This window comes from Ambystoma mexicanum, chromosome 6p, assembly GCF_040938575.1.
Source record: "Ambystoma mexicanum isolate Mex_15411 chromosome 6p, UKY_AmexF1_1, whole genome shotgun sequence".
In the NCBI taxonomy this organism is placed as follows: Eukaryota; Metazoa; Chordata; class Amphibia; order Caudata; family Ambystomatidae; genus Ambystoma; species Ambystoma mexicanum.
In genome coordinates, this window is record NC_090935.1 from 1,350,499,798 (window position 1) to 1,350,571,886 (window position 72,089).

The following is a 72,089-nucleotide window of genomic DNA, read 5'->3' on the forward strand; positions in this document are numbered from 1 at the left end:
ACCAGATGAATGCAAAGTTAATCACAACATGCACCCACAAGATATCACTGCTGTTTTGGTAGAGAGCACAGGAGTCAGAAGCGCAATGGAGAACAGAGGGGTGAGGATACGCTGAGTGTCCATGTATCATTGAGGGCTGAACAGGAAAATAGAGTGGGGCAACAGAGTCCAGCTCAACAGCGTGCTTTGCCAGAGTTGGGGGTGGTTGGCCAGTGAAGACCCCAACCCTTATTGTAGTAGTCACCTTCTTATACTGTCAGAATGCACACACCCCCTCATCCCCTGCAACCGAGGCAAACAGCTTTCCCAGGCTGGAAAGCAGTGGCATGGAGAGGCAGAAAGTTGAAAGGACCTGGTCATATCTTCTGATCAGGGGTCATGAGCGGCATAAAATAAAGGGCTCAGTGGAAACAGGGTATCAGGGATTGTTCTCCAAGGGTGGGAGGTGTACTGAACAAACAGGTCCCTTGCCCTTCTGGGGAGGGGGAGAAGGCAATCCTGGTAGCTGTTCGGGAGCAATAAACAGTGACCCAAGTGTCTTGAAGTTGGCCAGGTGGGGTGCAGGAGAGCTGTACAGTTACACATGGCCACTTTGAGAGGCCATCTTGGAAAATGCCTGTGCTAACAGCAGTGACCACATGGGCAGTTATTGGCAGTTCCAATAGCAGATTATAGGAGAGGCAGACCAGGGTTGTTCATAGTTATTGTATGTACTTGGCTTCTGGTGGTGCTCAGGGGAGGCTTTGGGTGGGCTGGTAAGGCCATGGGGTGCACGGGGCATTGTGGGTGCAGGCTGGCATGGGAACAGAGCAGCGGGGAACACATTACACATAAGTGTCTAAAGTGTAATATCACTACACAGTTGCATGTATATAGTAATACCACAAACTGGTTGCACAGTAGAACGGCTTAGTGCCATACAGTTACAGTGAGCAATTCAATGGTATAGTGTCACACAAGTGTCTGTACTGTAATTTCACATTACAGTGTTACATGTTTATAGTAACATAGCAAACCGGTGACACAGAACCACAGCTTAGTGCCATAAGGTTACTGTGAACGATCCAATAGTACAGTGTGCAGGTTAAAAGAGGCACGTGTGATTCAGTAGTGCAGCAATGTCCGGCACACAGTTTGCAGTTGGTGCTCCTGTGGTGTGGTGCCGAAAGGCACAGCGCTGTGGTGACGTTTGTGCAGTGCAGTTGTGATTTCTGCTTGTGACAGTTTGTTGTGGCGCGTGCACAGTGTGGCAGTCCCAGTTTGTGCAGCACAGGAGGGGTCAGGGCCAGTAATACCAACAGGTCTAGATGTGGGAATTTCACAACCAGACCGATGCTTCTAGACTGTTGCACCTAGAGTGAGGCTCACTGAGTACTTCCTCGCATATGGTGATTCTGTAACAATTGTGCCTTCACATAAAGTGCTGTTGAACGAATTGGCCCTTCATATGGATGGCTTCTTGATTCTTTTCACTCATGCTCACCATTCCACTTTGCACTTCATACTGCACACAGAAGCTAGCCACTAAGAGCCTGCAGGTGATCACCTGCTGGTACCTCCTTCCCTGCACACACTAACACCATCAGGACATATGCCTCTCTCACAAGCATGTCACACACAGCTCTTCAGAAACTCTTGACACATCTTCACTCTCAGGACAAACCACATCACCAACGCACCAAATCGGATACCTTCACCTGGTCCTCCCTTCAGGATACAGCTAACTCAAGTATCCTCACCACAATTTACTTAGAAATATAACAAGGCACATGAATGGGTTCTTTAGATATGCATGTGTAACCACTTTTAAATTAGGGGTCAATTTGTTGAATAAAAGCATGGGTCTAGGTGCATGTTATTCCTGTGAAAAATGCATATCTATGTTACCATGCGTACATGTTAAGAAGAATTAAACAGACACCTGTTTAGCAGGACAACACACGTTATTGCATTTTTTAAAAACAAAAATGTAATTGTAAAGTAATGTATTCAAAATAGGTTTTGCATAAACGTCCTGCCTCTAACTCCTCCTCCCTTCCCTCCTTCTCATTAACTGTTATGACTTTACCCCAGGTCCCCATTGTCATGCGCCGCTTTCTCACCTGGCGTCTTTGGCCCCGCTGCCGCTTACGGACTTCCTGATTTCCGTCACGTTGATGCTACGTTCACTAAACGGTCTAGTCTTTCTCTGCTAGGATGACCGTAGCGGTATTTAACCACTCCTCTCCCTGGGTCCAGCGCGTTGCAACCGTCCACGGTCAGCTGCTTTTTCTCGCGGCCGCGGTCTTGCTACACGCTGTTTTTCCTCTTGCTCCTCGAGCCTTTCCTCTTTCACCTCTCATACTCTTCCCGGTCCTTCTCAGGTCCCCGCCTTCTGTTCTCTCCCTCCTTCCTACTTTCCCTCCTTCGTGCCCGGCTTTCTGCCTTTGGCTTTGTTTACTTTCGCTTCCGGTGTATGCTGGAGTGTACATTTCCTACTGGGTCCTGTTGCTGCCTTCTCCCGTTGATCATCTGCTTACACGCCCAGCTACCATCAGGATACCTGCCGGTTCCAGGGTTTTTTTGCCTATTCTGGCTTTTTTCCCCCTTTTTTGTCCCTCCCGGGAGGGGGACACGGTCAGGGCGCATTTACACGCTCTCACTGTGGCTTCCTCTTGTGGGAGACACGCTCAGCCTCGGAAAAAAGAAAAGGACTACACGGCACATCGAGCGCTCAGCCCAGTTGAGGAGGATTTCGACTCCACAGGTGAGGAGGTTGAAGAGATAAAAAAGGGTTCTACAACTGTATTCGAAGTTGGTGCTGACACCCATACAAAATGAACAGGTATCTCTTGCCCTTGATTCTACACAAATAATCTTGCCCTTCCCCTTCTGCCTCCCTGCTGGTATGCTCTGTATTTCCCTCCTACACTCCCTCACTGCCAGTATGTTTTTCTTCAATTCTTTCCCCTTAAAGTCCCCAGCTGTCACCCTCGAACCACTGTAATCAGTGTACCTCCTTCTCCCTACAGCAATCTCCCCCACGTGTACCAAAAGGCAATAGTTTTTCTCCTTCTTCACCCCTTTGGTAATTGCTCTCTCATTCTACATTCTGTATTTTAGTTTCTTCCATGGCTCTCCCACTTCTTCAACCATGTGGATGCCTCCCACCTTCCACCTCTCCTTCACTCCTTTATTCCTTTTGGCAATTCTCTTTTTCTCTGGATCCTAGCAGTAACTCTCCTCCAGCAGTCTCCTGTCTCACATTCCTGTGTTGCCCCTGAGGGGACCTCACTCCCGCCACAACAATCTAATCATTGCCTTATTCATCATTAGAGGTAGTTCGGTGGTATCACTTTCCTTCTTCAGTGCTCTTGCCCCTCATTGTGGCCCCCCACAGTCTATTTGACCACCACTGTCCACCAACTTAACTTGTGCTCGAATTCCACTGGATTTTTCCAGTCCCCTGTGTCTCTCCCTGAAGTTTTGGACTCCTGTCTCTCCCAGCCTCGCAGGTCTCTCGCCTAGCCTCCAGTATCTTGGCTGAGTCTCTGCTCCTTCCAGCATCTGACTCCAAATGAAGTCCTGGCTCTGGGAATAGCAGCCTCATTCATAAAATCCCTACCATGGTTGAAGTGGCCTGACTCCTTCCCTTGGGCTGTTGCTTTCCTGAATGGGGATGGCTCTGTCGCTATGGAGGGATTGGTTAATGCTCATTAGGCCCCGATATTCCCTTAGCACTGTCCCGAAGGATTGCTTCTTGCCTATCTGATTTAGGAGTATATGCTGGGTATGCGAGCTGTCGCTTTTTGCAAACGGGCTGGGTTCTTCCTGCCTTGGCCTAACCCCTTTGGCTTGGTTTTGTCCGTTCCAGGTTGGGCTTTCTATATGAGGTGTACTAGTCATGTGAGGCGGGTGGGGGAGGGGTGGTGTTTCGTCTAGCGAGGAATGAGGCTCTAAATATTTGGTCTGTCATCTTGGGTTGACAGATGGTGCATACGTTTGAGGGCTTGGACCCAGCAATGGAGCCACTTTCTCTCTCATGCGTGCATTGACCAGTGTGAGATTCCACCCCGACTCCTTGTCTACACTGTCTGAGGAAGGATTCTACACACATTCTCCTGTCATTGATGATAGGGTCTGTGCTGATCTTCCTATTGAGGAAGCCATCCCTCTTGTAGGCAGTATACCTTCATAAAGGGCTAGTGTTACGAGGGTGTCCCATGGTACTGGCCTCTGCCTTATGTCGGGAACTAAGTGAGGGTGACTAGCGAACCCTGTCCATATTGCCCCCAGGCCCATTATCATCTAGTTTGGAGGGGCACATCGCCCTTATCCTCACCACGCTAGCTGCCCCCAGAACTAGACTGGGGACGTTGTCATTGTACCCCTATGTCAGCAATGCCTAAATGTTCTAGTGGGAGAGGGGGCATGTGTAAGAGAGGTACCTTGCTATCTCTGGTGAATGAGGGAAAGAGGAGTTGCTAATTATATCTAGTGGTGGGCCATCAGAAACAACTCACAGTGCAGTGGTGTAAGTTATGGGATGTTCCTGGTGAGCCTCCCCCCACCCACATCCACTCAAGATGAGTCTCAGAGTAATGATGATGAAGAAAACCAAGATAAAGGTCACCCATTTGAGTCCAGGGTAAAAAACATAATTTTAGAAAACAGTGCTACCAAGGGAGGGATGGAAAACTCTGCAGTTGCAGATGCAGGAGGGAAGGACAAAGCTACTTCTCCACCTTGGTACATGCACTTTCAAGGACAGCCGGATAGATCATGAAGCACAGATGTCAGTGTGGCAGCCATAGTGCAACATCTTCTCCCACTACCTTCGCAGCTAGATGAGCGAAGGAGCACCTTTTTGTCCAGAAAGAAAGTCCAAAGATCAGAAGTTCTTTCATATTAGATGAAAAGGAATGACAGTATCTGTTAGGCGATCCTCTGCACACCGATCCACTGCACACCAGAATACTGCTCACATTTCCCCAACACTTCCCTCCAGGGTTCGAGGCTCATGGGATGCGGCTTACCCAAAGGACCGAAAGCTCCGTACCAGGTATGATTTACGGGCTCGATTGCAACCCTTCCTGCACTGGCAGTTGCAATGGAGAACATACAGCAGAAGGGGCGGCGTTACATCTCCACGCCGATCGGTCACTTGCTCACGTGATCCAGAGTGGCGTTCCTCACGTGACCTTGGTGGACGTCACATGACCCCGAAACGCACAGCATATAAGGCTTGAGAGACGGAACACTCATTGCTTCTCAGCTGTCTTCAGACCCTGTTTGGCGTTACGTTTTGGTTTGCTTTTCTGGTTTACCTTGATCTTGGAACTCTCTCTTGGACTCCTTCGGATTACCCCTTTGTACCTTTGCTTGGAACTGTTTACCTGTTGTTGAATTTGGACACGAACCTGACTTACCTTCGGATCATCCCTTGGTTCCTTGTGGGACTTCTACGCCATTTCCCTTTTTGGGATTCAAGTCACGCCTTCAGTCTTAAAGGTGGTTTATCCTGCATCCACACTTGTCTGCGGTCCTCATGTTCTAGGGACCGCCTCATCTGAGTCTCGAACCTCCCTCCTAGGTTTCCTGGGTTTTCCAAACACCGGATAGGTAAGGCTATTCAGATTCTTTGGTTATTGTGATTATATACTGTAATTGCCTTGTACTTAACCTCGTTCTTTTTGACAGCAGCATTGGTGTTCCAGAGGTTCCATGGATCCGGGAAGTAACATCTCCCACCTGTGGCCCCAAAGGTCGCACAGCGGGTTTCTTTTAGTTCCCCTGTGCGTCACTTGAGGACGGAGGTTTCAACGGTCTACACGACACTCAAGTCAGAACAGAATCTCACCAAATGTGCTCCATACAAGAACATTTGGCTGGGAAAGACTGGGGCCAAGTTGGATTTCACACCTTTTCGGTGACATATTATGCAACACCATGGACCGGACTATCATCATGAACCTAGAAAATCTCTTATCCAAACCTCTCAGCATCTGGTCACCATGCTACAACCAGTATTTATTGTCATGCAAGAACATGTTGCTGCTGTGCCTTAGCTCTAGTGACTGGTGGCAGTGAGGACCGACTGTAATAGTAGAAGATGGCCTTAGTGTATGTGGTACTACTGTTCTTTTTGGAAGTCCAGATCCTTGCCTTTTTGTCAATTCAAATGATTCACAGTGATCCACCTTGCAATGGGACAGGCAGTGTCCTCAGAGCACCTGTTCAGTTCTTCCTGTGAAATGAGAGATGCAAATATGAGCATTTACGGCTACTCTTGTCCCCACTAAATGTGCAAAACAGACGCAAACACACAAGTTCACCTAGCATTGAAGCACATGTGATGTGGTATGTCTTTCAAGCTGGATTACACAACATAAATCAGTCCTATATTCTCAGAAAATATCTAATTTCATATTACAGACAGTTTCAAATGCAGTGATTTGTTTGCGGTACATTGTCATGTTCACCGACATCAAGTGCTTTCTTGTGCATTTCCAAAATTTAAAACATCTAAACAGTGGCTTCAGAAAATACACTCTCAACCCCAGGTCATCAAAGTGACAGCACTAAGTAAGATGTACAGGTACTTCTAGACTATGTGAAGGCATCATGAAGCAAGATACAGACAACAGACTTAAAGTTCAAACAAAAGTTATTCATTAACTGAAATCTCAGGATGGTTGAAGGCCTAACTTGCCCTATGCTAAGGTGGGATTTCCCTACCTGAATGAAACTAAGGAAAGTCTGTCTGAGTCACAGAGTTCAACTTAATAGTCCGTCTGTGTCCAAAACCTAATCTTGCCCTCACAACTAGAACAAACAAATGTGTAGGGATGTCAAAGTCAAAATAAACAGTGTTCAACTTAACGTGCTGAGCTTCTTCCAGCTCACAGCTTTCTCTCAGCTGCCCTTCCCCGAGCATAAGAAAGCTCCATGAACGAAATTCTTGAGGTTTACCTTTTTCTCCAGTTCAAAAAAACAATATAACTCAGAGTCACTCCTGGGGCTCGCTTCCCCAAGTTTAAAACACAACAATCCAAACAACAGAGGGGTCTTGAGATCCCAATCCCAAGACACTTGCCACGTCTTAGGGTTCCCTTCCCCAAGACTTCAAGATCTCATACAGGCTCCTTGGAACTTGCTCCGTTGCATTAAGTTACTTTCACGTGCTTCCTTTTATTCTTCTTGGGTTGTAGGGTGTGCTCTTTGGGCTCCCCTGCTTTCTCCTTGGCTGCCCTGTGGCTCTGCCATCATGTGTCACACACCGCTCTCCAAATGGCAGCCTTGTCAAACTTCATTCACTTCTTGTGGTTCACTGTTTAAACTTTCTTTATGGTGCAACAGTCATTCAATGAAGTTTAATTGTAGTTCAAAGTTTGAGACAGTACTAGCTGGGGTTCCCAGCATTGCCTGTGTCCTGATCGAGTGGTGTCTTGTGTGCCCTGGAGGATGTTGCTCTTGTCCTCTTGTCGGCAAGTCTTGCTTCAGTTTGCTCTGGCATTTCATTTGCCCTGGAGAAAGTTGCTCCTGTCTTCTGGTTGGCAAGTTGTGCTGCTGTTTGTTGTTTTGTTTCAGAAGCTCTTGATATTGATTTTTGCTTTGCATCAGGTGGAGCTTTTCCAAGTGATGTTCGTTTTTTGTGCGGCATGTTTCAGTCGCTGAATGGTGTCAGCACATTTGAGAAAATGTCCAAGAAAGAATGATCGATTTTGCTCTCTTCTTGTGAATGAACTTGAGTAAACTGTAACCTTGCCATTTCCCATATTTGAAGAGGCGTGATAAAAAACATTTGGATTTTTTTAAATGTCCTTTAAAAATGTTTTAATAAACACTTTCGAACTGTATACAGTAGTAATACATTTCAAAGGAATAACCAACACATCCAACATTTTGCTTCAGACACTTTTCCAAATTGTGCCTCCTTCTAGTAACTACTGTAGTGAATCAGGGTCAGCATCAGTAAATGAGGGTGTCTACAGAGTGAATTTTTGCATCCAAACATAGACTACAATCTTGCCTCAGACAAAAGAGAAATCCATCCAACATTTTGCTTCAGACACTTTTCCAAATTGTGCCTCCTTCTAGTAACTACTGTAGTGAATCAGGGTCAGCATCAGTAAATGAGGGTGTCTACAGAGTGAATTTTTGCATCCAAACATAGACTACAATCTTGCCTCAGACAAAAGAGAAATCCATGCAAAATTTTGTAGACGTGGTTTCAAAGTTGTGGATTTGTATAGCCGGACAAACATACACACATACATACATTCAGCTTTATATATAAAGATTACGTAGCTTAATTGTATTCGGCTTCAAGGTTTGAGTTTGTTTGTTGTTCTACATACAGTTAGCATTCAGCGTTTACTAGTTTGTTTTAAAGTCAAACTCCCCTTTGAGTTCGGTATTCAATGTGCATTTAATTCCTTTACACTTCCTTTTAATTCGGTATTAAATGTGCACTCATTCGGTATTCAATATATGTTGTGTTCAGTACTTTCATTCTGTTGTTGAAGGCTTTTGAATTAGTTACTTTCAGGTACACAACCACTTCAGCAATCTTAATTAGTTCATAAAGAAAGGATTGGCAACATTCGGAGGCTTTTGATAAGGTGCTTGTTTCTTTAACAAGGCACTCAACCACTCCGCTACATTATATCAGTCTCGGGCTTCATTAACAATAGCGGTGGACTTCCCGAAGCTCGTGGTTACAATAAAACCAGGTTTCTCACTCTGGAAAACTCACTGGCTCACTTGGAACTCTTCTTCTGCACTGTGAAGGTCACAAACTTGACAACTACCATCCAGGGGGATTCACTTTGCCCCTCAGACACTCTCACTCTCTTGTAGCACCACAGGAGAATAAGTAGTTCCTTAATTGGAATGAAGGATGACCCCGCATTTGGTCCCCTTTCCGTTCCTTGCCTCTGCACCACGGAGCTCCTGCCCCAACTTCACACTCGCCCAGACTCTCAGCTGCTCCGGTCCTCGGTGTGCTTCTACAGCTGCAACACAGCTCCCATCTGCTCACATCAGTGTCTCTCTTTTCTCTCCTGCCCACCCCCCTTTTATACACATGGGCTGTGTAAAGGCTTTACATGTGTGTGTCCTTTCAAATAATTGCCTGGCTATAGTTAGACTTGTTCGTGGGACATGCCTGATATTTACAATGGTACACTTCTGAGGCCCTGCATTACTCCTAGTTGCCTCTTCCTCATCCCAGTACTTCCAAAGGTCATGTGTGGAAAAATGAGGGGGACTGACTTAGAATAACCCATAAAGGTCAATGAAGGTTTAGGTTTGTCAGCTATGTCTCACCCAAGGGTTCCCTATTCCCAATTCTCAAGGACCCACCACCCAGGTGATCCTCCCTTGCTTCTCCACCCCCATGGTCAAGATCCAAGAACGATGGCCTTTTCGTTGCTGCCTGCGCAGAGGCTCCAAGGGGCGTAGAGGTGAGAATACCCTTGGGTTTCTCAATTCCCAAAAAGTGGGTGCTGTAAAATTCCACCTCGCTTCCTCCCCAAAGTTTAATATGTTTGGCTTCCTTTTCAGCCCATTTAATGTTCACATTGAGTCAAAGATGGCTTGGTGAATTTTATATAAATCTCTGTCATTTCAAATACACGTTGCGGGAGATTGATTTATTCAAGGGTCCCATTCATAGCAAGTAGCATTTTGTATGCTGTGGAAATAATTATGTAAGAAAAAGAAGAATATGACTAATACGATTTCTTCCTGTACATCTTATAACAGTATCACAGGTCGTAAGTTCACAACCATTTTTTTTTCACAGACCAACATATAGTCAATTATATTGATTCTGGAGAGCTCCTTTAACTTGTATAAAATCATTAATTCCCTGTTCAATCTTTGTCACCCACTTTTCAAGTCTGCAGGCAGTGTAGCAACTTACAAGGTTAACATCGGCTGTCGGTCTCCACAAAGCAATAAGCTATGAAATAGACTTCCACAAGTAATTGTGACACTCTCCCACAATTGGCGAGCAATATTTGCAATATTTGGGGTCTCTCCCTCCAGTTCCTAGTCAGAGGGCAGCCACTCCACCTACACGTTTCATACTCGTTCACTCAATACTCAGTCAGTTCTCTAGAAGATAATAGGGTGATTTTGAAGCATGGACTTCTCCACACCATCCTCTTCCGCTCTGGTGTAGAGTTCCCCAACGGATGCTCATCTGGTAATGCAAGCTGCATATGCTAGCATGACACATGAATCTGTCTCTCTGTGCATTCCCAAATAGTGGCCATTTCACACGCCTACCACCCCCAACAAAAAGCTGAGATGGTAAGCATGAAACCAAGACCTTGATGATGGCCTGGTTCTTAGGCAGTCTGAGAGCATAGTGACAGTAGGTTGCTTGTGTTGGTGTGTCTGGCCACAGTGGCAGAGCCTTGCGATGGTCCAAGTGGGGTGCCCAACCCCTCTGGCCCCTGCCTAATTGCTTGGTGTTCCCCACCTATTGTCCACCCTTTGCCTGTTTGGTCAGGCTGGTATATGTGTCAGGAGCAAGTAGGAGCTCTGACTTTAGTCTCCCAAAATTCTATAAACGTGCCTTGAACATTTTGTTCAACACTGCATAAATCAAATCCTAAGCATCAAATGTGGAGCATGAAAGGAAGTGCTTTGCAGGAAGACCTATTAATTTCGAGCAGGGTTCACCGAGCATGTGGTGCCTCAAGCCAGGAGCCCAGCAAGAATGGTGCCGGAAAGTTGCTTCAGGGCCTTGGTCTCCAGACCGTAGGGAAGCTAAGTGTGAAATAAAAGTGTTTGTTTGCATGCATGGTGTAGCAGTTTGGATTGGGCTAGACCAGTCTTGGGGTAATATTCCATTTTGGTTACAAATGGGAGTGCGGACCTTTTCGCCAGGTAGAGCGAGGCGACTGAATGAATTTGGTTGGTTGTGAATAACCAATGACACCTTTGTTCGGGTATTTTCATTCAGAGAAGAGTGGAGGTAAATAGGGTAATTGGTTTCTTGACTACTTGCTTTTTACAGATTGGTAGGACATGATCTTTATACAGAGGGCCTGATCACGACATCGGCGGTAACGCTAACACTATTAGCGTGGGGGCTATTAGCGCGACCGCCATAGCCCCCGGCGCTAATAGCGCGGGATCACGAGTTGGGCAGACTTGGAAGTCCCCATTCCCCATTGAGCCCATTCGGGAATGCCCCATTCCCCATTGGGCTCAATGGGGAAAATTCACGCTCTTGCTGCCGGCGGATTGCCCGCCAGCGGTAATAGCGTGAATTTTCAGCGGATTTCCCCCCAGCCAAGAGGTGGGGCGAAATCCGCCGAATCAGGGCTTTAAATCCGGTGGCAATAGCGCTACCGCCGTATTTAAGGGTTACCGCCGAGGTCGTGATCAGGCCCAGAGTCTGGTACTCTGTCTGTTTGTCTTTGCAGTTGCTCTCTAAGAATACTGAGGTGACTTTTTGCGCCTATGTTGAGAATTAGATGTATCCAGTAAATGGAACATTTGGCGAGCATCTATTAAGAAAACACCACTTATGAAATTCCCATAGAAGGTCATTTTCGGTGGAAATGGGGGAGGGTTGGCCAATTGGTGGGCCATTCCTTTAATCTTGGTACACTAGTAGTTATCACTGATGTACAGGATTGTTTATTGAGTAGTGTGTGCTCTCACCACAGATTTCAAGGATCCCTTTTGTCACTTTTATTGTAGGTACATTGGCATCCATATTGTGATGTTTTTAAAGACCCCGCCTTAACGTGGTGTTGAAGCAGTCTACAATTTAAAAGTGTTCCCCTGAAGAATGTTCACCCATTGCGGAGTTTGAAGAACAGAAACATGTTGGGAATTGTTTTATGACACATTTAGAATGTTGAATGTTGTAGTGTAATGTCGTTTGTATCTTTTGAATTCTGGTAGGTTGTTTTAGATTAATTTGTATGTATTTATTTCCTTTGTACACTTTGTTTTTGAGTCTGGGTCAATATGTGCTTTAGTATTGAATCTATTTTTGAATAAACGTACTCTAATGAGTTTTTGATGTATAAATGCACACAGTCTATTTTTTCAGGACTAAGTGTGCCGGGTTAACAGTGATCCTTGGGTCTTGTTGATGAGATCATTTGTGCTAAAATTGAATCTATCTCCTTCGTTATAAATATAAAAATATGTAGCAGTTGTGAATGCAGTGCATGTGTTGTGACTTGTGTGTATATGAGTGAGTATATCTGTCTGTGTGTGCAACCCTTTGTGTGACTGTGTGCATGCAAAGTGGGTATGTGTGGTTGTGTTTGGCCACTTGCTTCCTAGGTGGGTGGAGGGGCAGAGATACAATACCGAGATTCTGGCACTGTTTTCATGGGCAACTGAAGTAAATTGTAGGGCACCCAAGTAGAGGGTAAAAGTAAGTGGACATGTCCGCCCACTTTTTTCACAAGTTGGACGCTGAACCATAAATTCCAACTCCAAAGGACATGCTTCACCCTGTCCTGGGGCGGGATTTGAACTGAAATTCTACTGTTCCGAGGCCACGCTCTTAACCACTAGGCAACAGGAAAGAAAGCGCTTGCAAAATATGAGTTAAATGGCTCGCATTAGGATTTTACTCTTCAGAGACCATTGGATTACGGATTCTGGTGTTTATAAATTGCGTGCCTTTTACACGTCAACAGCAACGTTATACGAAAATACCCTCACTCTGTTTATTATTCTGATGTTGAGAATGTGGTATTTCATTTGCTTTCTAAGGACGACCCAGCACGAGACACAAACAAGAAAGTCAAACGACATTGGCAAACACATGGGTTTGCCCAGTGTTCTCAGACACATAAAGGATGGTTTCTCCGTTTCATACGTGCAAAATGAAAAGTGTTTAGGCTTCACAACCAATTGGAAATACATGAGGAAATCGTTTTTTAAAATGTATGTTATTGTGCACATGGCATGGTAAGGGCAGACAGCCACATGCGATTCAGAATTTAAAAAGGGTAAATGACAGGGGAAACGTTTTTGAGTGGTTTTCAAACTTTTTATGAGGGAAAGACTAAACATAGAAAGATGCCAAAGGGCCTAATTAATACGGTGACACAATAGTACTAATAGGGATCAAAAAGCACGAAAACCTAACACAATGGCGAACAAAGACCACCAAACACATCCAAAGCCCACCCAAGGTCTTCTTGAACACAAGTGGCGGATCTTCCTGTTGTTACAGCCTCACAAAACCCACAAAGAGAAAGTGAAAGGAAGCTGGTCCTTTGAAGGGCTCCTGAACCTCCCAGAGCACAGAAAATCTCACTCGGCGATTCAGGGGTTCTGATTTCCCTGCCAAACTGGACCCTGCTCACCCCGACCCACGGGGCCAAGGTGGGGAGTTTGGGCACTCGTTGAGGCTGCTGGCAAGTAGGGTGAGATCTACATGGGTACCCGAATCCTACGCTCTGGATTTGGTTCAGCACACGAGTCAGACTGGGCTCAGGTATGCAAACCCTTAGTTGTGAGAGTGCTGTTTTTAGTAGACAAGATAACCCAAATTAAACCACACAGAGACGTTTCTGGCAAATTTGGAAATCACCTCAGTCTAACTCTCTGTACTCCTGTGACGTCTCATCGTAAGCACTAGTTCTACTAGATATCAATGGTCTCCCTAAACTTCACAAAATGAACTTTAAGAAAACGTTGTATGCTAAAAAGTGATTCCAAACACGTGTTCTTATTTTGCCTTTTCCATCACACACATCCTGTCTATAGTCCTCTTCTATTTATTATTTAAAGGGTTTAACTCGCCTTTCAGATGCATGTGAATGAATGAGCGATGGCGCCGCTCCTGGCCAAATCTCCGGCTGCTCGGGGAAATTGCGATGGCATTGTGTGATGGGAATGTGCCTACATGGAAACGTGTAGGGAAGCTCACGGGCGTACCGTTGAACGGGTCATGAAGGTGACGAACGGAGAGCGCAGCATGTGGAGGAGGCACCCCGATAACCGGGGCAGGGGCCATCCTCCTTGACGCTCTCTTGCCCCTCCCCCCCAAGGGCAGGGGAGAGGGCGGCAAAGGAGCCAGAGGAGAGGGCGCCAAGAGCCCGGGAAAGCCCGCGAAGGGCAACAAAGGAAGGAGGCGGGGCTTGGGACATAAAAGCGGCGGGCGCCCGGCGCAGGGGCACTTGCAGCTCTTCCAGCAGCCGGGCGCCCGCCAAAAGTGGAGGACTTCGTTTTCCCACCCTCCCACCCTACAGATTATGACAGAGCCTGTGAGTAACATAACAGTCATACACAATTATTAAGATGTTCTAGAAAGGCGGGCATGAATTCTTCCATTGCGGTTGTGCGGGCAGTAGTAGTTGTGGTCAACTGGTTTAGTATTGCGGGCACGGGAGGGGCGTCACGAAAGTGTCAATGCGTAGAAGCTACTAAGGTGTGTTACTTCACTGTGCGCCTAGCAGTTTTGACCAGTTACGGTACGGTAGTCTTTAAATTGCACAATTTACGACACATGTTACTGTCAAACGCCTCCTTGGGAACTATTTAAACTATCGGTACGGAAAGGAAAGATCTGACGTGCAACGGCGGGACAAGCAGATACGACTCTTCCCAAGGGATGGGGGAGGCCTCTGGGCAGGGACGGCAAAAGGGCACTATAAACAATATCGAATGACGCCTTACATTATGTGTGGGAGCGCCACGAGGCAGGTAGCACCCAGTTGCGCTACAAGGATTATGGCATGCCTCTTTCCAACGTTAGGGGGTGCATCACGAGGCAGCGGGGATAAAATGTTGTTATTAAGCATTATGGCTGGACTCTGGTGTCGGGTGTCGGAGCACTACGAGGCAAGATGGTAGGACTGAGTTGCATGATGGTGCGACAGGGGCACAAAGGTGGGCTAAGAAGTATAGCAGGGACGTAATAGCAAAAGTGCGGGGGAATTTTATGATGGGGCAGTGGTAACGCATCGGTACGCTAGTGTTTTTAAGGCGCGATTTTACGCGTAGGAGCGGCCTCCCCCCCCCCATGTAGCGCAGGGGATCAACAAAGATATTGTGGTTGTAATATAACTGTTCAGTTCGCTACTTACAGCAGTATAAGCAGGTGTGATGTGCATTTGGGACGAAACATGGCGAGCTTTTCACTTACGAGGGTTCGCTTAGGGTCAATGGGTAATGCACAGTATGGTATAGGCGCAGTGTTCGCTGGTATGGTTGGAGGCCGTGATTGCATAAGGAGCGGATAACCCCTAAGGTTGGGGTGGCAAGGTTGTGCCTTTACAAGTGAGGTACAGGTACGGGTGCAGCTTGAAAGAACTGCTGCAATACTTGCGGGCTGAAATGAAATGGGGTCAGTGGCGGTGTTTAGGAGGTTGCGTCTAATGTTTTGAGCCCATTTTGGTGCATTAAGGGAATGGTAGTTGGGCACAGGATTGGTATCAGATTGGCTTTTATTCGGTAAATTAATCTATGCCAGACGCAGTCATGCTCCTGGCCGGGGTTTAGTGCGCTGTATAATTGCAAGACTAAGTCCCAGAATGCGTTTAGGCATTTGCCATGTTCATTTCTAAGTAAGGCGGCTTTCATGCACCTGCTACGCATTGGTCAAGGTGCTCTCTATTGTTGTGGAAATGGAAAAATGGCGGCTTTACAGTGAAGACATTTTCTTTCATTACACAGGCATGGGATTGGTTTTTCCAAAAAACAAAAGTAATCAGAGTTGGTTTCCAGTAACGTCCACACGAATAATAGGGAAGACTTTCTACGAATAGGGTTTTTCTGACCATTGATGTTAGTAGGTGCAAACATGGTGTAAGTGCATGGCCATGGGATATGGTTTCCTGTGGTATTACTGTACATTGATGGTAACAGGTGTACGCGCATGGCCAGGGAATAGTGGGGTAGCTACTAGCCATCGATGGTAGCAGGTGCAAGAAGGGTGCATGGCCAGGGGATTGTGCCTGGCGTATCCCTTAGGCTTATACACAGCCCACAACTGTTGGGTTTGAGAGATGGGTGCGGGTATATCTCCTGGGTTGAGCGCCTTGGCTTTACGGCAGGGGGGCATATGGCCAGGCAACCCGGGTACTGTTGCGTGGGGGGGGGCACTGCTGCGCGTAGCGAGTCACTGGTCCCTCCCGTGGGAGGTGAATAGTTAAGTACATTTGCCATAGCACAGCAACATGCGGAACTCGCGTGGCTGGACTTTTATGCAACATCCAAGAAAAAGGTTAGGGTGCATCTGGACCGAGGAAAGGTTTCTTAAAGTTGGTTTCTACGTCTTTAGGACAGGATGGCGTGCCACGGGACTTAACATTCTTTTAAGAGGCACAATTACTGAAAGATTAGCGGAAACATGGCGGGTGGATAATAAAATTATGGCTAATAGTATAGGTTGTATGGATACAAATAAGCCCCACTTCTGGATAACGAGACTACAAATACCAGAATGCAATTCGGCAGAAGGCTGTAGCATGGCCTGAAGTTGTTTAGATATGGGAGTACTTAGTAGTTATGAGGAAGGTCGTCGAGGGATAATAGGCGGGTTGGTTTGCAGGAGCCATTCAAAAGGGTTTTTCCGGGAGGCATTCCCTGGGGGAGATGATACATACGGACAGGTAGCGATTGCACCAACCAAAATTTCCCGGAGATGACAGGGTGGTCAATTATGCACTCAGCCGACAAAGGCATTTATGCATGAGGGAAGGTACCTATCCACGAGGCAATGCGTTTGGGACACAGCCTACAAGTGTTCACAGTATGCCTCATGTCTGCATTGGGTGGATAACAAATTGTTTTCTGTTGACATACAGGCAGGGGTGTCTGGTGTGGCAACGAGGGCTCCGCTTCCTCGAACAAATGGTGTTCTCTCAGCCCAAAAACATCTGCAGGGGCAAGGTGGTACCAGGCACGGAGGGTTGAGAGAGTCGTGTCTACGAAGGAGATGGTTGGGCAAGGATTACGGAGTCGGACCAGCGCCTCTTGGGAGCCTAAAACGGCAGGGGCGTCTGGTGGGGGCAGCGAGGGCTCCGCTTCCTCGAGCAAATTGCGCTCTCTCAGTCCAAAACACCTGCAGGGGCAGGTGGGTATCAGGCATGGAGGGTTGAGGGAGCAGTGTCTACAAAGGAGGTGGTTGGACTATGCAAGAAACGGAGTCGGGCCAGAGCCTCTTGGGAGCCTAAAACGGCAGGGGCGTCTGGTGGTGGCAACGAGGGCTCCGCTTCTTCGAACAAAGGGCTCTCTCTCAGCCCAGAATCACCTGCAAGGGCAGGGGGATAGAAGGCACGGAGGGTTGAGATAGTTGGGGTGTAACGCTCACCTGATTCTCGCAGAGGCGCCGGTCTTGACTGGGCGACTACCGTATCTTCAAAGGTGATGTGTAGCACCCGGTTGGCTCTTTGGGCTGGACCTCTGTGCACTGTATGCCTGACGTGTAGAGTAAGATGTCTGCAGATAGAAAATATGGGGTTAATGAACTGGGGTTATTGGGGTGTCCCTATCTCTTTCCTCTTCTCCTCTCCTGTAGACCCCCAAAGGTTAACGCTCTCACCTTAGGTAAGTGAATGCCGAGCTCTCCATCTGCCTCGGGGCAGGGTGCTGTAGCCAGTTTCCTCACTGGATAGGTAGCGCAGGCCTCTTGACTTCAGAGGACTGCTGTCCGTCGTTTACTGCATGAACGGTAAGTTTCGAGTCATTCAAATGTCTTTTTAAAGTCTTTAGTAATGATGTCTCTTGTTTTGCAGGGTTCCGGCGATGGCGGATGACGGGCTGAAGTGAGTTGAAGATGGAGCCGGTGTGATGAATAGAAGCGCCTGGAAGCACGTGAGTAAGCGCTTGTTGCCTGCTTCACGATGCGCTCTAACTGTCTTTTTAATTTGCAGGTACGAGTTCGGAGCGGCTGCAGGGTGCCGGAATACCCACTGGATTAGATGTGGAAAGGAGTAATGGCACGTGAGTATTAAAGTTCCCCAATGTCTTTAAACGCACCTTGTTTTGTCTTTCAGATGCGGGATGCAGCGCCGAAGGCCTCCGGAGCGTGCGAAGATTTGGTAAGCTTTTGTCTTTCAGATGCCGGAATGCAGTATGAAGACCTCCGGAGCGCACGAAGAGTAGGTAAGCCTTTGCCTTTCAGATGCCGGAATGCAGTGTGAAGACCTCCGGAGCGCACGAAGAGTAGGTAAGCCTTTGCCTTTCAGATGCCGGAATGCTAACCTGTTCTTTCTTGTCTTTATAGGTTTTTCTGAAGACTGGATTCAGGATGGTAAGCCTTTTTCCTTAGGCCCAGGACTGGATGCAGAAGACACGATGAGCGTCCTGCTGCAGAGGGTGCAGAATAACGCAAAGCAAGATTCATCCACCGGGTGTGGTTTAAATAGCCTCCTGTAGTGCTTAGGTGTCTCCTTCCACAGCCACGCCTAAGTAAGAAAAGAGTTCCTGGTAAGAAAAGAGTTCCTGCCTTCCAGAAGAGTTCCAGTGTTCTAAATCTAGGGAGTGGCTCCAGCCCCACCCAACAGGAAAAGTAGTTCTAAACAGAAGAGGATCAGAGGCTCAACTGGCAGGCAAGTAAGCAGCATGGTCTGCTGCAGGTAAGTCCACCCAAGCATTATGAACCCGGCGCTTCCAGCGCTGGGACTGGGCATATTTATGAGCCTGGTGCCACTGGCGCCAGGACTGGGTCCAAAAGGTCCCAATTGGGACTGGTTGGCACTCGGAACCTGGGTTATGGATCTGCTTCCAAGGGAGTTGGGAAAACCCTGACCTTTTGGAAGCAGAGATCATGACATGGGGCTAGCAAAGGATGGTTTGAGGAAAGGGGAGGCAGTTGGCCTCAAAGCGGGGTCAAACCGGGAGCCGGTTGTGCAAGAGCAGGTCAAGGTATGACGGAAAGAGGGAGGGGACTGAAGTATCCCTAGAGCAGGCACAACGGGCAAAGTGAAATCCCTGGTCAAAAGAGGATAGACGGAGTGGCTCTGGGCAGCAAGGTGTACTCAGAACTGCTAGAACTACAAAATAGGAAAAGGGGGAGCCACGGTGGGCGGTAACCCACCTTTGGCGTGGCGGGTTGTGGCAACCTATGATAAGACAAAGACTCCGAATGAGCCATTGCTAAACCGGAAGGGGCTTCGCCCATGCTGGACAGCGCCTCCTGGGAGCCTAAACGGCGGGGGTGTCTGGCGGTAGCAATTGGGGCTCAACTTCCCCCCAACAAACGGCGCTCCCCCAGTCCGCAAAGACCTGCAGGGGCAGGCGATTTCTCAGACTCGAAGGCCTTGGGGGAGTTGTGCCTGCAAACAATATGGAGGTAAAGGGGGAAGCAGGACGAGGAGCAGTCGCCACACCTTTTGGAACTAATTGTTTAATACCTGTTTGCAGTGGTTATGTATATGTAAAAATAAATCTGCGGCCTTGTTATGCCAAAGCAAAGAAAATGTCTCATGCAGCACCTTACTGGAGGGGAAACGAAAGGGGCTGACAAAATGAGTAATGTGGGATACAACGGCATAGCTATTGGACAAATGCCCAGGTTATGAAGGTGACGAACGGAGAGCGCAGCATGTGGAGGAGGCACCCCGATAACCGGGGCAGGGGCCATCCTCCTTGACGCTCTCTTGCCCCTCCCCCCCAAGGGCAGGGGAGAGGGCGGCAAAGGAGCCAGAGGAGAGGGCGCCAAGAGCCCGGGAAAGCCCGCAAAGGGCAACAAAGGAAGGAGGCGGGGCTTGGGACATAAAAGCGGCGGGCGCCCGGCGCAGGGGCACTTGCAGCTCTTCCAGCAGCCGGGCGCCCGCCAAAAGTGGAGGACTTCGTTTTCCCACCCTCCCACCCTACAGATTATGACAGAGCCTGGTCGTCGTTGTCGCAGGATGAACAGGCGGGTTGTGGCAACCTATGATAAGACAAAGACTCCGAATGAGCCATTGCTAAACCGGAAGGGGCTTCGCCCATGCTGGACAGCGCCTCCTGGGAGCCTAAACGGCGGGGGTGTCTGGCGGTAGCAATTGGGGCTCAACTTCCCCCCAACAAACGGCGCTCCCCCAGTCCGCAAAGACCTGCAGGGGCAGGCGATTTCTCAGACTCGAAGGCCTTGGGGGAGTTGTGCCTGCAAACAATATGGAGGTAAAGGGGGAAGCAGGACGAGGAGCAGTCGCCACACCTTTTGGAACTAATTGTTTAATACCTGTTTGCAGTGGTTATGTATATGTAAAAATAAATCTGCGGCCTTGTTATGCCAAAGCAAAGAAAATGTCTCATGCAGCACCTTACTGGAGGGGAAACGAAAGGGGCTGACAAAATGAGTAATGTGGGATACAACGGCATAGCTATTGGACAAATGCCCAGGTTATTTGGAGGGTGCCACCTCACAATCTCAGCGCCTATTTCCTGGTCTTGGACTCCAGGAAGACCTTTATATCCCTCCAAAAACGGTTCGTCTCCATTGACTTTATAGGTACTCCACCCACACACCTTGCACCAGTCAATATTTCAATATTCTGCGGTTTCTGAGTTAAGAGAGACAACTGAGGCCATGTATGTTGCTTTGGAGGTAGTGACAATTTGGAGGAATACAAAAACATTACAAATATACAGTTTTGGCTAAAACACACCTTTTGATTCAAAACACGAAACATAGATAAGTACACAGATACAAAAAAATAAATGTAAAAAAAATAGACGAAAAAAGTTGACCCACATATGCACAATCCAACCACACATCCAACAAAGCGTTGCCAACACACTTGCCAATACACTATAGCACGAACGCAGACACCTGCACACACATCGGCCTATTGACTTTGCTGATTCTGTTGTGCTGTTATTCATATATTCTTGTACCATGTAATGGAGCAAAACATTCAACGACTAAAAACAGAGGCTGCGAGGCAGTGCGCGTGCGCGTGTTACGCGGCAGAGTGACACAGCTCATTATGTGTAGCGTGCGGATCGCACGTCTCTGGCAAAGCTCTTCGAGGCTCATGTTCTATGCTTTTTCATGTTTATTAACCATGGTTGGCTAAGGCTTGCAGTGGTTCAAGTACACTTGAACCGGAGTCACAATCAATGTTGCCGCGCTCACCCTCGCCAACACTCTGGATGGTGGCCTTGTAAATTATTCATTGTTTAGCAAAGCAAGCCTTCCCTCGTCTTCAGGCAAACAAGGGCCTTCAGTCCTGATGGCATTTTTCATGCATGCATACATGTCATGAGGATGGCATAAATAATGTAAAGGCTTTTATTTATTTGGTAGAAAAAATGATAAGCAAATGAAAAATGGATTGAATGATTCTCAATCCAACAAAACCCGAATAGGGAATTTTCACACTGAACGCAGTCATCGTGTCAGGCATACACGATGAGATAAAACATAGATTTTATAAGTTTTATAAAAATAAAAAAGAGACTTGTGTTAACTAAATAAACAAGTCAATATGAACTCTTCCGAACCTTAACTACTGCATTCAGGGAGCACGGACAGCTACTAAACAATGGGTAATAATTTGGAACTAAACATAAGTACATTTGAATATAATGTAGTAAGTTATCCTGTATACTATACAGACATGAACCAATAATGTGAAACCTTCTGTAGGAGGCAGCCAATAAAATGCAGCGTCCATTAATTCTTTGCTGTGATTTATGCTTCTGTCATTTAGAGTGGCCACTTTTCAGAGATATATATTTTCCTGACTTATATTGAGCAATGATGCTTGTTTCAGCAAATGACTCACACCTTTTTAATGATCTCCATAGAAAATAAGCACTGACAAAGACAATAGTTCTGCTGTTTGCATATGCATAGTACAAGCATCTGCAAGTCTTTCACTAGTTTCTAGCCCTTGCATGATATGGCAAAGTACTGTCATAATATTTGCTCTATTGCACACATCATATGACAGGCTGCGCTAATACATCAATAACCAGTGGACCCATATGCAGGCAGAAGAGAAAAAACCCAACCTGGGTGTAAACCCCTTATGCTCCCCTCCCCAGGTAGTATACGAAAACATTGGGTGAGTGTTGACAATAAAAGGGCGTAGAATTTTATTACACAAATTATAGTCATAGCAAACATAATCATAATTACAGTAACCATAATATGCTGTACTTTTGGGCACTGGGTCCTGATTTTGCCCCCTCTGGCCCATGCCACCACACCTGGATAGGTTGCCCGTCATCTAGGTTTTCCCAAAAGTTGCTCCTCTATCTCTACCGATGGCCAAATTGTCTGCCAATCCTAGTTGGGGCTTGGCCCCAGACTCTTCCCGGTACTGTCCCTTATGAGGGTTTTTGTCATTTACCTGGTCTTTCTCTTACGGGGTGCATTTTAATGCTGTAAACATCCCCCTGCTATTTGACAAGCGCTTTGCTAGCTTATAATTAAATGTGGACTTTCATAATGTGTTGGCCACTTATTCCCCCCTGCAAAGCTGCCTAGCTTGTTTGTTTTTATTAAAACCAATAACTCCAGCTTGTTTACGATAAATTAACCCTTGTCTTCTCCTTGGGTTTGGTGGCTCCCGATATGACTGTTTCTGGTTTTACTGTTTCTGAACCCCCTTCTATTTCATATACTGGCTGCAGTACTTACATATGTCCCCCCAAAAGTGGCCTTCTGGCCCTTCTGCTGTGCTTGTGGCTTACTTTGCCCATCTTTCAGCCCCTTTTCTGCGTGTGCAGTTTTGGGGTCTGTTGCCCTAGTTGTCTTTACACTGTATTCACTGTGGGCTGGCTTTGTCTATTTATTAATTTGCTACACGTATTATGCTAGTGTTTGCACCTGCTGGTCCTGGAGTGCTACCTTAGTTTCTAGCATTACTGCTGCCAGCCCTTTGCTCTACTGTGTTAGTTGGCCTACTGCTTTCTCAGTGAGTCTCTTTTGTTTTTCAACCTGTTTTTAGGTATTGTGTTATTCGCCGCTTCTTGACGCCGGCCGTCCGGCGTTGGCCTATTATATTGTGCTGCATGGTGCTTCACCACTATTTTTTATTTTTAAACCCATTTTCTGGTTCAGTGCTACTTGCAGCACTTTGGCCACAGCCTTCCGGCATTGGCCTATTGTTTGCGTTAATTATTTCTTACAAGTATGTCCTCTGGATGTTTGTTGCTGCCTTGTGATGTTTCTAGTTGTAGCTGCTGTTATCTTGCTTGCACCATCTCTGTGTGAATTCTTTTACTCATTTATTCACTTTATCGTAGTAGCTGCCTTTCTCCTTAACTGTTTACTTATCGTTTTGTTAATATGTGTTTAAACTACACATGTGTTGGTAGTGAAGTGAGTTTTCCCCTTCTTTTCTGCTCTGAATCAGCTTGGCAGAATGACGTTTATGCTCATTCGAGATGTCTCGCCCCTGCTGCTACTTTGACTGCCCGTTGGGGCGTGCATTGGACTTTTATTCTGTTCCCAGTCTTGTTCGTTTGTCCTGCTTTCTTGCGCTGATGTGTCTGTTTATTAACTCTGTTGTCTGGATAAGCTCGTAACAGGGACTCCGTTAAATCAGCTGGAAGGAATCAGTTCTCCTTTGTTGTCCTTGAGTGGATCAACACTGTGTTGCCTTTGCCGCGCTCTGTCACGCTCTGAAAACTGGAAAGACTGGTCATCATCCCATGCAACTCATGCAGCATGCTGCAGGAACTCCCACCTTCTGGAACACTTCTTGATTTTGTGTGGCATCCATGTTTCGTGGTTATGCTAATCTTTTCTTTATTGATCTCATTTTAGTATATGTGCTACTGACGCAAGCACCTTGGGTTAATATTCTGGTTCTTGGCCCTACTGAAATCTCCTTTACCTTGTGTTCATGGGTGACCCTCCCGTGTGTGGGTGTTTTTATTCCAGAATTGGGCTGTGGGTAGGTGTTCGGTCTTACCTGGTTCAGCTCTGTGCCTCGCTGGCCTGCCACTTGTTTTCAACATTTGTTCTTCGTATTGTTAGTGACTTCAATTCAGCACTCCAACTAAGTCAATGCCTGTCTGGGATGCCTAAGGGAAGCCCTTATTTATGTATTTTTATGACAAGTTCATAAATCTGGATGATAAACCCTTGTATAACGCCCCTCTCTTTGAATCCCCCTGACCTCACTGAGCCAAGAAGTAGGTTTGTTTTGCAAATTAAAAGATTTATTGAAACATTAAACAAGATATATATCACACTTTTATGAATAAATTAATATTTGATAGCACACCTATGAATATAATGTTGATCAACAATAGATAATATTACACTAGCACACTTCTTTAATTACTGCGGAGTTGGTATAGAAAGGATAAGGCAGCTGAGAATACTTTTATGGTTTCAAGGAAATGCAATGATGGAAAAGAATGCAGCACAGAAATAAACTGATATGGTTTCAACAAGAGATAATATGATCACTTTTTCTTTTGACAATTCACTCCCCCCCCTTTGCAATATAAGGAGATGGAAGGAGAGCACACAGTTTTCAGGAATACAATCAAATGCAATACAAATTCCAGTTCCCCCCTAGCAAGCTTAGAGCAACCGGTATGCTTTAAAACAGGCAGAAATACTTTTAAATGTGATTTGCAATGAAGTGAAAAATATGCTAAAAATGATTTTAATTCCCTATAGGAGATTCAGGGTAGGTGACAGCTGCTTTGAATTAGTTCAGGTCAACACTAGTAATTATTCAGGAATGATTATCAGATTGAAAACGAATTTCAGCAGTTGCAAGCAAAAGGACAGCTATTTTGACAGGTGGAGAAATTGAGTCAAATTGCAATTCGCAGCACTTTTTCCTAGTGCGTCGATCGTGATTATGGAAAAACTATAAGGAATAGAAAAGCTTGTTGGAAAGCTTAGGTTCCTAGCTTTAAAATGAAAGTTGAATCTCGCTTCTAGGACGTGCGGTTCAAAAGATACGGACGATTTAGTGGAGGTAGATTCTCAGATATAAAGTAAGATTCAAATGACAAATGACAACTTCACAGGTTTGAAATCACAGAATGGACACATGATTTCTATGATGCAGTTCTAGATAGGTGGAAATGGTTTGAATTAGATTATTTTAAACTAAGAGATTGGTTCTGCACAGTTCTCAGGATACTCACTCCTAATTTTGGAAGGAATGGGCCTCGTCACAGATCTGGTCAGATTCGGGCTGCAGTTATCTCGCCATGAGACGGTCTTTGCCACTGGTTCTGCTCACAGTGTGGCCTCTGATCTGGGTCTGGCACTGCACAGCAGTCTGGTCTGGTCTTCTGGAACTGGATCAAGTGGGTTCTGGATACAGTACTGCTCTCTGGGTCTTGAATTAATGCATTTAAAAAAAAGGATTTTACTTGATAGCATATGATCCTTGCTAACATTGTATTGATGTGGATTCTGCAGTAGAGTAATGTAGAACACTCCACCAGAAGTTGGATTTTTTTGTTTGGTGTTTTTGTGCCCATGATTGTAGCAATTTTTGACATCAATTAAAACGGATTTTGAACAGCACCATATTCCTTTGCACTGGTTTTGCTCTGTGTGCAGCCAAAGGATAGGGTCTGGCAATGGTCTCCTGTATTAACATTGACAGAGGCAAAAATGGATGGCAACCTATTTTTCATGTTTTCCCTGTGCATTTTCTGGTGATTTCTGGCCATCATGATGTTTTCAATGCAAGTAATGCACAGGTCTGTTGTAGGGCTTGGATGCGTGGATAAAAACATCCCACAGTATTTCCCCTATATTTTTGTGGGGGTTTTCAAATCCTCAACCCGGTATGGCCCATTGATGCTTGTTGCCACAACAGTACCTTCTTCTGCCCTCTTCTGAGCATTTGCCCTCGCCCAAGTTTTCTTGTGCGCCACCATTTTTGTTCAGTGGGTGCTCTGCCTGGAGTGTCAGAACCAATGGTTTTGCCTTTATTCAGCACATGAGAGGACCTCTTCTCAAGCCTCTGATCCTGCTTTTACCACACCTAAGTATGAGATGGACATATCTCAACCTTGTAAGGATGGTGAGCTGTGATTGGCACTGCCAGGATCCGAAACTAGATCTTCAGTCTCTGAGGGGATGTCAAAAGCGGACGCTCTGCTCGCTGTGCTATCTGACTGGTCAGTTGTCTATCATTTCTAGTTGTTTGTTACAGATCTCAGGTAGTTTTGGGATTAGCCCGGGTTTTTGTCTGCCTGTGTGTGTGCTTTTTTGGGCCCCCGGCTGGCTACAGAGCCGTCGGCATTTCGCACTTCGTGTGCCTTCTATTTCCCCCTGTGTGCTCTCTTACTTACCTTGACTTTGGTGTTTTGGCGCTGTCTCTCCTACTTTTCATGGCTCGTTACCGCTAGCTGCAAGGTATCCCACTTGTTTCTGTGCTACTTTGCTGGATTGTGTTGCCCAATGCTGCGCTCCAGGCCTTTTTCTGTTGAACTCCTTATGGAGTGTTGCTGACACTGGGTCCCCCGTGTATGGGTTCTCCTTATGTTGTGGGAACAATTTCCAGTGCAGTGCTCCAAGCCCCGTTTTCAGGGCTCTTTTCTTTATCTGCAAACACAGAAATATTTTGCCATGTTCCGTTCGGATGGCTGTGTGGAGATTAGGACCCCTTTTTTCGGGGTCTCACTATGTCAGCCCTCTGTTGTCTGACTTGTATAAATGTGAGTTTCCACTTAAAACATTTTTGGAAAACATTTTCATGTGTTCAATTTCATGTTGAGGCTCATGTAGCTCTGCCATATGTTGCGTGTTGTTTGAAAACTTTGCACTCATTGCATTGCTGTTGACCACGTTCTTTTACCATATAACCTTGTGCCTTTGTGGTAGTGTGACTGGAATATGAAACTGGGTCAGCAGGCTCTGGCTGGATGTCAGGGCGAGCGCATCTTCACAGACCTCACAGAGCTGTCTGTCTGACGGTAGCGTGCAGCATGCCAAAACAGGAACTTCCTACTTCAACCTGGGTTCTCTTTTTTGTTCAGCTGTTATTTCGTATTGCTGTTTTACTTGCATACACCTATGTTTGAGGTGTTAGTAAGGATAAAGTTGTGCACCCCGGCCCCGGCCGTTCGGCGTTGGCGCTGGTGCTTGTTTTGTTAGTCTTCCAGAATCTTCTAGCAGAACTTTGTGATCTCTGTCATGTGTTTCTGGCCGTTGGGTGGTCTTTAGGGACATTCCGACCACTTTATAGTAGGATACAAAAACGCCATGTGCTTGATCTGATCTCTTTCTTCATTCACTCAAGCGACATTTCATAAAATCAGTGCGCAAAAACTCATCTGAGGTTTTTTCAATGCCTCGGCATGCTGATCAAACCTAAACCTTGCAAGCCCCTTGTCATTGGTATAGGCAGGCGAGGTATGATGATAGATTATTTATACCGTGCTTAATACCCAGAGGTTTCTAAGCGCGGACCCGGGGATAGAAACTGGGTACTGCTTTGTAGGTGACGAAATTGTCTCACGCTGTCCTTTGAACATAGTTTGGGATGTTTAGAATGAGTATTTGAGAGCTGCTTGCTATGCAATGAGGCTGTTTGCCCCTAATTTTAAACTGTACTCAAGCCCGATGTTTCTCTTTCCCAGCGTCCATCTGTCATTGTTTTCTTGCCAGGCTGCGCAGGTGGCTTTTGTCAGTTATCTTTATGTCGGCAATGAAAGGAAAACGTGTACTTCTTTTCCGCATTGCGTGTTGTAGAGTTGATGAGATAGGTGGAATCACACCGTAGTGCTCAGGGTCCTGGTTTGTGGTTGCCCGTTTGAAAAATGTACTTACTCAATGTTCAGGGCACTGATTTGTAGTTTTATATGAAAACCTGACTTGTGCTGTGTTTCTCTTATTTTGTTGTTTGTGGAGCTTTAAATGCCACTTGAAAAACATATGTTTGTATGTGTATTTATTTCTTATAATGCGCTTCATGGCTGAGTTCAGTTTCTAAGCGCAGATTCGGGATTCGGACCTCTGCTGCTCTGTCTGCTTCATTTTTCTATCTGATGTTCCTGCTTGCTTTCGACCGAGCGCGAGCTGCTAATCTGTGCAATTAGTGCTGCCCTGCGTCGCCCTGCTTCCAAACCAGGTGGTTTTTCCATGCACTATAATACCTAATCCCCCACACTAGCGTGAGATGGGGGTTTAGATTCTATTAAAGACACGGAGGCAAATATTATGCATTAGCTTTCTTTACTCTGACACAGCAGCAAAGAAAATAACATTTTTATAAAGCTTTTCTGAAAATAACATTTTATAAAACTTTTCTAAAAATGTATAACAACATTTCAACCAATCACATTTAAAATGTCCCATTCCAAGATGGCGGACAGGTCATGCCCCCCTGGGAGCCAATGGGCCTACAGCCAAGTCCATAAATGTCCCTGTGTCCAATAACAAATCCTCTTTCTGACGCTGTCCTTAAGATATGTTACTGTAGCCATCCTTCACACAATTCCACGAACGATGAATCCATGTAACAGAAGAACTTGAAACTCCTCAACAGAACCAGAACTGATCTCCTTAAAGCAGGACCTCTCACCCGAAATCTGAAACAACCAGAACACAATTAGGGTGGGTGGGAGGGATAATATTCGCCTCCGTGTCTTTAATAGAATCTAAACCCCCATCTCACGCTAGTGTGGGGGATTAGGTATTCTATGGCAAGACAGGAGGCTCCTATTATGCAAGTTCAAAGCCCTTGCAGAACATTAACCGCTACATGAGCAATGCGTTTATGATAAAACGTTTTGAAAGTTGACTCTCTTGCCCAATCAGCTGCTTTAAGGATCTGTTCTAGGCTGCCCCCCAAAAAGGCGGCTTTAGAGGCCATAGCACCCCTGACAGAATGGGGACCAAAAGAGGAAGTGTCAACTCCCGCCTCCCGCATGACCCATTTAACCCATCTGGCCAAAGTGGAAGGGGATACCGGTTTATAGGGCTTCCTATAGGAAATCAGCAGCTGAGAGGTATTAGGAGGTCGCAGACTCTCAGTTTTTAACTCAAAACATTTTAAACATGCTACAACACACAATTTATTGTTTTCAGGGAAGGCTGGATAAGATATGGAGGAAGTCATGCACTTTGTTCTTCGTGAAACAAAAAAGGTAACTCCCTGAGGGGTAAACATTTTATTATCCACATCTAAAGCTCTGATATCGGACACTCTCTTAATAGACACTAGGCATAACAACATTGCTAGCTTGGAAAAAAGTTGTTGCAAAGACAGATCTTCATTAGGAGGCCAGGCTCCAAAGAGGTCCAATACTAAGTTAACATCCCAAAGAACTGAATACTTAGGCTTTGGAGGGATTTTAATACGAATAGACTTGAGAGCTCTACGCACCAGGAAGTGTCTACCCACTGGTTCCCCTTTTACCAACAGGTGACCTGCTGAGATAGCCGACCTGAAACCATTAATGGTTCTGTAAGCTTTTCCCTCTTTAAACAAACCCACTAGGAAATTAACCACCTCTACAGGAGGGGCAGAAATGGGATTGAGGTGCCCAACCACACACCAGCTAGACCAGCGGTTCCACGCTGAAGAGTATCCCAATTTAGTAGAGGGGGCCCAGGAGTCTCTGATGACTGACATAGAGTCCTGCGAAAGGCCTCGGAAGCACCAGGAAGCGCTGAAATCTTCCACGCCATAAGAGAGAGGTGCCCCTGAAGGACCAACTCGTGAGGAAAACCTCCCGGGTTCGTTAGTAACTGAGGATGAAAGGGAAGAAGACGAGGAATGTCTACTGATAGCTCTAGGAGAGCCGGAAACCAAATCTGGGAAGGCCAAAAGGGGGTTAGAATCACTAACGTGACCTCTTGCCTGCGTACTTGAACCAATACTCTGGCTATCATCGCAAAGGGAGGGAAGGCTTAAAGCCTCTGACCTGACCAATCCTGAAGAAAGGCATCGGTAGCTAGAGCGCCAGGATCTGGTCTCCAACTGAAGAACCTGTGCACCTGACAGTTTAGCCTCGAGGCAAACATATCTACTGAAAACGGACCCCAAAGGCATTGTATCTTGGCAAAGAGGTCCCTGTGTAACATCCAATCGCTCCTGTCTTGGAGGTGTCTGGAGTTCCAATCTGCTACTTCGTTGCTGACGCCCGGAAGGTACTCCGCTTTTAATACAATATTGCGGTCCAGACAGAAATGCCAAAACTGCCTCGCCAGATCCGCTAGGACCTTGGACCTGGTTCCCCCCAGACGATTGACATATCTCACTGCTGAGACATTGTCCATGCGTAGGAGCACACAACAATTCCCCTGATCTTTGAGGAAACTGCGGACTGCAAAGGACCCCGCCAACAATTCCAGACAATTGATATGGAGATCCCTCTCTACCTCTGACCATTTTCCTCCCGTGGAGACCTGGCCTAACCTGGCTCCCCAACCTGCTCTGCTGGCATCTGATTCCAGAACTACATCCGGGGAGGGACCAAAAATTGCTTTCCCATTCCATGCCTCCATGTGTTTGAGCCACCAAAGGAGTTCCAACCTGGCCTCCGGGGAGAGCTCCACCATTTGAGAGTAAGAGAGACATCTGCGTAGATGTCGGGCCTTCAGACGCTGCAGTGCTCTGTAATGAAGAGGGGCCGGGAAAATTGCTTGGATAGACGCAGACAACATCCCCACTATCCTGGCTAATAACCTGAGAGAGATATTTTCCCTCTTGAGGATACTTCGGATCTCCTTCTTTATCTTGGACAGTCTGCTGTCTGGGAGGAGAAGGATGCAACCTTTCGAATCTATATCGAAGCCTAGAAACTGGATACATTGCATAGGCTGCAATATGGATTTTTTGGCATTTATCACAAACCCCAGGCTCTGAAGAAGAGTTACTGTGAACTTCAGATGAGAGAGCAAAACCTGAGCGTCCTGGGCTAACAGGAGCATGTCGTCTAGATAAATAATCATCCTTATCCCCTTGGACCTGAGAAGAGCCATCACAGGCCTCATCAACTTGGTGAAGCACCATGGGGCCGAGGACAGACCGAACGGGAGGGATGCAAATTGCCAAACCCGACCCCCCCACTGAAACTGGAGGAACTCCTGGTGTGGAGGGAACATGGGAACCACTAAGTAAGCATCCTTGAGGTCCAACTTGACCATCCAATCCGCTGGAAGGAGGGTGTCCCTGAGGAGGTGAATTCCCTCCATCTTGAAGTGGTGGTAAACTACAAAGGAATTGAGAGCTTTTAAATTTATTACTGGGCGGAACCCCTGCTCCGGTTTTGGGACTAGAAATATGGTACTCAGAAACTGGGATGCCCTGTAAGAGGCTGGTACCACCGCTCCCTTGGAGATGAGGTCCTTGACCTCCACATCTATCAGCGACTGCTTTATTCTGTCCAGAACCAAAGGGGCGGGAACTGACAACTGGCAAGGAGGGGAGTAAAACTCTATGCGATAACCTTGGACTGTCTGCAACACCCAGGGGTCCGATGTGAGGGATTCCCACTGTGGGAGAAACCTGGCCAACCTGCCCCCATACCTTTGAGGGAAAAAACATTTAACACTCGGGAAAATACCTGATGCTCCTCTGGACCTCCTGGTACCTCTGCCACCACGTCCTCTCCAACCCGAATTCTGTTGCGGGAAGAATTGGGTATATGCACCTCGAGCAGAGGATGGATTCTGGGCGCCTCGTGAGGCAAACTGACGGGGGCGGTAATGGCCCTGGGAAAAGCGGCCGGAAAAGCATGCTCTACCTCGTCCGGCCCTGGGGAAAACCTTTTGCGTGAAGACCTTCTTTATATTGGTCTGGGCCTTGTCCAAGGCCGTGAATGTATGGACATACGCAGACAGATCCTTAAGAAAACTCTCACCAAACAAATTCCCCTGAGCGGAAGGGCCCGCTTCCCTCTCTGACATATCCGCCAGCTTTGAGTCCAGTCTCATTAGAAGAGACTTGCGCCTTTCCTTTGATATAGCCGCATTGGTGTTGCCGAGCAGGCAAACAGTCCTTTGTATCCAACCCCTTAACATGTTTACATCAACAGGGGAGTTGGAGGCCGCCGCCTCCTCCGCCATCTCAAAAATCTGAGTGACAGGACCCAGAACATCTAAGAGCTTGTCCTGACAGCTGCGCCAGGCCTTGTCCACCCCCTTCCTGGGGTCTTTGCCCTTCTGAGTCAAGAACACAGCCATGGGTTGATCAATATCCGGAGTACACGCCACCTTGTCCTGCAGGACTGGCCTAGGGCATTCTGATCGTAGCTTGCTCCTGTCCCCTTTAGGTAGCGGGCGCCTAACCCAATACTCTAAGAACGAGGCAATCTCTTGAGAGGGTTGCCACTCTGCTGACCTGGGATGCAAAATGAGGGCCGGGTCAAAAAAGGGGACCCCATTAATGTCTAATACAGGACCCTCCTGTGTGGGAACGGGAGCCACCTTCCTCTTACGCCTCTTAGGGGGCGAATCAGAGTCCTCAGAAGAGTCTGAGGAAGAAACAGGTATAGGGGATATTTGCGCAGGGAGCTGGGCATAAGAAGGCCAAGGGGTTGAGGAAAGTGGTTGAGACTCATCCCTCTTGCGCTTTTGGGCTCTACCAGGGGAAGAGTCAGGGGAAGAGACTGGGCGAGGACTGAGTTGTCCCGAAATATGCTTTGTTTTTTCCGTACACTTTTTTGGGGCTTGGGGCTGTACAGAGGGGCCAGCACTCTGGGAAGGGTGAAAATCCGCTATGCGGTTTATTAGCCTGTCAAATGCCGAAGCCAATGTATTATTAAGGCCAGACAAGGCTGAATCAATGGATGACTGGATAGCCTGCTCCACTGTAGGCTGTCTATTCGCCTGCCCCCCCCCCATTATCTGTTTTCTTGGAAGGGCGCACCTGAGTACAGGCCTCAGCTGAAGCAGGGACAACATTATTATTTCCCATTCCAGACTTATCCATCATTGGTCACCACAGAAGTGTAAAAACTTCCAATCAATGCAGCCGAGCAGGCTGTGTGCTAAAAGCACCAAATTAGCCGAGCAGGCTTAAACAAAGGAAAGAAACACCACAACTGGGTGAAAACTGGTGACAGCCGAGCAGGCTAATACACACCCCAGCAGGGTGAAAAAAGGAGTGGGAGCAGCCGAGCAGGCTGAGCACAAAAGGATCACAGAATAAAATAAGGGAAACAGAAAAAATAAATATGAAATCTAAACCACTCCTTTTACGGTGCAATGAATTAATGAAATGCTTCCACCGTGACACAACCCAGGCACAAACAGGCAGGCCTAGCCTGAGAGCCTTCTATGATATGCGAGCAGCTATATAAACAAACACGCACTGAGTGTGAAACAAAAAGCCAGAATGCAGTGAACCGTGTCAGGAAGAGGCCAAGCTTCTGCAAACAAACAGTATGAGTCATGGGCCCGGCTGCCAGAAAGAGCGCGAACTCTGTGAAAGGCCCGGCTAGTGAATGAAACACTCTCACATGAGGGAGAGTTTCACAAATGCAAGAAATTGCAACAAAATGAAAGGCGCGCGAACGCCCTTGTAAAGCAATTAGGAACAAAGAACAGTTTAAATAGCAGGCGCCGCTCCACACAGAGCGGCATTACAAAGTAACACCTTCACAAGGAAATTCCTCCTGACTGGAAGAAAAAACGTTCGAACAAACACGCAACCTTTAAAGCAAATGAAATGACAATTTCTTATGCTAATGGTTTACAAAAACACTCATATGAATTGAAATAACACCATAAACTCGATATAAATGCACAATAAGGCACGAGCTAGAGAGAGTAACTTAGCTGTGTCAATGAGCAGCAAAGAAAGAGGATTTGTTATTGGACACAGGGACATTTATGGACTTGGCTGTATGCCCATTGGCTCCCAGGGGGGCATGACCTGTCCGCCATCTTGGAATGGGACATTTTAAATGTGATTGGTTGAAATGTTGTTATACATTTTTAGAAAAGTTTTATAAAATGTTATTTTCAGAAAAGCTTTATAAAAATGTTATTTTCTTTGCTGCTGTGTCAGAGTAAAGAAAGCTAATGCATAATAGGAGCCTCCTGTCTTGCCATAGAATATACAACGAGATCTGCTTGCTTTCTTTTTAAACCCAGCTGGGTTTGCTTGCAATACTTTATGGCAATTTGTGTTTACAACCTATTTGTGAAAGAATGATCTGCTTCGTGATACCTTGTTTCTGAAAACAAACAAAAAAAGCCTTCTGTTTGCTAGGGAACTTCGGCTCGGAGAAAGTCTGTGAAGGTCGTTGCTTGGTACCCGCTGAACTTAGCCGTGCTTGCAACACTGTAACATGTGTCTGCTGCGATGATCAGCCCCTTGGTCTGTTTTTTCTGAACCTTCCTCCATATTCTTTTAGTCTCGGCACCTTGTCATTGCCTGAGCCATTGATGAGTCCTCTGAGCGTGTTTTCTGCCCTGTGTCCGAGGAGGATCCTTTGTGAGACCCCCTCTTGCAGGCCGGCGGATGTTTGCCGTGAGGGGCCCTGCTTCTTTCTGGCTTCTGCTACCAGTTTCGACTGGCTTCCTTGAAACCAGCGCTGTTTTCCCCTCGGTTCGCTGTTGGTCGCTCCAGCCAAGGTAAGGAGCTCTTTTCTATGCTCATACGTGGGCCCTCCTGTCTGCGCAGTGCTTTATTTCCTTTGAGCGGTTGTTCATACACCACATTGCTGTTTCTTTATGTGGCATTGTACTTTCAGGGAAGGTTTTTGGTGAGTTTGAAGAAACCCACGCAGCCCCCAGTGGAGCTTTCGGGTATCTGGTTCTCTGGAACGGGCAATATTCATAACAAAAAGAGCGACTACCCAAAAAAAAACAAAAAAAAAAGAGCGACTACGAGTTTAAAAAAACACCCCCACGGTGCCCGTAGTGAAGCTCACCTCGAGGGTACTTAATATTTGAACAGGACAATGTTCATAAAGAAGAGAGACTCTGCGTATGCAAAGTACTCTTTTGCTTGGGTCCCCGTGCAGGGACCCAAACTGACTTCTGGTTTTCTGCTGCCAAGGCAGCTCCTTATATTGGACCCAGGGCTGACCCTGGGTCTTTGTTGTGCCTGGGAAGGGGGGCTGTGTTGCCCGCCCCCTGGTTGGCGGTGTGGCCAGCAATTGCACCTTGGGTGCATGTCTGCAGTGGGTACCTGCTTACTTCCTGGCTCTCGTATCTTGGGTGCTTTAGCACTTCTTTGTCAAGAAGTGCAAGGTGTTGTTTGCACCTTGCCCTTCCCTCTTCCGGTTTGTGCTGGCAGCAGCATGGCTGCCCTAGGCTCAGGGCATACATGAAAGCTAAGTGGGGAGCTTTAGGGGGCCATGTGTGTGTTGGTTCGGGGCTAGCTGCCCCCGCCCTCTCCCTCCCCTCTTTTCATTTATATAGCACCAGGCATCTGAGCGCTGCTTACGGTGTGTGGTGCTCATTTATCGACCTCGGAAGGAGGAAAGGCTGAGTTTGGCCGTTCCCAGATTCGAACCTGCATCCGTAGGCTACAAGCGGATGTCAAAGCGAGCCCTCTACTCTCTGTGCTATCAGACTGGCTTCACGTGCCCAAGTCCTCACTCCATTACCACTTATCACCATCAAATATCCAAGCAGTCACATGATTGGTCAGTTGTATAAAGCTGAAGTGGCAAATGGAAATACATTCCTCCATGGCTGCAGAGCATCACCGCTGTTCATGCTGTTCTCCCAATGCATAGGGCAGCCGCTCTATGTCATTTTGCCGACAATCGGTTTTTGGATGTTTTTTTAACAAGAAAAAGTCCATCAAAAAAAACAAATCCAAATTATTTGTATTTTTAATGTGTGGGGTCCTGCACAAACCCCCATTTCCCTATGTTTTTTACCGCGCATCAAACCCCTCCCCGCCCTATTTAACCCATTACCCCATATACATAATTCAATGGAATTATTTCAGTAAAAATTCCATCGAAAAAACTACTGTTCGCAAAATGACATCGTACCAGGCAGCATGTGCTTCACAGCATTCTGTGCTGTCTGTATCATTGAGTAATCGGCTATGGTGCAGAGCGCCAGGGGACCACTCCGGTGGTGATAGTGCGCGGTACAAATGTCCTTTAACATTAACATTAACATATGCCAAAGGATACCATCATCTCGGAGTAGTTGACCTACTCAATCCTCAACCATGGCTCGAGGACAATTGGCAAAACGTGGTTGCAGCACTAATTAGTCCAAACTAAAAACGCTCCTTTTTCATGCTTATCCCAGGACGGTTACGCATGTTCAAATGAGCACATGTGAAGCGGGGCAGGGACTAGTTCAGGGGCAAATACCATAAGGGCGTGTATACACTTGATATATTTGACAGAATATAATTCGCTTGAGTGTTGTTCCTACATATTTGGAAGGTGACTCAAATGAAGCTAAAGTGACCAACCGAGTCAAGAAAACATTAGAGTGAAATAATGGATACCTTTGATTATAAAGGGGACAGTTATATTGGGGGATACTGTGTCAGCTAAATAAAACAAGCATTGGCAAAGGCAATAGGTCTGGCTTTTTATGGGAGTGCTTATTATTTGTGGATGGAAGGATGGATGAGTGTGGTTGTGGGGATCAGTGGGGGACGCCATTCTATGGTTGGTTGTGATTGACTTGATGTGTGGGTAAAACTTTTGGGATTGGTAGGCGGACGGAGGTGTGTGATTGGATGGGTGGGATGGGTAAAATGATGTGCAATTGCTATGAATGGATGGGTTTGTGTGTGGATGGGCGGATAAGTGTGATTGATTGTCTAAATAGATGGGTGCAATTAGGTTGGTGTATGTACGAATGTGAACAGATGTATGGGGGTATTTTGTGGATGGATGGACCGATTGTGTTAATCAGGGGATGGGTGAAATAGTGTGAGTATTTCCAGCTGGACCCCACAAGTGAATTATGTCCCTCGGTTATCAGTACGTATGTAGAAACCAGAAGCACTATAGAAGGACTTCTATTAACCCATGGGAAAGGCCGCCATTGAAACATGTTTGAATCATACCGCTCTACCCATGCATCCTTGGCCCTCCATTATGGTGTCTCGTTTTGCCAATATAAAGTAATCCTGCCCACCTGCTATTCTAATTGCAGGTCCTATCTTAGTATTTCTCATGCATTGTTATTTTCCCTCCCACCCGGAGTGCTAGCCATCCCTTCCAACATCACCGCAATTTGTATCTAAAATGTTGAATTTTCCTTTGTACCCCTAGCACCTTATGTTCGTTGAGGCATAACGTAACAAACATTTGTAAAAAAGCCTTGTTTAAGCCTTTTCTATGTTTGTTACGTCACGCCACATTTTCATTTAATTGTACGGCGGAGAGGTGGGGCGGGGCGCAACTTGCGTTTCCGCGACCTCCCTTCCTCTGCGCCATACATATGCTCCAGCATTCGAAACAGCATGCATTTTCCTGCCGGCACAAATGCTAGAAAGCCCTTTGGGTTCGGTCTTTATGGGCCAGAAAAAAAACAGGTGGAACCCATTTGGATCCATTATAAATGCCACCTGTATAAGAGGTTCACAGTTCATCTCGTCCATACAACACTGATTTATTGATGTCTCTCTCTGGCATTAATGGAATAAATGGTTAGGCATCCCCCTACTCTTTTAATGTTGAGTATTGTTGCCTGTTTGTATGTTTCCAGTAGGGGCACTGTAAAATCATATACATTATTTCAGCTCCCCTGTGTATAAACAGTGAATCAGTACCTTTAGGGCCCTATTTATGGAACAAACGTGTGCCGAAAATCCAAGCGCAAGCAGGCGCAAGGAAGCGCAAGCGGGAGAAAGCAAGCGCACACGCACGCGTGCCATTCAAGGAAGGCGGTGCGCCACTTTCCCACTGGTTGTATGGCAAATCTGTGCGTGGCGCACGCTGGTGCACACGTCTCGAAACAGCGTGCGCTAAGCGCACAGCGAAAGCGCGCACAGCGAAAGCGCACATAGCGCAGCGCACACAACAAAAGTAGGCGGAACAGTGGGCGTAACAAGCGGAATGGGGAATAATGCGTGAAAAAGAAGGCATAACTGGGGAAGTACTGCAGGGAACTACACGGAATGCCCAACCCGTATTCATGGATTTGAATACGGGAAACCCGCGCACGGCAAAAGACGCGCACAGGTGTCAACGCGTCTGCCACACGAAGGCAGGTGGAAGCGTCCCCGCGCACAGCATAAAAGTGCGCGCAAACAACAAACACGTACATACAGCTACGATGAATGGCCCATTTGTCGCAGCACTGATCGTTGGACACCGCAGGAGGAGAATAGCCAGGGCATGCATTTTTTCACCACGGACAAGCCTTTTTGGGATGCCTGACGACCAGGTCTATGGCAGGTATAGGATTCCACCCCATATCATCCTAGACCTGGTCAGGGAGTGGGAAGATGACCCAACATCCCCCACCCTCTGCTCCCAAGCATTGAGCCCCTTGGAGAAGATGCTCAATGTCCTGCATTTTTTGGCCACTGGGTCTTTTCAGCGGACTACTGCCACAGTGGGGGGGGGGGGTCTCACAGGCCACGCAGTCACGCTGCCTACACCAGGTATTGGCAATCATGACAGCGCGCCCCTCAGTCCGCAGGCACATATACATGCCCAGAACACCCGCAGAAAGTCAGGCCGTTGTCCATGACTTTTACAGGGTGGCACACTTCCCCAAAGTGCTCGGTGCCATAGATTGCACCCATGTGGACCTGCGTCCACTAGGGCCACTGAGCACATCTACCGAAACCGCAAGCACTGGCATTCCATCAATGTACAGGTGGTATGCGATGCAAAGGGAATCATCACCTCTGTCTATGCAAACTACCCTGGCTCCACCCATGACAGTTTCATATACAGAATGTCCGCCCTGAGCCGGGCCATGGAAGCTGGGCAGCATGGCGACACATGGCTCCTAGGTGAGTACAAATGCCCGTGCACATGCATGCATGTCACACACACACACACAAATACACAAACCCCAATAATCACAACCATTATCACCTCTCCAGGTACAGTGCCTACCCTCTGAGCAACCACATGATGACGCCAATCCGGAACCCCACCACACCACCCCAGGTAAGATACAACGCGGCGCATATTGCAACCAGGGCCATAGTGGCACGCACATTCGGAGTGCTCAAGTCACGCTTCCGCTCCCTTGACCGCTCTGGCGGGCAGCTACTCTATGCACCCCCAGTAGTGTGCAGGATCATTGTGGCAGCATGTGTCCTGCACAATGTTGCAACACGGCAGGGCGTACCGGTGGACATGGTGGTGCCCCCATATCCCCAACCACAGGCACAGGCGCTGCCCATGGGAGGGGATAGGGCACATGGCGAGGAAGCCCGGACCCAGCTTGTGGCCAGATTTTTCACCTAAACTCCCAACCCTGCGGAGTGCACACAGGCCTGGCACATACCAGGTGACAATCGATGATGACAAAGAGACAGTCAACTCTCACAACCTTACCACCCTGAGAATTGTTACATTTGTGCATCCCTAGCTACTTAAACACAAGCAATCCTCTGTGACCAAAAGGCACACATGCAAGGTGTGAATCACACAGACCTGCAAAACAGGACATGACTATCACTGGTATGTCACTCAAACCCTCCAAAACCACAACATGACATGGCAAGCAATAGCCATACACCAACACAGTACCAAAAAGGTACACATTGCCATGTGAAAAATGTAAATGGGCATCAGACAATGATGCCTGACATGGAATCAGATGAAATGACTGACCAACAACCTCCCAGCAAAAATAAGTCATACCCAAATGCATTCCAAAAGTTGTATTTGAAACATAACAATGAATGCCTGTTCACATGTACAATGTGCATTGCAAAATCAACACTTCAGCTACTGTGTGCCGTGGCCACCTCCTGCAACACACTGCTCCGCGCACAGCACAGTGAACAGACATTGTGTGTGATGCACACCCTGAGCATCACATCTAAGCGACAAACTACATAAAAAAACAAAATAGGCATGTACAGGATCCACAAATGGTCATAGAGCATGTGCTGCAGGGACACAGTTGGCACCAGAAGGCAAACAGAGTGTACACATGGACATGGAAGGGTGGTTGTACATGTAGTGGATCACAGTGCGAGTGTGTGGGTCAGTAGGGACATGCACTCAACATATGCATGTGAAATCAAGTGACCATCAGTGTCCTCTACACATCACATGTGAACATTCACCATGTGTATACCCCAGCATGTCAAATCACAACCATCCCCTCACACCTGAAAGGTAAACACAACACATGAACAGGTATTGATCAGCAGAATACATCATGTAAATAGGAAAGCACAATTACCTTTTCAGGGTGCCCATCACACTGCAGGGCAAGGCAACTATCAACAACAAAACACCCCCCTCCCTCACAAATCACCACAACCCACTGGACAACTGCATCTGGGTTATTCATCCGACATCCTTGAATTCCACCTGGCCACAGGATCACTCTTCCCCTTTGTCACCATCTCCCACCTTGTGTGTAAAAAGTTGCCAGCACCCTCAGAGTCCACCTAGATTTGCAAAAGCACAAAATCCAACAGAACCCAAAGCAGGACAACACAGAAGCCAAGCAAATAGCCTGCAGGCAGTAAAACAAACCAGAACAGCTCCAGTAGATGACTTGAAGTAGCAGTACGCCACAAAGGCCAAGTACTACCACAATGATGTTAACAACCAAGGTAGCACAGTAAAACAATGTCACAACAGGATCTGAACCATGTGTGGCACATAACATAAAATGATGCACCACAAACGGATGTCTACTGTCACAGCTCCCGTGTACAGGCGCAGGAGTGGCATGAAACAACCACCCCCACCGTGGTGTGGGTGCCTGCAAGGTCTAACTCACACATGCCTCTGAGACCCTGGTGGGGAAGGAGGGCCAGGGATATGCAGTCGGGACAGGCATTGGCATACTGGATAACCAGACTGAGGGGCAGGAGAGGGGAGTAGGATTGACACGGGAAAGTAGGGAATGCACCAAAATATAGTACACACATTAACACATACACAATTAGATCAAACTTGTTCACATGCACCTAGCAACAAATTACTCAAATGTAAGTCAAAGAGAAACTTATCTCTGGGGTGAGTGCTGGCCTCCTGCCTGCGCACTCTCAGGTCCGGTAACAGGAGCATTTCAATGCTGCATAAAGAGCCACAGTTAATAATCTGTGCGTGCCCAAAACACACAAACACACCACCAAATATGCCCCAAAGTAACAAAATACACTACACACAAACTTGTGTGGATGCTTCATACCCATATGTAACATTACACCTCTGATGGTTCATACACAGTCAATGCAGTAAGTCAGGCACCGGTGGGTGCATGGCAAATGGAACACCAATGTGTCACGATTCACACAACATGCAATGTTCCCTGTGTAAGCAGACAGACACATATAGCAAGGTCTGACTTCAGAACAATTCCTGTACCACCATGACCAAAATAAAGTAGCCAGTGAATGTATCCATTTCTACTTGGAAATGAAATGCACTGCACCCGAGTCTGTCCCTTGCTGTCTGTCCCTGTGAGCTGCTTCATTCCATGCCTCGGAACGCTACATGGCTAATACAAGTGCCTCAATGGACCATGGTGGACCGGAGGGTATGTGCCACTGCCCCTGCAGGTGCCCCAGACAACTTTCACATCAACTAGCCATCAGTCCACTAACACATCTGAGCTGTATTGTGCGCTTCTACACCAATATTTATCCAAGTTCACCGTCAGTGCTGCTACTAAGCATGCATGTTCAACTGGCCAGGTGGAAGGTTTGCTGTGTTGTGACCCCCCTGTGCTGCTCACCTTGCCTGGAGTCCCTTGAAACACGTCATCGATTTTCGGATGTATGATCGCAATCCCTGTGCCTCTGCTTGCGCACACATGTGCATGTCGGCAGCACCAAACGTGTCCTGATTCCAGACGTCCAATGGCCCATGTCTGCTGGCAAAGGTGGTCTTAAGGATCATCCCCTGCAGAAAGTGCATGAAACACATGATTAATGCTTAATATTCATCTGTGTGTGTCTCTTCAGGCATTACATGACTGGACCATGTCAGAGACGTACATCAGAAATCACACCATCAGTCCGTCTTTCACAGCAACAGTGTGGAACACACTATCTATGGCATGATTTTCAACAAGCACATGTTCATTAAAGATAAGAAACATACTACACAATGCATAGCAATGAATGTACACATGAATCATTAAACACCCCATCTAGCAAAAGAAGAACAGTGGACAATTACACCCCAATCATCTCCACTAGGGGTGTTAACACAAGTTCCACAGCAGCAGACATGCCACAGATATGACAGTCCATTGCCCTTGTGTAACAGACTGTTACACTGAACCATCCTTGCGAGCCCATGGATAAGGGAAGCAGGAGTGGCATATGTGAGTCACGGACCCCAAGCAGCAAACACATACACAAGACAAGCTTGAAGGGCCCAGCTGGAACAGACAGTGGATGCTTTCAAAAGCCACAAAGCACCACACCGTCACATGAAAGCACAATAGACTAGCAATTTTAAACTATATTAACTAATTACACTAACTATGAAAAACCTACTTTACCTATTTAAACTAACTATCAAACAGAAACGTAACTAACTAAACTAAAAGAAAAATCAAAAATGGCCACATACGACCCGGGGGGGGAGGCAACTAGGAGGCGGGAGGTACAGGGTGCTGCTCAACACCCACATGCGATGATGCTGAGGAAAAAAAAAAACTCCATGGGCTCAACCCCTGCACAGCCCGACCTATGTGGGAGATAGATTGTCGTCCGAGTCTGGCTCTTCCTGTAAAGGAGGACGTGGCACAGGAGCATGACCACGCCTAGCCGCAGCTTGCCCCTCGTCGACAGTAGGTCTGCCGGATGGGTGAGCCTGGTTCTGTGTGGTGATGACATGCAGGTCTGCATGCAGAACCTCCCGTGATACACGTGCTTCATCTTGCAAGGTAGCACGTGTAACACGATGTTCCTCCTGCAAGGCCTGGCTTGACAACCGCTGCACCTCCCGGCAAGCATGTAGCTCAGCCGAGATGGTACACTCAAGCTGTGCAAACCTCTCCCCTGCCCGCTCCCTCTGGGACATCAGAAGGACACCCAGAGTGGATCTGAGGGAAGCATACTCCTCCCTCAGGGCCCCCATGTGTGCCTCTGCGTGAGCAGCAATTGCTTCACGCAGAGACATTTCAGCCTGGCGTGCCCTGCCTGAAGCCGCAATGCCCAGCCTGAGCGAGCGGGCCATGGATCGTGCTGCCTGCTGCTGGAGAAGCACCTGGCTAGCAGGGGGGAGCACAGATCGGGCCACACGCTCCATGCTCTCAGCGATGTTCTCCACTGCTGCCCCCTGGCGTTCAGAATTGGCAGTCATGTCTTGCTCCCACTGACTGCGTTGCTGTGCTTGACCCTGCCGGACCCAAGGACTGGGTGTCCTCGTAGTGTTGGCACCGCCCGAGGCTGCACGACTACATGCCCCTGTTTACGTGATGTCCCAGGAACATCAGTGACTGGTGTGGAGGGTGACCCTGCGTCCCGATCCACCACGTGCGGAGGTTCCAATGCTGTCTGACCCCTCAGTGCAGGTGTCGCAGACAAAGGGGTGTCCACATCAGAATCAGTCACCCCTGACATAAGGACCTGATGCTCATTCAACTCGACATGGTCGTCAGAGTGTTCATCAGGGCTGGACTCAAAGGCAGCCAGAGACAAGATCGACTGTAGCACTTGGTGGTTTTCGTGGCCTACCACCCCACGACCGCCACTTGTGCTGGTTTGATGTAGTGATAACAACCCTGTGCCTGCCATTACAACACCATCCTCCGGCTCCACTGCGTCATCACCTGAAAAATAGAGAGGAAAAAGGTCACTACACATGTTAGAAGCACACTACACACACACACACACCGACACCAAACACATCAGGCAGACGTGTGACACACAAAATAGAACCTGGCATGCATGCTGGGTAAACTTGAAATTGCTTCTGTGATTAGACATGTGGAAAGGTGGCAGTTTGCAATGAAGTGGGTGTATGCAGTGCAGCAAATATGTATGTTACTCACTATCTACATGTACAAGGACTTCATGGTGTTTGTCAGAAAATGTGAAGGCAGTGCAAGGTCAACTTCAGGCATCACGTGCAACGTGCATTCAATGGGTAGCATATCTACAAGCAAACCACCCCTCACCCCAAGTGCAAAAGCAGGGATGCCTAGCATGGTATCAAAAGGCTGACCATAGACCTGTGTATTGACAGACAGTGTTGGCTAGCATCAACAGCATCATGTGAGTCAAGTGACAACACAGCAAATGATGATGGGACAGTAAGCAGGACACATGATGAAACCTCTGGAGTACACCCACGTGTGAAGAAGACACTACACCAGTTGGACAGAGTCATTGGCCATTAAACAGGCTTAGGCCTGTGACCCACACAGATTGTCAGACCCTAAACATGTTTGCAACGCAGTACTGAGCCACAGTTGACATGGGAAGGCAGATGAAATGCCATGCAATTTGGGTCATCATTGACTTGTGTAACAGTGATCATCCAGTCATGGACACATATGGGCATGCGTGAAATGCACATGGAGCATGAATGGGTACTCATGTCCCTGCGGGGCATCTGACCTCTGCACAGTCCAAGTGAGACACCCTGCATCAAGTACTAAGGATGTACCTCAATGGATATGTCTGGCAGATTGGCCGCTGGATGTTAGAATGTACACAGGAGGCATGACCATGGAAGTAACCAAGGGCAATATTGTAGCAGACCAGTGCTAAGATGGAATTGGGATGCAGAGCAGGGGGTTGAGGGGCAAGGGAGCATGCCTACATTGGCTACCCCCTTGCAGGCAGAGGACACATGCACGTCACTCATGCTATGCATAGTTCCTGGGCTGAGAGGAAGTTCACCCCACTCCTTCGACCAATTCAGATGGTATGAACTCCGCAACAAGTGACTCAGGTCTTCCTCCTCCGGTGCAGGCCCACCGCCAGTCACCAGAGTCAAGTTGTAATTTGAGGCACACTTAGCCTTAGCGCTGCTTTTTGCACTCTTGTGCCATGCGCACCTCATGGCCGAATGCACTCACATGTTCCACAACTTGCTTCCAATGGGTATCACGGTGGGCAGCCGTAGTCTGACAATTAGCACCCACTAGCATGTCACGGCTGTGTTTCCGCATGTAGCCCACGAGGAAGTCCAGTTCCTGTTTGCAGAAAGGCTTCTTCCTCGACGTGCAGGAGGTCGTGGCTGTGTGTGGGGTCCCAGCCTGTGCTGCAGGTGCAACCTTCCTCCTCTTGGATTGTGGCGCAGACCCTGGCTGGCTGATGCCACCCTGATCAGTATGGCCAGTGGGTTTGGTGGATTGAGCCAAAGGAGTGGCAGGTGGAGGGACGACCAAAGGCCTGACTTGTGTCAGTGGCAGCTGGGTGCCCTCTAATGGACCCTGCGCAGCAACATCCGCTGTGGCAGGGTCATTGACCGCAACTGTCCTGGTTGGCAGGCTCACAACCGGGGTGTTGTTGGGTGCATCTGCCCCTGCACTTGCCAACACCCGGCTGTTCGGGGCAGCAGATGACATAACTGCCCCAGGGACACGTGTCTTGGTCAGGGCAGCCCTGCGTGCCCCTACGGTTTCCCTCCTGGCCTGTTGGAAATCTTCCAAGGGCTCTTCAATTGCCAACGCAGCCTGCGCTGGCAGAACCTGAGCCTGGGTGGTGGTGTCCACAGCTGCACCTGCAGCTACCACTACGCTTGGGCCCATGGCATTCGATGAAACAGACTGCCGGGTCACACGGGCGCCAGTGCCAGATGCAGAAGCTGCATCTCCCGGAACCACAGGGGGTGGTGGCATGACTGCACCGACACAGGGCACAACATCGTGCTCAAGTGGCGCACCCCTTCCTCTTCCCCCTCTGCGGCCATCCTGGACACCCTGGAGTCCCCCGACTCCCTGGTCACCCCGGCCACGTCCCTGACCACGCCCACCACGAGGAGTACGCCCAGCTGAGGCGCCCCTCACCTTTGGTGGCCTCCCAACCATGGCACAGATGGAGTAGTGCCGGCACAGATGGAGTAGTGCCAATGGGAGGTATACACCACAATTGACCTGGGCAATTGGGGTGAAGGGGGTGGGATGTAAGATGTTAACAGCCCCCCTGCACCTGCAACGCTGTATGTGACCCCGGTGATGTAGTGACGGGTCACGCTACGCTCAGGCACCCCAAAACTGCATTTAAAACTGTGCACGCAACCATGCAGCCTATGTGCGTGGATTCAACCTCACGCAGTACGCGGTGGCACCCAGTAACACGAAAAACGTGTACGCGTGGGACAAGCAGCCTACTATGACCTCGAAAACGGGTGCGATACACAGGGGCACCCGCAGTGGGAAAAATAGTGTGCACGACTCACCGTCTGACTAGCATGATGCAGAAAAACACACGTAGCCAATACCCCCGCCAAAAGAAGAGGTACGTCCTCGATCGCTGTGAAGATGTGATGGCACGCGAAACAACACGAAGCAGCTACACACGTCGGTCCCCACGAAAGTAACGTACAGCGAACTGCTGGTCCTGCTAACCTTTAACCCATGCTGAGGGAAACGCCTGCGCGTGTCACGTCACTTATGCGCATAGGCCCTTTCCTCGGATTACACGCATTCACACGCAGATGTGCAGTTTTTTCACGCGCGCTGATCCACTATGCCCACGTCACGAGGGAAACGCCTGCACGCGTAACGTCAGAGAAGCGCTTATGCGCTAACGGCCTTTGGTCTAATGAAAACGCATACGTGTGCGGACGCGCTTACGCGCTAAGGGCCTTTCCTCCAATTACACGCTGACGTGCAATTTTTTCACGTGCCAAATCACTCCGTATCAAGCGGGCCACGCGAAAACACACAGAAGACCACGCTCCTGCCCAGAAGGGCGAATTACTGCCCCCCAGAGCCCCGAGCACGCTCCCACTTGCAATCTTCTGCTGCCTGACTGCCTGCTGCCCACATGCCCTGCTATTTGGTGCCTGCACGTCAGCCAGGGTTCCAGTTGCTGTGTCCACCCCTGCTGGAACAGAAGACTCCCGACTGGGATACCATCGCTCCACAGCCCAGCCCCAGGACCCAGTTGCCCACCCACGCCTGCCTCGGGGGTCGCCATGTTGGGGCAAACACCATCTGAGACCACTGGCGACCCCCAGCTAGAGAGGCAGAGGGCCACCAGCTTCAGTGTGAAGGAAGTTGGTGTCCTGGTGGAGCATGTCCTGGGGCATTATGATGTCCTCTTCGGAACATTACGCACCAACAAGGAAGGACGGGAGAGGATCTGGGACGACGTAGTGGCTGCCATCAATGCGGAGGGGGTGGCAACCCACGACATCAAGCACGTCAAGAAGCGCTGGGAGGACTTCAGGTCCAGGACCCTCCACAAGGCCCAGCACCTCGCGGAGGGGGGCCGGGTCAGCATGAGTGACATCCAGATGAGGGTCCTGGAACACGTATGCCCAACGCTCCATGCCCAGATCCTTCAGAGGAAGACCTGCCTGGAGTTGAGCGGTAAGTGGCCAAGCATTGGTGTGCAAGACAGGGCATGGTGCAGTGTGCTGGTAGTCTGATACTTGCCTGTATGTGTGACATGGGCCAGGGATGGATGTGTGTGTGCAGGGACATCATGGTCATGCATGTGAGACCAGTAATGTGCGAACCACATGGTTGGTGCATGAGTTCTGATGCTACATGGGGAGATGAATGGCAAATGCACACATGAAAGCATGCCAGTGTCTGTTCTTGCACATGGTGGGGGTGTGAGGGATGGGTGCCGCTGTCATGTACATGTATGGTGCACATGTGTGTGTGTCTGAGAAGTGTGTCTGTGACTTCGTTACGCCATGGATTCATGACACATGTCCGTGATGATGTGTAGATTCACTCATGCAGTGTGGTCACCGTTGTATGCACTGTGTCTATCCACTGTGTCTGTGGTGTACAAGGCATGATGCATGACTCTCCGGTGATGTGCGTGCATGGGATCAGTGTGAGCCAGGATGCATGTGAGTTTGAAGGCAACATTTTGATTAATAGAGGCCCTTGTACATGGATGCTGATGTTGATTGCAGGCGCCATGCCTGTTTATGCATGTGTGTTGCATGCATTCACCCATGTGTTGTAGAGGGACAGGATGGAAGTGACGTTAGACACTGCCACTCATGTGTTATTGCTTCCTGTCTAGGGGAATATTGTACTGTACCCTGATGCTTGTGTTCTATGTCTCCCTCTAAGCAGCGTCAAGTGAAGAAGAGGGCGGAGACGGCGCTGTGGAGCCAAGCGGCGGGGATGCCTCCACTGGGCGACGACGCAAGGCCCAGCCACCCCCCCTTGCCATCATCCGGGAGTGAGGGGGCTGGTGCCGCATCTGCCACTACAGCTGTGGCGGAAGGGCCGGGTGAGCCCCCACAGGGGCTTGCAATGGCGGAAGATGGTACGGAGACATCCAGGTTGGTGGTCTCCACAGAGGAGGAGGAGCCCGCTACTGAGCCACACATGGGGCCTGGTGGGGAGAGTACCACTGGTGCAAGTGGTGCAGTGCAGGGCCAGGGTCAGGAGATAGCACAGGTCACCGGGGAGGGGCCTGTGCATGTCCCTGTCCTTGACCCTGTGACTGCACCACCATGCACCAGCAGGGAAGCCCCGTCCCAGGCCCGTCCGCAGGTAGGGGAGAGTGCCATGTCATCTGCCTCTCGCTACCTGCGGACGAGGGGTCCCATGAACGTATGGGCTCCGTCCTGATTGGTGTCACGTTGCGCACGCGTGATATTCGTGATGACGTGCGTTCTTCCTGGGCAGAGAACGCACGCCATAACGAAGAGCAGCGTTGCGACGTGGCACTGTTGGGAAGGGCCCTGGTTGGTGGGTTTCTACATGTGACGCGCACTCTGGCGGACCTCTCCTCCTCTGTGGAGACTATGCACCAGTCGTTCTCCCTGCCGTCTTCCGGCCCAGATTCCACCAGGGCCCCCTGTGGACCTGGCCTGACCAACACAGCCAGCTTGGTGGAGATCCCATCCCTGCCACAGTCGGGAGTCGGCGGTCCAGCAGGGGTGGACACCACAACTGGGGACCAGCTGATGGAGGATGTGCAAGCATCATCGGACAGGGCACATGGACAGCAGCAGCAGGAGCAGGCTCTAGGTGGGAGCAATGATGGCTCGGGGGCCATCGACATCAGAGGGGCAGGCATTGGCCAGAGGGCAGGAGGACCCTGGAATGGATGTGTCTTCCGTGTGGCTGTGGTTGGGCCAGCGTATAGGTGCGGAGCAGCGGCGGACGGAAGAGGCGCGGCTCACCATGGTCAGGGTGGAGTTCTCCATGCGTCGGGCGTTGAGGCGGGCAGAGTGCCTCGAGGCAACTCGCAGGGAGTTGGAACAGGCCATGAGTGCCTCCCTGCGAGACCTCGGGGCCAGGACAGAGGCCCGCCTCCAGCAAATAGACATGGAGTTCGATGATGCCCTGGCCGAAAACATCAATGAGTGAGCCGCAGGACTTGCCCGTCGCCATTTTAAATAGTTTATAGTGTTAGGTTTCCTTTGATTTTTTTTATTTTGGGGCTTTTGGACTATGCCCCACACTTTTGTAAATAGTTTTTTTGTTAGGTAGGTTATTAGATAGGTTTCATTTTTTTCGTTGGGCTCATGGACCCTTGAAAATTGTATTGTACATAGTTGGACGTTGGATTTATTTGGACATTTTAATTACATTTCAACATGGATCAATGGATTTACCTTTTTGCGTTTCATTTGGATTTGGTTTGGTGGACAGAGAGGTTTGGCCATTTTTCTTTTGGACTTGGATTTTTTTGATGATTTTTTTATTTTTATTTGGACATGCATTTCATTTCATGTTTGCCATTATTTTATGCTTTAAGTACTTTCAATTGGTTTTCATGTTAATACATTTTGATCTTTTACTTCAATGTGTGGGATTCACTCATTGGGTTCATGCATGTTGACATGTGGGTTTACTCAATCAATGGCAACCTGTGTGTGTGTGTGTGACGGAAATGTGTTGATGTACATAGTTGACTTTTGGTTTGTGTCATGAGATGGGCATGCCACTGCTGGGTGGGTGAGTGGGTGGGGGGACATGAGTGGGACATGAGTGGGGGCCTGCTGGCAGGTGCCCCTCACTGCTGGGGGGTGGGGGTGCTGGGGTACATGTGTGGGACATGAGTGGGGGCCTGGTGGCAGGTGCCCCTCACTGCTGGGGGGTGGGGGTGCTGGGGGACATGAGTGGGGGCCTGCTGGCAGGTGCCCCTCACTGCTGGGGGATGGGGGAGCAGGGGCGACATGTGTGGGACATGAGTGGGGGCCTGCTGGCAGGTGCCCCTCACTGCTGCGGGGTGGGGGTGCTGGGGGACATGTGTGGGACATGAGTGGGGGCCTGCTGGCAGGTGTCCCTCACTGCTGGGGGTTGGGGGTGCTGGGGGACATGAGTGAGGGCCTACTGGCAGGTGCGCCTCACTGCTGGGGGGTGGGGGCGCAGGGGGACATGAGTGGGGGCCTGCTGGCAGGTGCCCCTCACTGCTTGGGGGTGAGGGGGGAAATGAGTGGGACATGAGTGGGGGCCTGCTGGCAGGTGCCCCTCACTGCTGGGGGGTGCGGGTAAAGGGGGACATGAGTGTGACATGAGAGGGGGCCTGCTGGCAAGTGCCCCTCACTGCTGGGGGGTGGGGGTGGGGGCACCCCAGTAATACACGTACCCCACTCGCACAGGGCCAATCGCGTGTAAAACTTCCCGCGAACCCCAGTAATACACGTACCCCACTCGCACAGGGCCCTTTCGCGTGTAAAACTTCCCGCGAACCCCAGTAATACACGTACCCCATTCGCACAGGGCCAATCGTGTGTGAAACTTCCCGCGCACCCCAGTAATACACGTACCCCACTCACACAGGGCCAATCGCGTGTGAAACTTCCCACGAACCCCAGTAATACATGTACTCCACTCGCACAGGGCCCTTCGCGTGTGAAACTTCCCGCGAACCCCAGTAATACACGTACTCCACTCGCACAGGGCCAATCACGTGTGAAACTTCCCGCGCACCCCAGTAATGCACATACCCCACTCGCACAGGGCCAATTGCATGTAAAACTTCCCGCAAACCCCAGTAGTACACGTACCCCACTAGCACAGGGCCCTTTCGCGTGTAAAACTTCCCGCAAACCCCAGTAATACGCGTTCCCCGCTTGCCGTGTGCTGTGTGACGGCCATGTATACTGGTACAGGGTTAGCGCAGCCCTTTGCGCTGGATTGGGGATTTTGATGGCTTTTCTCTGCATTATGGGCGTTCTTGGGGGCGTAACTGGCGCTGCTGCAGGGTCGCTGCACCACTGTGTGCCACGGCTGGTTTTGGTAGCTAAAATCCATGAATACGCTGTGCGCGGAAATGGATTTTAGCACACGCGGCTGGTGCAGACAATCGCACGCATTTTAAAGCTGCATTAGTAACTCTGACAGCTGTCACTCAGGCAGCCCCGGGTTCTGCACCCAGAATTTGGCATAGAGGCTGTCAGTTTTTCAGACTTTGTATGTTTCACAATGTTCCATTTGATACATAGCTTTTAGCACCAGGCAAGAGTGTGAATGTTGAAAAGTGTTGTGTTATAGGCATTTTGGAGTTTTGAGCAACAAAGCACATTACCATTGTAGACACATTTTGGGGTTTCATTGGCAAAATGCTGCTTTTCTTTCTGCACTCTGTTTGCTGGCCCTGGGACCCACTGTCACATTTCTGCAGGGTGTGCTCCATTCCACTGCACGTGCACCATGGGTGGCAGGTTGTGCATCCCTCATTTTGTGTGCTGAAGCACATGGTTTTTTGTAGATTTCTGTAGGTTTTTGGCATGCATAAGAGTTCTGCCGCCATTGTTGCTGTTTCTTTCCCCATAACTGGCAGGGTGATGCCGCATAGCATAGCGGAGTGGGTCAATACATCCCACAGAGCCTGCAGGAACCCCTGCGTACTGCAGCAATTCTCGGGTCCCTCCACAGGCGACTACCATGTGTGGGGAATAAAAGCAGCCTTCATTACGGCATGGTAGCTCATGCCGTGACCTCTTACTATGGTGACTGATGGCAGCTCAATTGCAGAAAGGGTGTGCATAGCACACAACATACACATTGTAACATAGCGCGTGCTATGCTGTGATGCATATGGTAAGCCTGTAGCACCTTCCATGCATGGCTGGAGGCCTTGCACCGACAACTATGGGCCCTTCTTGCAAGTAGGTTTGACATTGTTGCCTTGTGTGTGTGTGTGGTTTGTCAGCATTGCATACATTGTTGGTTCGATGGGAGCGCCAGAAGTGAGCTGACATGCGTATATTGTTGTTTCCATGGGTGTGGTCATTGTTAAAACATCCTACAGTTTTCGGTGTATGGCTGGAGATGGTGCAGTGCCAAGTCCTGCAGTGTGCCCACTGGGTGCAGTGTAGGAATACTGTCAGTATAGAAGAGGGTAGGGTTCAAGTGCATCTTCTATGTGCTTGGATACTGTAGTGTGTCAACTGGGTGCAATGTTCTAAAAGTGTGTGCATAGAAGTGGATAGGGTTGAACTGCATATTTTATGGGCTTGTGTAATGTCTATTGAATGGAGTGCTGACTACTGTACCGCACTATGAAGTATTGGGTTTGTGCACGGAATAGAGTGTTGGGAGCAGGGCCACTGTTGTGAAAAAAAATGTGGGTTGGTTGGCAGTAACAACATAGTATGTGAATAAAAGTGGGTAGGGGTGCCGGAGGCTGTGTTATGTTTGTAGATTCTGCTAACTGTAGCATGTTTCCATGTATATAGCTTTAGCACGGTGCAGAGATTGGGAAGGCGTGCCGGTAGCTGTGGTACGTTTGTGGATTCTGGTACTCGGTCACATGTTGACTTGCATGGTTGCATTATGTTGCGGTGGATGTGTCCAAGGCCTAGACTGTTGGGTGCATGGCCAAAGGCCGTAGGCCATAGGCCATGCACCCAAGAGCCAAGGCCTTCACCACACCCACCGCAGCAATGCAGTTTGGACTCTATATTAGTCAGAGGGTGGTGGCATGTAAAGAATGGTTGTGGAGCACATTTTAGACTTGATAGAGCACCAGAAGTGAGCTGACCTGTGTGCATTGTTGGTTCCATGGGTGTGGTCATTGTTAGAACATCCTACAGTTTTCGGTGTATGGCTGGAGATGGTGCAGTGACAAGTCCTGCTGTGTGGCCACTGGGTGCAGTGTTGGAATATTGTCAGTATAGAAGAGGGTACGGTTGAAGTAGATCTTCTATGAGCTTGGATACTCTGCTTCATGCAGAAGGTGGGAGTAGTGCCAATGTTGTGAAGATTTTGTGGTTTGGTTCAAGGTGACACAATACTAAGTGAATGGAAGTGGCTAGGGGTGCCGGATGATGTGGTATGTTTGTGGATTCTGCTAACTGTTACATGTTTCTATGCATCGCTGTGTTATGGTGCAGGGGTTGAGTAGAAGTGCTGCTGGCTATGTTATGTTTGTGGATTGTAGTATCTGGCCACATGTTTGCATGCATGGCCCCATTATGCTGTGCTGGATGTGGGCAAGGCCTAGACTCTTGTGTGCTGGGTGCCGCTCTGGATGATTTTGGATGCTGAAATCGTGGATTCTTTTGCAGAACTTTCTACTGAAGGTGCTTTGGAAGTACATGCGACAGGCCCTCAAAGTGTGTAATAGTAAATATGGAGTGCTGTACAGAAATGATAGTGTTAGATGCAGATTTATCGGCTGTCATTGGTGCATGCGTGTGTGAATATTTCACAGTACCCAATGAGGGAGTGCTGGAGAAAGAACAGTGGAAAGGGAAGAAGTACGGTCCCAGCTTTACTGGGGCATGCCCCTCGCTGAAGCTGGGAAAGCCCACGTGCCATATCCTGCCATTCTGAGCACGGTGGACATGGAAATGGAACTGTGGGGATTATCCAGTCAGGTGTTCAGAGCATGGTTGACAGGAAGGGGCGGTTCTATTTTTGCCCAATACTCTTTGTAGTAAGGGTGGTAGAGATGGAGAGAGGCAAAGTGCCTCATGGGTGATACCTTTGTGCAACATCTGCTGCTAATTTCAGGTTGGAAGGAGTGGACGCTTTGTGGGGCAGTCTATATGAGTGCAGTTTATATGGGATAGTTCACCTTTGCAAATATGTGGCCTGTTTGACTACCGTTAATGTTGTTGTGGTGTATTATGGAAGTCTATATTTGGCTTACATGTCATGTGGACGTTTGTTCCATCACTTGAAGAAGTTGCTGAATGCAGTGATTCAGATTTTTCCCACTGCCAAGGTCGTTTTCTTATGCATAATACCAAGAGGAGTATGGGACCATGCCGGTGTAATTTGTCCCCAGCCAGAGCTCGGAAAGTGTCTTATAAACAGAAGCATGTGTGAATTTATGCACACTGCTGGGATGTTCTCCACCGACCATGAGATCACGAGGTCGCAAAATATGCAGTCGTTCCATAGAAATGCCATTTATTTGACCATCATTGGCAACGCCATTTTCTTTTATACTGTGCAAGAAGCGTTGACCAAAATTTGGTAAAAATGTAAGGAGGAGAAGCAATCAGAAACATATGTAAAGAGAAAAAAAGGTTGTTTGCAGGCACGTAAAAAAAACACAAAAAATCTTTTCAGAGCCGCCACTACAGACCCAATCCACTACCCTGTTTCAAATTTCTTTCCCTCCCTCCCCTTCCTAGCACGATAACTCTGCGGATTCTGCTGTAGTTTCAGGATTACACGTGCCACATCTGGCCCTTTTCAGGATGGCAGGCATGGAAATGGGACTTTAGAGGCTAACTCATTGCTCAATAAGATTTCTGATTGTGGTGTGTACACAAAAACTGTGTCAGAAGGTCTTTTTGTACAGAGAACTGCAGAAGGCCATGGTTGAAGTGTCCAAGGTAAGAAGAAGGCATCCTGCTTGTATCTATGCACTGTATGTACTTGATGTACGTTGCTAAAAACCATTGAATGCTGCTTTTGTGCAATATTTTTTACAAATTTTGTAGGAGATGGGGAAGTGCGGAACAACATTTGTAGCATTGTCGGAAGGAAAAAAGACAGTTACTGTTTTCATATTAGAATGTCTAATATGGGTAAATGAAAATGTTGAAAGCATATTCCATTGCAGTGGCATTAGATGGTAGGTGATGAGAGAAAGAACAGTACATTTTGTAAGTAGGTTGTGGACGTTCCGTGGCAGACAGCCTGCTCAGAGGCACTTGTAACAGAGTTGTAAAAATAGTGTACAGAAAATATTTCTACCTGTACTTTGCGGTGATGGGTGGCCATGTGGATGAATGTGGATGCAGAAATCTTGGATAATTTTACAGAACTTTATACTGGAGGTGCTTTCGAATCACACGCCACTTGCACGCTGAATGTGTAACGGTACATATGAAGTGTTGTACAGAACTGACAGTATTACATGCTGGCGTCTTCGATGTGATTGGTGGATGCGTGACTATTTAACAGTACCCAATGAGGTAGTGCTGGACAAAAAATAGTGGAAAGGGAAGAAGGACTGGTCCTGCTTTACTAGGGCACAGCCCTCGTGGTAGTTGGGGAAGAAAACGTGTCACAGTCTGCGCTTCTCACCATGCGGGCCAATGGAAATGGGACTGCTGCGATTATGCAATCATGTACTGAGGGTCTGGTTCACAGGAAGGGTCAGTAATACTATTTTAAATTAATCTGCATAGTGCAGAGGGCTGACATGGAGAAACGCATTATATTGATTTTGGGTGATGCCTTTGTGGTAGATCTGTACAAGTATGCCCAGGAAAGGCACGTTGATAGCGATTTCAGTTTGGAAGGTGTGAACGCATTGTGGTGCACTGTCGATGTCCGCAGTTTCAGCGTTATGCTTGACCTTTGCAGACAAGTGGCCCATTTTGCTGCAGTGCACGTTGTTGCTGTGCATTATGGTGGCATGCATTTGGGTTACATGGCTTGTTCACGTTTGTTCCATCAACTGAAGAGGTTTATGAAGGCAGTGAAAAGGCTTTTTTCCCACTGCCCAGGTGGTTTGCTCTGTCATACCCCCAAGAAGAGTATGGGACTATCCTAATGTATGCTGTATCCAGCCAGAGGCTGGAAGGGGTCTCAACAATATATGCATGTGTGATTTGTTTTGTCCGCTTGTGGGATGTTCTTCTGCAACCATGACAGCATTAATTCTCTAAATGCAGTGTGTTTCCATGTAAATGGCATTTCTTTGTCCAGCATTGGTGATGCTCTTTTGTCTGCCCATATACAGGAGGCTTTGAAAAGTTTATTGTAATAATGTGAGAAGCAGAAGAAAACAGAAACCCCTATAAAAACCAAAAATAAAGGTGTTTCTCTAGAAGTATCTAAAAAAAAGGCTCTTTTCAAATTTTCAGAGCCACCACTGAATACGAAATCCCCTACCCTGGTAACAATGTATTCCCCCATGCCCACACACAGCACGAAAGCCACATCTGGGGCTTTTTAGGATGGTGGACATGGAAATGGGACTGTGGAGGCTAAGGGATTGTGCAATAACATTTCTGGGTGTGGTGTCTACGCAGAGGAATGTTGTTCAGAACTGATAGTGTTACATGGAGAGCTCTTTACTGTGATTGGTGGATGCATGTGTGACTATTTTTCAGTACCAAATGAGGGGGTGCTGGAAAGAAGATAGAGGAAGGTGAAGAAGGGCTTTTACTGCTTTACTGGGGCGCGGCCCTCGCGCTTCTTCGGGAAGCACACGTGCCACATAATTCCATTGTGAGCATGCTGCACATGGGAATGGGATAGTGGGGATTATCGATACTGACGGTGTGCTTCACAAGAAGGGGCGTTAATACTTCTCTCCATTACTGTGCGTAATGAGCCGGGCTGACATGGTTGCCATTACTTGCAAAGGTAATGTAGCATAGCAGAAAGTGCTCCAAACTCAGTTGCAGCTCACAACTATGTAGGCTGTTACTCTGTTCTGAAAAGCTACACAGAGAATTCAGAGCAGGTCTGGGGTGTGACCTTTGTAGGGCTGCTGTGGAGACCTTGTAACCGGCAAAGAGGCCTTCATCGTTGAACCAAATACATACATGTGCAATGGCACATTGTGGGGAGTTAGTAAGCATGTAATTTCCCAATAACACTTTGTACATCGCAGAACATTGCACTTTTCCACTGTTCGAGGGTCCAGATTGTGTCCACGCCGTGAGGGCCCATGCACAGCGTGGGTGCAGTCCCATGATGATGTCGCGCATGTTCTCCATTGGGACGGCTGTCCACAGGATGCGTTTTGGGCAGAATATTTTGTGCACATGTGCATAGGTGTCCTATGCACGCCGTTGGGATCTTTGCACTGATTAACAGTGTGACACACATGCGCTGACCATTTTGGGACACGCTGGGTGTTTTTTGGGTCTAGTAGGTGGGATGTTTGTGTGTACAGCTACCTGTAAGACGTGTGTGGGCGCCTCAAACTACTTAAAGTTCAACACAATTTTCTTTGCATATACTGGACAGGGGCGGTGTTACCAGGAGATAGAGAAAGAGATGCACATGCTCCCACTTGTGCAACAGACAAACATCAGCTCCCACAACTAATTATAGGTGGTTCACAAGTTGCGGCCATGTGGTTCGTACTGGCGTGGGACAGATGCCTCCATTGTGATTGCGGATGGGCAGGGCAGGGCAGGTGCGGTGTCAGTAGGACACCTCCCTTGTCCTTATCTGCGGTAATTCCCACCAGTACTGTGTGCCACTGAGTCATAACGGCATTTTAAAACCTAAGGAAAAGCCACATGTACACTCAGCAACAACTTACATATCAACCTTTACTTCCACACATTCATACATGCCATTAGGGAGGGGTGGGGGTAGCATAAGTGGATACTTATTGTGGGGAATTGGGAATTTGCGCAAGTTGGTCGTGAGGGTAGAAAGGGATTGAGGTAGCAGCGTAACGTCTCTAATCACACAGGTTGTGAGGGGATGGCGGGCTGTGAAATGGGGAAGGGGTACACGTGCAGGTCTGGCAGTGTCTTTTTTTAACCATAATATGTCCTTGCACGTCATCTTTTAAGGCAGCAAAATTGTTCACCAATTCTTCCATTTTGCCTTCCAGGCTGTCCAGTTTGCTATTTACAGAGTTTCTTTCCTTTCCTGTGCCCGTATGCTGTTTTCGGAAGGGTGCTGCTTGTGCTGCCTTGCTTTCCTTTCCAATATGTTCTCTTAAAGAAAAGGAAATCTGTTAGGTGTACATGAAGCAATAGATATTACATATTTTACATTTCAGACTGCAGTGCGTACCAATGGGGTTACTATCGTAAGTCATTGCATCATGAGGGAAATTTTCTTACAGCCACTCTAAGGTGCTTGCCATTGCTGCGTAAAAAAAGAAACGTTATGCTTCTCAACTGTTGTGTACTGCACCACCTGTGCAATTATTAGACAAATATCAGTGTGCTTACTAGGTTGTAGTGACATTCTGGTCTTAGTACTTTCCAGTCCTTACTCTGCCCGTTTGTTCTTTGTCACCATGTTAAGTAGCAGTGCGGTAAGATTGCTGAAGGCAGACGTCACTTCTCTTGTTGGTGCATTCCGTTATAGTGTACTCCCTATGCCTTTGTGCTGTTTGCTTCATGAGTACACAGTTTGCAGACTTCCTCTATTTTCCCTTGCACTTCATGCACATGGTGCTGTTTGTATATGTTCCTTGTGTTTGGTGAATTGTACCACTACGTAAGAGAGCTCCTGCCTTTCTGAAGTCTGCAACCAGACACATAGTCGCCGACTGCTGTGCGCATTAACATGGTGCCAACAGGTTCAGTATGTTCTACAGTACATCATTACAAATCAAGGGTATCCTGGTAAAAACATATGAAATTCACTGAAAAAAACATTGTTAAAGGGACATTATGGTTAAGTTGCACTAGTAAAACCCTATGAAATTCAATGGAAATACATTGTTACAGGGACATTATGGTTACAGGTAAAACCGAAAAACCTCAGAAATTCGCCAGTTATGGTAAGCTAAGCAACCATAACTTGCGTTACCACTGTGCACTGCTAAGACTAACACCCATGAAATCAAATATGACATCACAAATGGTGAAAATGTGATATTACTTACTGCAGCTTTTCATATCTGGGAGGTATTCATTGGAAAAGATTGAAGACTATGTTATATCACTGAACTAAACAGATTGAACTCTTTCGTATGTTGTCATGTATTATTCTAATGAAGTGCATGATGAAGTGTATGTTATATGTTAAAGGTTTGCAACAAACCATAAAACCTTTCAATAAAAAAAAGAATAGACATTGTGTAACATGTTGATATGATTGAAACGGGTCAGAACATTTCCCCAGTTAATCTCAATCTTTGAATAGTCCTGCAAGCGGAGTTGCAGTCTCACAACACCATGGATTAAATTCCTCAATGGAATTAGGAGCATTGCGCACATTCATGACGTCAGTCACGGTGACTGCATTTCTCATCTGGGAAGACCCCGGTGGGATTTGCTGCTGTGTTGGCTTCTCCAGAACTCTGAGGATAGTAAAAGGTTTAAACATTAAGGCGGATAAATGAAGGCCTTCTTCCAACCATTTCAATGAATCAAGGCTTTAGGAGATTCTTGTTGTAAAGAGGTTGTTGAATCAAAAAATGCATCCGTGTGGTGGAAATAATTTCAAATTCCTGGTTATCTTCCTGGCCTTCTGGCCTCTTCAGATAGGGCATATTATTCAACTGCAAGTTTTTGTCTAATTTTCCATCTACTTGTTGCTTTGCTGTTTTTCTTTTTTCTCTTGTTTGTCCCGTTGTCCGAAGTGGAGAGTTCTGCACTTGCTTCCTTTGGTCGAGGGGACAAGAGCTAATTTCCAATTTTCCTCAGAAATGTTCTGGAGCATCGGTTTCTCTTGGAGATGCTGTTATTAATATTCATTGATTTTTTTTCTTGTTATTTATTTCACTGTGGTTTCGAGATGTTACACCCTTCCACACTTCACCTCTCTCACATCAAAATGTATAGTCTCGTAAATTCTTCAAAACAACGTTCAAAGTAGATAAAGAGAAACCACCTGGTAGTTCTGGTGGAGTATGATCGATTGTGTAGTCTTGGTTGATTCTGTCCTCATGGGTAGAAAAGACCAGACTCTCTTACAAGTCTAGATTGGAGGTGGTTGCTCTAAACAGCTTGGGGATTCATTCAAAGAGTTAAAGATCGGTTGCGATGAAGCCCTAAGTGAGTTTACATTCTGGACCTCATTCTCTGGTGGTGAGCTGGGTTTTTCATAACCCCCACCTCCCTGAAAACTGGTAAGCTCACCAATGTTTTCTTTATCGACAGAACTCCTCCCTCCACATTCTCAGAAATCACCTCAGTGTTTGATAGTGGATTGTGAGCCATATTACATGTGTCTGTAAAGCCAGATCTTCAGTGGCAAAGCAGACTGACCCCATGTCGGACCCCACAAGCCTGGGCAAGTTCATATTAGCAAGGTCCTGAGGGCTCGTAACAACTTTTGAAAAGAGGTTTGTTATTTTGAAGGAGCCCATATCCTTCAGTAGAGTAGTAAGAGATTTGCTGCGAGCCAAACAAACTGCCGAGGGGGCGGGGGTACTCGTCTCATCTTCGGTATGACGTCCTTTCATCGCCAGGCTTTCTAATGCCTGCCTTTAAACATAGATAAAATAACAAAAATGTTAATAGAATTCTTTAGGGGGTGGGAAAGGGCAGATAAGTTGTTGGGAGGGGGTTGGGAATAGTAGAAAATAGGTGTGTGAGGGGTGAATTGGAGGAACCCCCCTAAAAAACAAAAAGAAATTCGCTGAACTTTTTAATTATTTTATCCATGTATCAAAGGCAGTCGTTAGAAAGCCTGATGATGAAAGAACATAGAACCCACACCCTCATACCGTGGAGCACTACACAGGATTCCTACTGTCTCGAGGGTGGCTCTACCTCTAAGAGCATAAGTGTAAGAGCACTCACAGACTTCGCTCCTGGCCTCTGCGCCAACTGCAGTAACTGCACTTAGCAGTGCACTTTGCGGGCATTTCACGCCGCGGTAGGGATTTTTTGGAGCCTTCCCTTCATCTTCCTCCCCAACATAGCACTGCTGAGATAGTAAAGGGACTCCAGGAAGTCCTTGTAGCTGGCTGCCGGTATAGGGGAACACTGTGTGCGCACACCCTCCTTCACTGGGAAAACAGTAGCATATTGTAATACGACACAAATCTTTAAGCGAGAAAAAAGAAAGAAGCATCACAAAAGAGGATCGGAAATAATCAGAATCACACAGAATCAAACATCACAATACACAACCTTTACTAATTTCAGTGCCTTGTCTCATCATTTCTTAGCAGTGTCCTCAACATTAAAGAACATGGTGAACACCCACCTCTATTTCATCAAAGGAGCATTACACGACATTAGACCCCCTGATGAGCCTTCAGGAGGAATACAAATAATCCATAGTAGTAATGGGTCACTACAAATGTCTGGCACTTGAGAGTCACAGTTGAAACTGTAATTCCTTTTTCTCTCTGGGAATGCTCACCTCGTCAGACTAATTCTAGTGAGGAAAATACTTATTAACAATGTCGGCCTTAACAGGGCATTAAACTGCTGATATACAGTGCATGTCATCAAGGTAGCAGCCATCTAAATGCTGAGCATAGAGCAATCAGAAAAGAAAATATCAGCTACAACTCACAGACCTACATTCCTGTGAGTACTGTCAGATTTTAAATAACAAGGTATGCACTGTAGCGCTTTCTAACACAGTCTTGACACAATGCAAATACTGAAATAAACACGGATCTGCTTTTTTAGGGAAAAAAATAATAATCCAACACCACATATACACAATATAACAACAGTTATAAATACACTGAGAGCTAGGGAATGAAAAAATACATATGCTAGATACTTTGACATATATGCTGTATGGGTTTTATATCATTTTTTGTGATTTGAAACATTTTACGACTCTGCAATTGAGTGTGAAAGCGATTATTTATTTGAGAATTTATTTTGGTTTTCATTTCTTCTTTCTACCTGTATATCCCCCTTTGTTCCACCAACCGTTCCCTTCCTGCCTCTTCATTATGCATTTTTGTTTTTTCCCCTAACCTTTGTTACCTTGCCACAACATCCATTTATATATATGGTCAGAATGTGCATTTGACAAATCAAGATTGCGAAAATGGGTATCTCATTTTCAGTGTTCATTTTTCTGAATGTTGCCCACACAAAACAGTGGCTGAAATCACCATTCCAAGATGGCCGATCCGCAAGCACTGTTTCTTTCTGTTTTTGTCTGTGCAGCATTTGAGTCAACAACATAAGGGAGTGCGCTGTATGCAGCTGATTGTAGTTTTGCAAAGGGACACACTATATGCAGGTGCCTCCTCTAGTTTTGCAAGACGCAGTTCAACTTCACTATGTCTATTTTTCAAGGATTAAGTTGTCACATGCAATTAGTGAGAGCTAACAAGTACCGGCCTTTGATTAGAACTTAGCATGACATTCCATTTTTCTCACAGAAACGCATTGAGATCTTCCTCTATGCTTGCTGACACATTGTACCAACGTCTGGGTAACTATATGTCTCAATAGGAATCATTTTACTGTAAAAGCTTTGGTGTTACATTTTATTGCATTGTCCTTGACATCAAGCAGTACTGTCAACATCATTCCTCTTAACTTACACGGATGTTAGATGAGCACGTGGGTTTGTATAAAAACAACTGCATGTGCTGGTGTGCCACCTTTCTAACAGTGTTTAGAACAAGAATTATAAAGCTGTATTTTTTACATTTCTCGCAGTGTATCGTGGTAAGGACAAGATTGCCAATGCATGAAGCCTCCCTGCCTTTAGTACAGGAACTAGGGATATCGTGTAGGATTGGCAGGGGATGATAGAACTTTATCTGCCCTTCTGTCTTTCTTATCAGGACATGCCCAGTTAAAGTCTAAATCCTCAGGTGACCTAGGAGGTATTCCTCTCTCCAGACTCACTACAGGATGGAACCAGCCTTTTCTTATAACACATGAAGGCTTATGAGTACCATCCTTGGTCGGCTGGGCTTACTGTTTGGGTTTGACTGCCCCTCTTTTCCGTGTGCCATTAACGCATACATGCCAATCCTCCCGATTCGGGAAGGAGACTCCCGATTTTTCAATTATAAATATTACTATTTTTAATGCAATCCTATAGGGAAATTAATTTATCATGCTTCCTGTGATGAAATCCCCCTTTCACAGGTGCTTCAGAATGTTGGCATGTATGCTAACATAACACATTAAAGAATACATACATTTTTCTACATACAAACAAGATATATATCAAAACACTGATTAGACAATCTCACCTGACCTAAGCAAGTGCTCCGCAGTTTAAGAGGGTGCCGCTTTCCGTGGTGCTGAAGCTTCAGACCCAGGAGGGGACCTGTAAACGTTGCCTACCCCCTATTGAAAGGAAGAAAGGAAGAAAGGAAGAAAGGAAGAAAGGAAGGAGCTAATGAGGCTGTGTCCCCCACCCTTGCGGGGTGCCACTGGGAAGAGGCGTCGATGTCCGTGGCTGCTCTGGCTTTCTAAAGTGCAAAAGTTGGTGCAAGATGAAACTGTACTTGAGCTAAAAGGATCGACTGCTACTGTCCCGGAGGGAAGGGAGTGGGGCTCTGCCAGTCCCTGGTGCCACTCAGGTGTCCTTCAGGACCTTACCAGTGCGCTTTTTCATCATTCATCAAGTGACTTTAAGAGTCCCATTGATTTTATTTGTGCGTGTGTATGTCAATCAAAACAGCTTTATTTCGACAGAGCGTCACAAAAGCATATCAATACAAACTCTTTTACGTAGAATTTATAGGATGTGCCTTTGTTGCGCATCAAAACGAATATAAAATAACAGCACATAAAAGAGTACAATCCAAATAAAATTCTGAACCATTCCGGACTAAGAACCCGTCAGTCAGATCTTAAACTGTAATAAATAACAGTACGCATATCCACAAGCGTGCAAAATGCATTAAAAAAAGTTCGATTTTCATACATTTGGCCCTCAAATTCCAACTTCTAAAAATATAACGGGACGTGGCAAACACCACACGTGAGCATGTTTGTGGAAGCTCACTGCTTCACTGGTCAGACGATGGCCCTCTGCTCTAAATAGTGGACATAGATATTGGCGTCTGAACCTAAGTGTCTTGGGGCAGAAGAAAGTGAATAATACTTTCTTTTGTCTCATCACACATATGACAGACATCACTATTTACTAACTTCCAGCGCTTCATGGTGGGGGCCAGAGTTAGTATCCCAAGCCTAAACCGCAAAAACAGTCCCCTCTCTCTCAATGAGCACGATTGATCAAGGTATCTCTCCTGCCCCAGTGATAATTTATGCAGAAAATAATCTTGGCCCGCTTGGAGCCTTTTTGAACCTTCTAAAAGACAGCTCAGTGTGGAAACTTTAATTGTGTCTTTTATTCGTTTCGAGGCCTGAGCATTTACACACAATGGAGTTTCCCAAAGAGAATCTTCGGCCAAGAGAGTTAGTACACATGGGATACTAACATGGGGTACACAAGCCCCGCCCACCTGGTGCCTTCCTGCTTGCCACTCCTTTTCATTACTTAGCAAGCCCCGCCCACCTGGTGCCTTCCTGCTTGCCAGTCTTTTCCCTACTTAAGGAGCCTTCCAGCCTCTTTTCCTTTGCAGCTGGGGAGCAGGTGTAAGTGGATATAAGTCACCTGGCCTAAGCCCCGCTCACCTGGTGCCTTCCTCGTTGCCGCTCCTTTTCACCACTTAGCAAGCCCCGCCCACCTGGTGCCTTCCTGCTTGCCACTCCTTTTCACCACTTAGCAAGCCCTGCCCACCTGGTACCTTCCTACTTGCCACTCCTTTTCACCACTTAGCAAGCTCCGCCCACCTGGTGCCTTCCTGCTTGCCACTCCTTTTCACCACTTAGCAAGCCCCGCCCACCTTGTGCCTTCCTTCTTGCCACTCCTTTTCACCACTTAGCAAGCCCCGCCCACCTGGTGCCTTCCTGCTTGCCGCTCTTTTCCCTACTTAAGGAGCCCTCCAGCCTCTTTTCCTTTCGAGCTGGGGAGCAGCTGTAAGTGGATCTAGGTCACCTGGCCTAAGCCCTGCCCACCTGGTGCCTTCCTGGTGGCCGCTCCTTTTCACCACTTAGCAAGCCCTGTCCACCTGGTGCATTCCTGCTTGCCACTCCTTTCACCACTTAGCAAGCCCCGCCCACCTGATGCCTTCCTACTTGCCACTCCTTTTCATCACTTAGCAAGCTCCGCCCACCTGGTGCCTTCCTGCTTGGCGCTCCTTTTCACCACATAGCAAGCCCTGCCCACCTGGTGCCTTCCTGCTTGCCACTCCTTTTCACCATTTAGCAAGCCCCGCCCACCTGGTGCCTTCCTGCTTGCCGCTCTTTTCCCTACTTAAGGAGCCTTCCAGCCTCTTTTCCTTTGCAGCTGGGGAGCAGGTGTAAGTGGATCTAGGTCACCTGGCCTAAGCTCCGCCCACCTTCTTAGCCCTGCCTCTTCCCTCCTGCTCTTAACTCTTAGATGAAGGGGGTCTCTCGCCCGGGCATCCAAAGTGATGGGCTATTGCTGTTTGGACCTGTTCGGACCAGGAGGAACCAGGGTCCGACCCCCTGCTAAGACAGCAGGTAAGCATGCACCAACATGTGTTTACACACTCTGTCCCAACATGCCATCCGCACCCTCTCTGGTCGCCCCCATTTCGTTCCCTTGTGCACACCCCCCCCCTTCCTGCACACAGGAGTCTGTCCTGATACATTCTGGTTTCACCATCACCGTCTTGTGGTCAATGCTGGATTTTACTTTTATGGACTTCATTGATTCACGGTGCGTCACCCTTTCTCAACTCTCATACTGGACTTCCTTTGCATCTTGTACTCATGGTGGCCCTTAATCATACTGTTCCATCTTCATCTTGTATCCTGGCTTGCAACATTATGTGTTAATACTGACTTCTGCAATTGTATTAGCTCTCCTCTCTTGCTTCTCCACTCTTTTTGACTGCTTAATCTCTGTTCTCTCCTCCCCTCCGCTCCCTTTTCCTATCTCCTCCCATCCTCCCCTTACTTTCTTCTATGTACTTAGTCTATCAGAATTGTCCCTGGACCTACTATGATAGCAACCTCGTCTGTCGCTCCCCTATCCCCTTACTGTTGCCCCCCTCCCTCCAGCACTATCTGAAACGTTGTCAGGCCTAGTACGATAGTCACTTGTTTTGTTCCTCCCCTCCCTTTCTGCATTCCTCTCCCTCACCTTTTGTTTTCCTCCAGCTCTACCAGAAATGTTGTCAGGCCTAGTACGATAGTCGGCTGTCTGTTTCCATTTCCTTCTCACTCTCCCCCTCCCGTCCTTATCTATGTCTTAGCTCTTGCACTATCTGAAATGTCATCAGGCCAAGTACAATAGTTAATTTCACAACATACTGTTCATGGACTGTAAGAATGTAATTGCATTTTCCCTTGTTCCCTTCCTTGCCTTGAAGTGCTTTGAAACACATTGTATATAGGCGCTATATAAATAAACTATCATATCATATCATACCCACTTCAAACTTTCCCCCTTTTAATGACATCAACATCATCAGGCCTTCTCTCTGGGTATAACAAAGACTTCAGTGCAATCAGGTCACCAAGTGGAAGTACGTCTATCTCCGAAACGTACACACACAGAAGGGTCGCTCAGTGGAAGGGCCAACAAATTATTTAAAAATGTAATTTCTGTGATATTCAATGCTCTTAAGTTTCCATAACCCCATAGTTCAGCCCCATACGAGGAAGCTGGGATGGATCAGGCACTATACAGCTGTACCACTGGCGTAACAGCCCCACCCCCAAATTTGTAGAACAACGTTCTGAAAGCGCCAAAGCGTTTATTCAAAGTTGAGTTGGAACTCTCAATCTGTGCTGCCCAATCGCCATTCTCCTCAAAAAGGATACTGAGATAGTCAAAATGAACGACTTGTTCTAAAAAAACCCCCTCCAATTGTACTGGGAGTGAACAAAACCTAGTGTGTTTTGGGCAGAAAACCATCACTTTTGTTTTCCCTGTATGTATTTCGAGCTGTAGATCTTTGCACTTGGACTTCATAGTTGTGTAGTTGAAGACAGTATCACTGCATCATCCACATAGAAGAGGATATTTTACTCTGCCCAATTTTGACCTGTCCTGACTATTGGCCACTATTGCATCTATTATGTCCTGTGCATTGATGCAAAATAAAATGGGGTCAACCACACATCCCTACATCACTTTAATTTTTTTTAAATTAGACTTTATTAGCATTTTTTCAAGAACAGTACAACCAAACAGCCTTCATTGAGGCAACAACGGTAATGAGATAAACATTAGATAGGCACTAACACCTATTAGGGTAGCCAAATCCCTCTTCAGCCTTCCATCAACCAGAAAAAAACAAAACAAAAGGTCCATCGAACATTGAACCCAAACCACGCTCCCATCCATCCTTCCCCCATCCCCTCCCCCTACCCACCAACTATGGCTCTTTCCCATCTAGTCAAATTGGCATGTCAGACCAGAGTTTCTGGGCCCTTACGGGTGGTATCTTCATAACTTTTGACCATTTGCATTCCCCCTTGAGCGTGGTGTTTCCCCTATGGTGCTCCCGGCACTCCCCGTCCAAGTTACCAGTGGTTTATCAACTCAGTCTACCTTGGGTGACACATAATTATTAACAAACTCCACCCAATCCATCTCCAAGGTTCTTCCAATCCAGTGGAGAACCGCCATTATTCTTTCCATCACATACATACTTTTGGCCACACTGATCCATTCCTTTTTGATTGGGGTGTGCGCATTCTTCCATCATGTCGTCAGACATGTCCTGGCTGCTAGTAGCAGGCCTGACGCCATCAGGGGGAGTCTGGAGCAATCTCATTCAACCTCTTCTAATCCGAATAAGACCAACAATGGGGCCTTCACTCTGGGTATGCCATTGTGGTCCTTGATACATCCTAGGATCTCATCCCAAAACACTTGGACCCTTGAAACCCCCATCGCATGTGCCAATAATCTGCCCTCCTCCCACATTCTCACCAACAAAAGGACCTGACACTCTGGTACATCCTGGAAAGTCTGACCGGATCGTACTGCCACCTGTGTAGGAGCTTATTTGCATGGATGTTTTATTGGCTGGATATTGAGGTCCGAGAGGCACCCCTGCAGAGTTTGTCCCAGGGAGGTAGGCCCACACCACCCCAGGTCTCTCTCCCACCTTTCACTCAACTTATCAGTGGACCCCTTGCCTGATTGCACTACGGCTCTATACATGGCCCCTCAGTCCTGGTGTCTAGGAGTCTCTCGAAAGGGGCGAGGTCCCTCTAGATCTATTTCCTCCAGCCCTCCCTTGTCAGTGCCCCCTTGAGTTGGAGATAGAGAAAAAACATGATTCTACCAATGTTCAAAGCCCCTTCAAGTTCTTGGATTGTAATAAATCTCCCCTCCATCCAGAGCTGTCCGGCCCTCTCCAGCTCGCCTCAAACCAGGGTTGAAATCTTTCAGGGTTTTATATGTACCCAGATATGTCCAACAGGTGACGGCCATGTTGTGACCCCTACCATTTCCGCACACTTTTTCCATACAAACCACACTGTCCCCAAGTTTGGGTGTTCAAGGATCCTACGTGGTATCTTATTTTTTGGAACCCACAGCCATTTCCCAACCGTAGCCGGACACGTGTGTGTTGTCTAGGGTGACCCATTGGAGATCTCGTTGTGCTCTCAGCTGGGGTATCAGGACTCAGAGTTGAACAGCCTTATAGTAAAGCTTCAGGTTAGGTAAGCCCATGCCTCCTTTCTCCTTAGGAAGGCCCAGGGTCCCCGTGGGGGTCCTGGCTTTTTTCCCCCTGCCACAAGAATTTCAGCATGGTGCCCATAGCATGCCTAAAAAATGCGTCTGGGATATGGATGGGTAGCATCTGAAACAGGTAGAGGATTTTCAGGGTGTTAAGGCATCACATTGAGCCTCATCGAGCTCATTCTGAGCTGCAGCAGCGCCACGAGCAGACGCCCACAGGCGGACGTGCACCAGCTATTGCCCTGGTTTCACATCCCTGAAACCTCGATTGATTCCTTATGTTGAACAACGGTCCTGAGGAAGATGGTTCAAATCACTAGTAGCCATTGAAACCGGTCGACCCTACAGGTCATGAGGGCTCTCATGACCTACAGCAAATATCTCAATAGGAATGAACCAGATATTGCCCGAACAACCTTTCCAGTACACCCCCAGATGCTATGAGGGTGCATTTTTAGAAGAGCTCTCTCCCATCTCTTGGCCCCTTGGCTAAAGAAGTCTCCCCTGTGTTTTAACCCTTGTGCATCTCCAAACGGTTAACACCTCTGTTTTTCTGTTACCCACGGGAACCATTAAAGAAACCACACAGAACACAGAAAATGGACAACTACCCCGATTTACATCGGACCATCATCTCACAGTTCTAGAATCTAATCCCCAGTTCTGAACAGTGAAGCTCTTATCCCCTTTGGAGTTGCTATTTTTCCTGTAATACCATGCCCTTTTGAACTAGAAGTGACCTACCCTCTCTTGATTTCTTCAAGCATTAAAAATACTCTTTCCTACAAAACCGTTGCTTTTGTGCTACCATCCTTGATCTATATTTAACGGTTCAAAGGAATCCAACGGCTTGTCCGTGCTCTCCTTTTGTTGCTTTATCCCAACAACATACCCTGTTTGTTACTACGTTAAGGCATCACAGCCAGGAGACCATGAGCTTGCTCCATTTCTCCAAATCTTTTTTAAGTTTGTCCATCAGTGGGGTGAAGTTAGCCTTGAAAAGCTCTGCAATATCCCTTGTTACATTGATTCCCAGGAACCTGGGAGGCCCTAGGGTGACCTCCACTTCCAGGGATGCGAATCTGGCTATGTTCTGGTCTGGAGTCTTGTTCAAGGTTTGGAGAACCGACTTGGACCAATTAATCACAAATCCTGATATGTCGCTGTATTGCTTGATCAGTTGGATCGCCAAAGGTACTGAGACCAGTGAGTTTACCATGAGTAACAACATGTCATCCGCATACAATGATAACTTGTACTCCTGCCCCCCCACCCCTCACACAGAGTCCCTCTACTCTGGGTTCCCCTCTAATTCTCTGTGCTAATGGTTCTAGGGACAATGCGAAGAGGATGGGAGAAAGGGGGCACCCCTGCCTAGTTCCTCTCCCCAGGCCAAACCAGCGTGAGTATCCACCATTGATGGTGACACATACCCTCAGTGAGGAATACACTGCCATTATCCCCCGTAAGAGCCTGTCCCTCATGCCACCTTTAACAGGGAGCGCTTTCAGAAAATCCCACTCTACCCTGTCAAAGGCCTTCTCGGCATCCACTGAAAGAAAGGTGGAGTACCCTTGCTGCACCAGCTGCCTCGTGTAATAAGAAGGGAAATAGGCCGATAAGACCCGCAGGTCTTGGGATCTCTTCCTTCTTTGGGTATTACAGTAATAAGGACCTGTGAGAATGAGTCTGGTGGCAACCCTCGTTTCTAGTACATCATTGACGGGTTCTACCATGAAGGGGAGAAGGAGTTTCAAGAAGGACTTGTAAAAGCTTGCAGAGAACCCATCTTCACCTGGCGCCTTATCCAGGGGCATAATCACCACCACCCTCCTGATCTCCTCCCCTGTTTTGGGGGCCTCCAGTTCCTGGGACTCCACTGTGGTTAGTGTGGGCAGTCGGAAATCCACCATATAGATGTCAGTTCTCCCTTTCTCCTGTGTGGCGTCCGACTTATACAGGGTGTCATAGAAGGAGGCAAAGTCTCTAGTACCTCTTCTGGTGACGATACAGGCACCTTATCATTCCCCATGACTTCGGAGACCCACCTCTCTGTCCGTTGTTACCTTAACCTGGCCGCCAGCAGTGTGTCTGCTTTGTCAACCCTTCTCATAGAATTATTGCTTGAGGAATTGCAAATTTCAAATTGTTTTCCCTTCCTCAAATAGTCTCAGCTCTTCCCTCCTACCCCTTGCCTCTGTGAAGATGTTCTTCCTTACCCTTCACTGTTGACTGTGTCTGTTTCTCTTGTCTGAGAATCTTCTCTCGCAGCCCCCTTTCAATGATGGTCCGCTCCCTCTTTTTCCATACCCCCTCACTAATCAGTATTCCATGCCAGGTCGCCTTCCCCACTTCCCAGACGGTTCTCTTCGATATCTCCTCTGTATTGTTTATGGTAAAGTATTCCTTTATCTCTGTTTGCATTACCTCGTGAAATACTGAGGGCCTCATCACGAGTTTGGCGATATAGCTTAAATGCAGCAGTAGTGCTGTTACTGCCACATTTAAGGGTCTGCCAAATCATGGCTTTGGCTGATTTCCCCCAGCTCTGAGCTGGGGGGAAATCCGCTGAAAATTAGCCGATTATCGGCAAGTTTACCGCCGGCGGGAAATTCGCCGGCGGTAACGGGGCAAAAATTCCCCATTGGGCCCAATGGGGAATGAGGAATTCCTGGATGGGCGCAATGGGGAATGGGCAATACCCGTTCCGCCAAACCCGTGATCCGGGAGGTTTGGCGGTAGGGCTATTAACGCCAGCGCTATTAGCGTCGGCGTTATTGCCCAACTCGTGATGAGGCCCTCAGGGATTCATTACACCACCACCTCGCGCCCCTGGAGTTCATTCCCAACCAGCTCAGGTCCAAAGTAACCAGGTTGTGATCAGTCCACGAGATAGGATGGATCTCTGACCCCTGGGCGGCATCCCACAGATCTCTTGAGATGTAGAGGTAATCTATCCTTGTGAAAGTTCTGTGTGGGGGGAGTGCGAAGATTGTATAGCCCCTTTCCTGCGGATGGAAGTGGCGCCATATATCTCTCAGACCATGCAGTTCTAGTCTCTCCCATATCTGCCCGGGGCCCTGTCTCGTGAGCCCCTGTCCCCTATTCTGCTCAGTCCGCCTGTCCACTGCCACATCGGCCCATGTGTTAAAGTCATCTCCCGGAACCAGGTGTCCTGAGCTCTTGCTAAGAATCTTGGGGAGTGTACCCTTCATGAATCTCAGTTGACCCTGGTTAGGTGCATAGATCGTGGCAAACGTAAAGTTTGCCCTTCTAATGCTTCCTGTGACCAAAA

The 72,089-nt window shown here is 47.7% G+C and overlaps 1 non-coding gene across 1 annotated transcript; it reads right to left on the minus strand.

Annotated features, from left to right (window-relative positions):
• Window positions 1-23,603: 23,603 nt before the first annotated feature.
• LOC138512390 (U6 spliceosomal RNA) lies at window positions 23,604-23,710 on the minus strand. The gene has a single exon (XR_011281223.1). It is a non-coding gene; the product is annotated as a U6 spliceosomal RNA (small nuclear RNA).
• Window positions 23,711-72,089: the final 48,379 nt, after the last annotated feature.